The following is a 71332-nucleotide window of genomic DNA, read 5'->3' on the forward strand; positions in this document are numbered from 1 at the left end:
ACCCCACCCAAACGTTTGGACACTAAGGGGCAATTGATCATGGCCAATCCACCTAACCTGCTCATCTTTGGACTGTGGGAGGAAACCGGAGCACCCGGAGGAAACCCACGCACACACGGGGAGGATGTGCAGACTCCGCACAGACAGTGACCCAAGGCCGGAATCGAACCCGGGTCCCTGGCGCTGTGAGGCAGCAGTGTTAACCACTGTGCCACCTTGCTGCCCCTGTAGCAATCTGAAAGTAATTTGTATTGCTATGTTTATCTTTTTATCTGCGATTTGGAAGCTGACATTTTGTTTGGCAATACCCCAGAGGAAAGGGCACCGATCGACGATACCATCATATCGTCAGGTTCCTCCGGATGATAAAATGTGTGAGAATCACCTGCAAGGTGTGAGGAATGTGGGGGTGATCTTGTGGCCCTGCTCTTGTCGGTAATGTTATAGAACTCGCCCTCTCTGGGCGAGATCTGGATTTACAGCTTTAAGTGCGCAGTTCGGCTCACCTTAATGTGTCGGCCTTAGGTTCTCCTGATTTGATTTGATTTATTGTCACATGTACCGAAGTCCAGTGAAAAGTATTTATCTGCGGTCGAGGGAACGTACACAGTACGTACATAGTAGACAAAGAGAATAATCAACAGAGAACATTGACAAATGGTACATCGACAAACAGTGATTGGTTACAGTGCGGGACAAGGGGCCAAAGCAAATACACGAGCAAGAGCAGCATAGGGCGTCGTGAATAGTGTTCTTACAGGGAACAGATCAGTCCGAGGGGGAGTCGTCGAGGCGTCTAGTAACTGTGGGGAAGAAGCTGTTCTATGTCTGGATGTGCGGGTCTTCAGACTCCTGTACCTTCTGCCTGATGGAAGGGTCTGCCCAGGAATGAACCCCTGCGCCTGGGAGACCTCACCATTGCGCCGTTTAGTGCTTGCCCACACAAATGTGGACCAGGCCATCAGGGAGGGGGCGCTCCTGGGCACGTTAGCACTGCAGCTCAGGCGCCTGGAACACCATGCTGAACCCGCCCAAAACGGGGCTCTTTCCCCCCCCCCCCCCCCCCGTTAAACTCCCCCCTCCCCAGGTCTGGAATAATGTGTTCAGTTTTGTTCTCCTCATTTGAAAAATATATATCATTGAGTTGGAAGCAGTTCCGTTCACTTGACTCGTCCCTGGGGTGGGCACAGTAGGAAGTCTCACACAACACCAGGTTAAAGTCCAACAGGTTTATTTGAAATCCCAAGCTTCCGGAGCCCTGCTCCTTCCTCAGATGAAGGGGTTCCTGAGACGAAGGACTTATGAGGGGCATGGATAGAGTGGATGGGCAGGCACTCTTTCCCAGGGTGGAGGGGGTCAGTCACCAGGGGGCATAGGTTTAAGGTCCATGGGGCAAAGTTTAGAGATGCGCAAGGCAGGTTTTTTACGCAGAGGGTGGTGAGTGCCTGGAATGCGTTGCCAGGGGAGTTTGTGGAAGCAGATACATTAACGGTGTTCAAAAGGCATCTCGACAAACACATGGATAGGACGGGTATAGAGGGATACGGCACTAAGAAGTGCTCAGGGTTTGGTCAACAGTGGTATCGTGACCGGTACAGGCTTACATAGAACATAGAACATACAGTGCAGAAGGAGGCCATTTGGCCCATCGAGTCTGCACCGACCCACATTAATCCCTCACTTCCACCTTATCCCCGCAACCCAATAACCCCTCCCAACCCTTATGGACACTAAGGGCAATTTATCATGGCCAATCCACCTAACCTGCACGTCTTTGGACTGTGGGAGGAAACCGGAGCACCCGGAGGAAACCCACGCGGACACGGGGAGAACGTGCAAACTCCGCACAGACAGTGACCCAGCGGGGAATCGAACCTGGGACCCTGGCGCTGTGAAGCCACAGTGCTAATCACTTGTGCTACCGTGCTTGGAGGGCCGAAGGGCCTGGTCCTGTGCTGTATTGTTCTTATGAAGAAAGGTTGGACAGGGTTGGCCTATATCCAGTGGAGTATAGAAAAATGGGGAGCGACCTTATTGAAACATAAGGGGCTGGTTCGGCTGGATACTCAGAATCTGTTTCCTCTTGTGGGGGCACTAGAATCTGGGACGTAGATTAAGAATAAGAGGTCTCCCTTTTAAGACAGAGATGAGGAGCCATCTTCTCTCTGAGGGTCACTGGAGTGCGGAACTCCATTCCCCAGGAGCTAGTGGAGGCCGAATCCTTGAATTTATTCCAAGGCGGAGTTAGATTTTGGTTAGAGAAGGGGATCAAAGGTTATTTGAGTGGACAGGAAACTGCAGCTGAGGCCACAAGCAGGTCAGCCATGATCTTACTGAATGGAGTAGCAGGAGGCCGGATGGTCCACTCCTGCCCCTGACTCCCGCGGTACCGAGAGAGACACAAGATGGAAGGTAATTGGCAAAAGTACTGGAGGAAACATTTTTTTGCGCACAGCAGTTGTGATCGAGTAGGCACTTCCTGAAAGGGCGATGGAAGCAGATTCGGAGGGGGGGGGGGGGGTGGATGAATTGGACTGCTCTTTCAAACAGCCAGCACAGACACGATGCGCTGAGTGGCCTCAGCTCCTGCTCTCTCGTTATAAGTTGGTGAGTGCCTGGAACGCGTTGCCAGGGGAGGTTGTGGAAGCAGATGCATTAACGGCGTTCAAAAGGCATCTTGACAAATACATGGATAGGATGGGTATAGAGGAGATACGGCACTAAGTTACGGTGGCTGTGTTGTCCTGGGGTTGCATGGACTGGGGTCGGGCGTCTGCTGTTTGTGAGATGTTGCTGGTCAGAATGACTGCTGTATTTACCTAATTGACAGCACTCGTTACACACTTCAAAGAGCGGGCTCATTGTGTGACTGGCTTGAGTCTGGATCACTGAATAAACACAAGTTTTATTGCATTATTAGACTGTCTGGAAATTTACATTCAGCTTAACGGCTCCGTCTGGGAGCCAAACGCAGTGACTGCTGCCACCCTGTGGTTGTAGGCAGCCTGAGCCTCAAACCGGCACTGGCACCCACTGTGAATCAGTTCCACAGCTTGATTCCAAAACAATACCAATAATCTTCATTAGTGTCACAAGTCGGTTTACGTTAACACTGCAATGAAGTTACTGTGACACTCTTGCCTCAGGCTGCCCTTGAAGCTTAATCTGTCATAAAACGCATGGCACCCTTATCATGGGCCAGAAGTTGGGGGTTCAAATCCCGTGGCGGGATCCGGCACTGCGTGGCCTCTCGGAGAAATCCCATGGCAACTATTTCAAATTCGAATGGGGAGGGGGCAGCGATAATAATTAACCAATATCCCCCAAAAAGCAGATTATCTGCCCACCGTCACGTTTCACCTTGTGGGATCTGGCTGTGCGCAAATGGACTGCACTTTTTTAAAAATGGGTTGTAAAATGCGTCGGGATGTTCTGAGGTTGTAAAAGGTTTTACTCAGGTTTTATCACAGCTGTGACTGAGGCTGGGACAATCTGTTCCCCATGGTTTCGTACCACAGCAACTGAACCTGCCCAGACAGTTTAATGCTTGTGTATCCATATCTGTTCAAACGAGAATGAGGTCAATGTATCAGAAACAGTTTGTCCCTTGCTAATCCTGTCTGCCTCCTCACCTGCCCATACTTTGTTACCCGTTGAGGAATACTGTCCTCCCTATCAGACTCTCTCCACACACACTCAATTCTACGCTACTATGTGTCAGGCGCAGGAGAACACCACCGTCTGCAAGTTCCCCTTCGAGCCTCACCATCCTGACTTGGAAATATATTGGCCGCTCCTTCACTGTCGCTGGGTCAGGATCCCGGAATTCCCTCCCTAATAGCACGGTGGGTGTACCTACACCACTGGGACTGCTGTGGCTCAAGAAGGCAGCTCACCACCCACCTTCTCAAGGGCAACTAGCGATGGGCAATAAATGCTGGCCTCGCTACATCCCATAAATGTAATTTAAAAAGACACAATGAATCCTGCTCCCCTCCAGTTGTTACCGGTGATCTGCTTTGCCTGTCCTCTCCATGTCCCATATGCAGATGTGGAAGCAAAAAGGGACTTGGTGTTGAAATCATGTTGCCAACTCACTCCTTCCAGCAACTCAATATGGGCAACGTCTCCTGATTCCTAGCCTCTCCCGTCGGTGTGAAGAATGAAGCCCGTCCAGCTGCATTCAGCTTATCTGCCGGTTAAACCCACATCCCCACCTTCGCTGCCTCCAGACCCGACTATTCCAGTGTAATCCTAGCCGGCCTCCCACACTCTCTAAACCTTTGCTCATCCTAAAAAATTCTACCACCCAATTCTCTCCACGTCCTCGCTGCCTCCCTTTCTCTGCGATCTCCTCCAACTCCAAAGCCCTCAGGAAGTACCTGGACTCATGTAATTCCGGCCTCTTCCGGCAATTTTAATCGCTCCTCCATCGCATCTCCCATCTATCCCCCACCTTCTATTTGCTCCACCTGCTCCGCTCTCCCTAGAGCAGTGTAGGATCCATCACATTTCTCCCTCTCTTTCGCTCTGTAGAAAAGTCACACGGACTCGAAACGTTAACTGTGTCTCTCTCTCCAAAGGCGTTGCCAGACCTGCTGAGTTTTTCCAGCCTTTTCTGCTTTTATCGTGGATTTCCAGCATCCGCAGTATTTTGCTTTGCACAGAATTCAGTGCAGAAGGAGGCCATTCGGCCCATCGAGTCTGCACCGGGCCTTGGTGGGTGGGTGGGCACCGGGATAGGTCCTAGCTGGCTGGAATGCACCCCACGCCACGAAACATCAGTGAGGTCCAGAGTGTGAGTTTTGATTGGCGATGCCCGACTCTGGCTCTGCACCCTTACCTTCAAGAAAGGACGGAATTAAAACCATGAGATAACAAAAGACAAGGGGCAGGATTCTCCGTCCCGCCCCGCCACATTTCTGCCCCGACCGGCCAGCGGGAGTCTCCGTTACGCCAGCTGGTCACTGGGGTTTCCCATTGTGGGGCAGCCCCACGCCATCGGGAAAACCCTGGGCGCCGGCAAAACGGAGACTCCCGCCTGCGGAGAATCCCGGCCAAGGCATCCTTAACAAAGCAAGGTAGCCCTGTTTCTTCACAGTTCCAGGGTCCCAGGTTCGATTCCCGGCTTGGGTCACTGTCTGTGCAGAGTCTGCACATCCTCCCCGTATGTGCGTGGGTTTCCTCCGGGTGCTCCGGTTTCCTCCCACAGTCCGAAGATGTGCAGGTTAGGTGGATTGGCCGTGATAAATTGCCCTTAGTGTCCAAAAATTGTTAAGTGTGGGTTACTGGGGTAGGGTGGAGCTGTGGGCTTAGGTGGGGTGCTCTTTCCAAGAGCCGGTGCAGACTCGATGGGCTGAATGGCCTCCTTCTGCACTGTAAATTCTATGATTCTAAGAAGTGTCCCTTCCCAACGTTAATTCACGAGGAGCATTTATTTAACGGAATTGGAGCATCATTATCACAGACAGCAAAACTTTTCAAGGGGGATACAAGTTGCCCGATGTTTGCCGTCACACATTACTTTCTGTGCAGGCACAAATTCAGTTCAAGGACTTTGCCTTTAAGACAGTTCTCTCTGTCATCCTGCCAGTTAGCCTTCTTCGTGCTCTTGCTCGACTGCTCCGGAACAAACTGCCTCCGGCCTGTCGAGGGCTCAAGGAGTTTCTCCAACTCTGCTCCTCTCTCTGTCCTCGGTGCAGCGTCACACGGACACTCCTGACCCCTTTAAGGGAAGTGAGGGCTCAGTATTTGGCAGGAAACGCGGGAGCCCACCCACAGGAAGTGAGTGTGTGTGCGGGGCAGGATTTTGCAGCTCTGAAGCCACACACTGGCTTGTGTGGAGAATGTGGCATCGCTGAGCGTACAGAGGCACGGTGAGGTACCGGGGGAGGGGGAGGGGGGAGGGGGAGGGGGAGGGGGGGCTGGTTGGCAGAGAGGCAAGCGGGAATTCATCAAGTGATGGCAGTGTGGCCCGCTGACTTGTTTCAAATTCAACGGGTTTGACTTGGCAATCCTGTCGCTTGCACTAGTACAGAGTTAGTAGCAGAGGCAAGGCCATAATCCACACTGGATAGAATAATGTCCAGCTCCAGGCAGCGCACAGTCCAACTGATATGAAAGATGTTTAGAGGGTGCAGGGAGAGAGGGCTAACTTTTTGGAGTGGTTTGCGAAGGGGCCTGAATGATCACTGATCCACATTGTGAAGCAGACGCAGTTTAGGCCCATTCTCTACACCTTGCGTGTACTTTGTTATGTGTGTCTCGAGAAACTGACTGCCGTTAGCCAACCGAAGTGTCTCTCCCACACCCTAAACTTTCTGTGCATGCGCTCCTGGCGGATTGAGCTATCGAATTCGTCCTGCATTTCTTTAGCTGTCTCTTTAAGTCTCAGGGCAAACTTATCAGAGGCAGCAGGCTGCCTGAAGACGGAGTTCCAGAGTCAATGGTCCCTGGCAGACCTATCCGACACTTGGGACACCTCAATGTTTTGGGTAGGGACGGTGCATTGGTTAGCGGAGGGTGGGAATAGGGGAGGGATTAGGGAAGGGTGGGCATTCAGGTTGGGCGGTGGGTGTTGGGGGTAGGATAGGGGAACACCTCCGGCCATGGGTCCAAGGCAGTCACTAATAAATCCTATCGGGAATTCAGGAGAAACTTCTTTACCCAGGCAGTGGGGAGAATGTGGAACTCGCTCCCACGGGGAGTGGGGAGAATGTGGAACTCGCTCCCACGGGGAGTGGGGAGAATGTGGGACTCGCTCCCACGGGGAGTGGGGACAATGTGGAACTCGCTCCCACGGGGAGTGGGAGAGTGTGGAACTCTCACCCATGGGGAGTGGGGAGAATGTGGGACTCACTCCCACAGGGAGTGGGGAGAATGTGAAACTCACTCCCACAGGGAGTGGGGAGAATGTGGGACTCGCTCTCACGGGGAGTGGGGAGAATGCGGGACTCGCTCCCACGGGGAGTGGGGAGAATGCGGGACTCGCTCCCACAGGGAGTGGGGAGAATGTGGAACTCGCTCCCACGGGGAGTGGGGAGAATGTGGGACTCGCTCCCACGGGGAGTGCGGAGAATGTGGGACTCGCTCCCACGGGGAGTGGGGAGAATGTGGGACTCGCTCCCACGGGGAGTGGGGAGAATGTGGAACTCGCTCCCACAGGGAGTGGGGAGAGTGTGGGACTCGCTCCCACGGGGAGTGGGGAGAGTGTGGGACTCGCTCCCATGGGGAGTGGGGAGAGTGTGGGACTCGCTCCCACGGGGAGTGGGGAGAGTGTGGGACTCGCTCCCACGGGGAGTGGGGAGAGTGTGGGACTCGCTCGCACAGGGAGTGGGGAGAATGTGGGACTCGCTCCCACGGGGAGTGGGGAGAATGTGGAACTCGCTCCCACGGGGAGTGGGGAGAATGTGGGACTCGCTCCCACGGGGAGTGGGGAGAATGTGGAACTCGCTCCCACGGGGAGTGGGGAGAGTGTGGGACTCGCTCCCATGGGGAGTGGGGAGAGTGTGGGACTCGCTCCCACGGGGAGTGGGGAGAGTGTGGGACTCGCTCCCACGGGGAGTGGGGAGAGTGTGGGACTCGCTCGCACAGGGAGTGGGGAGAATGTGGGACTCGCTCCCACGGGGAGTGGGGACAATGTGGAACTCGCTCCCACGGGGAGTGGGAGAGTGTGGAACTCTCACCCATGGGGAGTGGGGAGAATGTGGGACTCACTCCCACAGGGAGTGGGGAGAATGTGGGACTCGCTCCCACGGGGAGTGGGGAGAATGTGGGACTCGCTCCCACGGGGAGTGCGGAGAATGTGGGACTCGCTCCCACGGGGAGTGGGGAGAATGTGGGACTCGCTCCCACCGGGAGTGGGGGGAATGTGGGACTCGCTCCCACGGGGAGTGGGGAGAATATGGAACTCGCTCCCACGGGGAGTGGGGAGAATGTGGAACTCGCTCTTACGGGGAGTGGGGAGAATGTGGGTCTCACTCCCACAGTGGAACTCGCTCCCACGGGGAGTGGGGAGAATGTGGAACTCGCTCTTACGGGGAGTGGGGAGAATGTGGGTCTCACTCCCACAGTGGAACTCGCTCCCACGGGGAGTGGGGAGAATGTGGAACTTGCTCTTACGGGGAGTGGGGAGAATGTGGGACTCACTCCCACAGGGAATGGGAAGAATCTGGAACTTGCTCCTTCAGGAGTGGGGAGAATGTGGAATTCGCTCCCACGGGGAGTGGGGAGAATGTGGAACTCGCTCCCACAGTGGAACTTGCTCCCACAGGGAGTGGGGAGAATGTGGAACTCGCTCCCACAGTGGAATTCGCTCCCACGGGGAGTGGGGAGAATGTGGAACTCGCTCCCACAGTGGAACTTGCTCCCACAGGGAGTGGGGAGAATGTGGAACTCGCTCCCACAGTGGAACTTGCTCCCACAGGGAGTGGGGAGAATCTGGGACTCGCTCCCACAGGGAATGGGAAGAATCTGGAACTTGCTCCTTCAGGAGTGGGGAGAATGTGGAATTCGCTCCCACGGGGAGTGGGGAGAATGTGGGACTCGCTCCCACAGGGAATGGGAAGAATCTGGAACTTGCTCCCTCAGGAGTGGGGAGAATGTGGAACTTGCTGCCCAAGGTGAAGAATATTCGAGGTGAAAAGTATTGAGACATGAAAGGGGGAAGCTGGACAAACACGAGGGGAGAAAGGAATAGAACCTTCTAGCGATGGGATGAGATGTAGAGGGGATAGGAGGAGGCTCGCCTGGACCAGAAACACCAGCATGATCAAGACGGGCCGAATGGCCTGTTAATGTGCTGGGATATCCTTTATAATGCACAGGTTCTGCTGCCTCACCCCATTGTCCAGCCTGTTCCAGTGGTTTAATTCTCCTTAAGGAATCTGTACGTGTGTGAGTCGCTCAGGCAGAGGTAGGAGGAGGCAGGTTTTGCTGACTGGATAATCCCCAGGCCAGTGGAGTGTTTTGCTGATCACAGGAATCTGACAGGGTCAAGCCATTAATCTCGGAGCTGACACTTCATTCCCAATAGATATATAGATATAGAATTTACAGTGCAGGAGGAGGCCATTCGGCCCATCGAGTCTGCACCGGCTCTTGGAAAGAGCACCCTACCCAGCTTCAGGGTCCCAGGTTCGATTCCGGCTTGGGTCACTGTCTGTGCGGAGTCGGCACGCTCTCCCCGTGTCTGCGTGGGTTTCCTCCGGGTGCTCCGGTTTCCTCCCACAGTCCAAAGATGTGCAGGTTAGGTGGATTGGCCATGATAAATTGCCCTTAGTGTCCAAATTAGCCCTTAGTGTTGGGTGGGGTTACTGGGTTCTGGGGATAGGGTGGAGGTGTTGACCTTGGGTAGGGTGCTCTTTCCAAGAGCCAGTACAGACTCGATTTTCAACAAGGGCTATTGTTGAAAAACTCTCTGGTTGGAGTCAAACCCGACATGAAGGAAGACTGTTGTGGTTGTTGGAGGTCAATCATCTCAGTCTCGGGATATCACTGCAGGAGTTCCTCAGGGTAGCGTCCTAGCCCCAACCATCTCAATTACCTGCTTCCATCCATCATAAGGCCAGACCTGGGGGTGTTCGCTGATGACTGTATAATGTTCAGCACCATTCGCGACTCCTCAGATAATGAAGCAGTCCCTGTCCAAATGCAGCAAGACCCGGACAATATCCAGGCTCGGGCTGACAAGGGGCAAGTTACAGTCTCACCACACAATGGCCACCTCCAATAATCATCGCCCCTTGACATTCAATTGCATTACCATCGCTAACCCCCCACTATCATGGGATTACCATTGGTCAGAAACTAAACTGGACTAGCTACATAAATTCTGTGATTAAAAGAGCAGGTCAGAGGCTGGGAATCCTACGGTGAGTAGCTCACCCCTGGCTCCATAGATTCCCTACAGCGTGGAAGGAGGCTATTCAGCCCATCTGGTCTGCACGACTCTCCGAAAGAGCACCCAATCCAGACCCACTCCCCCACCCTTTACCCGTAAGCCCACACATTGATCATGGCCAATCCACCTAACCTGCACATCTTTGGACTGTGGGAGGAAACCGGAGCACCCGGAGGAAACCCCCACGCGCACACGGGGAGAACGGGCAAACTTCGCACACACGCAATCAGCCGAGACTGGAATCAAACCCAGGTCCCTGGTGCTGTGAGGCAGCAGTGCTAACCACTGCGCCACCGTGCCTCAACTCCGCAAAGCCTGTCTACCATCTACAAGACACAATTCAGGAGTGAGATGGAATGCTCTCCACTTGCCTGGATGAGCACAGCTCCAACAACACTCAAGAAACATGACACGATTCTGGAAGAAGCAGCCCACATGATTGGCACCATACCATTCACTTCTCTACACAAACAGTGGCAGCCGTGTACACCTTATACAAGATGCACTGCAGGAACTTACCAAGGTTCCTTCAACAGCACCTTCCAAACCCACGGCCACAACCATCTCGGACGAGAGCAGCAGATACATGGGAACCCCACCACCTGGAGGTTCCCCTCCGAGTCACTCACCACCCCGACTTGGAAATATATCGGCCGTTCCTTCACTGTCGCTGGGTCAAAATCCTGGAACTCCCTCCCTAACAGCACAGTGGGTGTACCTACACCCCAGGGACTGCAGCGGTTCAAGAAGGCAGCTCACCCACCACCTTCTGACGGGCAGCTAGGGATGGGCAATAAATGCTGGGCTAGCCACATCCTGTACATGAGTAGAAGAAAGGTAAGCAAAAGATTGTTCAAAGGGGTAGGGTATTAAGGAACAGCTTCAAGGTGGGGAGTGAGACGGAGTGGTTCATGAGGGGAATCCCCAGACCTGGGAACCATGCATCTGAAGGCATGGCCTCCCATGTACAAGAGTCCCGAGTCGGAGGAAGGCAGAGATCTCGGAGGGTTGTGGGACTGGTGGAGATAGGGAGGGGCGAGGTCATTGAGCTATGACCAGATGGAGGTTAGCGAGCACAGGGATGATGTATGAAAGGGACCACATGAGTGAGGAGGATCTAACGTAGCATCTCCAGGAAATAATATCATTTGATTTGTGCATAAATGTATGTTTCTGTCCCTTTTGTTGAGTACAGCCAGTGATCTGTACCGTGTTTGAAATCTATTGATGTGACCCTCCCCTATTTCCTGTCTAGTGTCCCAATAAAGACATCGTTTGATGTAGTGTTTGATTAAGAGCTTTGATATGCTGATTGCTGGATTCAGAATCGGGAGATTGGGCAGCTGCATTTGTTTAATGATAATAGCTTCAGTTATATTGAGTTAAGTCCAGAGTCACGGCTGTCGCTTTTTTTATGAAAAAGGAAAAATAATTTGGGTGGTCATCAGCAATTTGCCTCTTTGCAAATTTGGATAATGCAGTTTGCAAAAGGTCCCATGTACCAGGAGGCCATCGAGACTCTCATGTCTGGCAGACTATTTGAAAGAGTTGTCCCTACTGATTGCCCCCCCACATTGGCCTTTTGAAGTATCGAATTCCCTGGCCATCTTGGACAGATCAACATTGCGGGTCAACAGCCTGGCTAGAGTTGATTAGTGTCCAGTAATCCCTTTGGATACAGGTTTGTGAGGGGGATCTCGGGTAGCATTATTAGAACATACAGCGCAGAAGGAGGCCATTCGGCCCATCGAGTCTGCACCGACCCCCTTAAGCCCTCACTTTCACCCTATCCCCAAAACCCAATAACCCCTCCTAACCTTTTTGGACACGAAGGGCAATTGATCATGGCCAATCCACCTAATCTGCACGTCTTTGGACTGTGGGAGGAAACCGGAGCACCCGGAGGAAACCCACGCACACACGGGGAGAACGTGCAGACTCCGCACAGACAGTGACCCAGCGGGGAATCGAACCAGAGACCCTGGCAAGCCACAGTGCTAGCCACGTGTGCTGCCTCTAATTCACAAGCCCTAGGTTCAAGTCCCACCCCTGGACTTGAGGTGCAGGCAAACATAAGACCATAAGAGCAGAAGTAGGCCATTCGGCCCATCGAGTCTGCTCTGCCATTCAATGAGATCATGACTGATCTGATGTGATAATCCTCCTTCCTGCCTTATCCCCACAACCCTCGATTCCCTCACTGATTAAAAATCTGTCTCATCCTTGAACATACTTAACGCCCCAGCCTCTACAGCTCTCTGCGGTAAAGAATTCCACATTCACTCCCCTCGGAGGGAAGAAATTCCTCCTCATCTCTGTCTGATATGGGCGATTCCTTACTCTGAGATTCTGCCCTCTGGTCCCAGACACATCCTCTCAGCATTAGTTGAGTATTAAGCTGCAAATCCTTCCAGCAAACACCAATGTCAGATGGTCAGAGCGCGATAGATTCCTACTCTGCCGTGATGGGAAGAATATTGAAGACTCGGCCATCACTAACGATAGCTCCAGACCGCAACAGGCAGGTAAAAGTACCTGGACTCCGAGTGAACTGTGACACTCATACCACAGGTCCGTGCTGCCTAGCCCCCTCGTCCAAGTGACATTTCAATCCAGACACTGCAGCCACCAAGGGCATTTAAGCGACCTCAGTCTTGGTAATACGCATGGCTTGTTCCCACCGGGACCCTGAACCAATGCTGTACTCTCTTTGCTAACCTGGGAATGACAAGGCTCGTCTTATTATTAGTACAGCTGAGGCCACCAAACTCTGACCTGATCCAACTGGGGGCCACCAATAAACCTTTGGGGGGGGGTGCCCCTTTTAAATGACAGACCTCACTAACCATGTGAGCGGGACAAGATGGTCTCTTCAATATTCATCTCAGCTGCTCTCCTCCAGCTGGCATCAACTAACCAACATCACAATCCCACAGAGTTTAACAATCTGTTCCTGTCTTAACAGCTTAGTTGTTTTATTTGTAGTTCTTACTGGAACCCCCGGTTCTGCTTTAATACCCTGCAGGAGTTTTAAAGAGAATTCACCGACACACACGCACAGCAAGCCGCGATGGTGAGTGCACAGAATTTCGCAACATGTGGTGTCAGACTCATTTGTCTGCAGTTTGGGGTTGAGTGAATGTTTTAAGTACCTAATTCTCTTGTTTGAACTCAACTTTTATGCTGGTTTTTAAGTTCCTCCACTGCCGTGCCCGCTGACATTCCAATCCCTTCGATGAGTGGTGGGGAGGGGCTATTCGACCTTGGAGTGCATCGCATCTCATCGCAGTCTAAGTCCATTTACTCTGCAGCAGAGGTCACTGGGTGGTGATTGGGACTGGGATCTCTGGTTGACCCAGGGCTGGCAAAAGTCGCTGGTTGTTTTGGGAGGGCCGGGCCTAGTTGTTGCGACCAACTTGGGTCAGTCTGGGCCAGGAGAGAGGTACGATATTGAACACTGCGCTGGGGGTGGAAGTTAATACATTTGTACAGAACCACCACCCTGATGTGGAGGCGTGAACTGAGGTGGACAAGCATTTATTTCGCCCTGGGCCACTGAGGTGGGATTGGGGGTGGAAGGGCCGATTAAAGATAATTTAAGATAAGTTAACGGTGAATTAAGCCCAGTAATTTGACCAGGGATCCAGTGCTCCAGGTGAGGCTTTGAGGCCTTCTCAATCCACCTGACCACAGGTGTGGTCACATTGAGGTTCCAGAATGGGGTCTGGTACATTTGCCCATTTATTTTATTTGTTTAAATGTTTTATAAATTTAAAGTATCCAATTCATAGTTTTCCCAATTAAGGGGCAATTTAGCGTGACCAATCCACCTGCCCTGCACATCTTTTGGGTTGTGGGGGACGAAACCCACGCAGACATGGGGAGAATGTGCAAACTCCACGCGGACAGTGATCCAGAGCCGGGATCGAACCCGGGACCTCGGCACCGTGAGGCAGCAGGGCTAACCCACTGCGCCACCGTGCTGCCCTCCCTCACCTGGTTGATGGCGCTCCGCTCTGGAGTCCCTTCAGCTCAGCGAGCCCATTCTTAATTGGACCGTCAGTGCACCCTGTGGCTACTAATCGACTAAGACAATTTGGCTCCCTCGGCAATCGCTCTACCATGCGTGGCCATGCCTTAAGTCCTCTTCTCTCCCTCTGGCAAGCTGTCACTTTTGCGGTCCTTTTAAGAGCCTCCTAAAACCTACCCTAATGTCGTCATCTTTGGCTGAGTGTCAGGTTTTTGTCCAATAACCGCACCGTGAAGCAGCTTGGGATGCTGCGCCCTGTTAAAAGGTGCCATATAAGTGTGAGTTGTTGTTGCCGCGGGCACAATCTCTCCCGGCTCCGTTAACACTGAGCTGCGAATAAGGCACCCTCCCCTTCTCTCATTTCAGTCAACGGCGGAAGATCCCAATTTGAAGACACGAGAGGAGAAAGATGCCGACCTGGACAGGAAGATCGAAGCCCTCCGAAAGAAGAATGAGGCGCTGATGAAGAGGCATAAGGTGAGGCGGGGCTCGCTTGGAGATGTTGCGGCGAGGGGGGGGTATTTTGAACTTGCAGTGTATCAGAACCAAGCTAGGTACCCAGCCAATCCTGAAGGGCAGGTCCACACCCTACCAATCCCGTTGAAATGGGCCTGGCTCCCCGGCCAATCCCTGGCCACCAGAGCAGAGATGGATTATTTCCTCCTCGGTACACTACCAATAGGGGCCATTGGATAAAAATCCATGGGAGCCCCATCAAGCCAATCCCTTCCCCAGCCTAATTGGAATGAGACCATTTGCAACAGCCCCCGGGACATGGAGGGGCAATTATTGACCTCGGCTGCCTTTCATTTTTCCAACACATCACAAAGATATTGAAGAATATCGTTACTCCTGACTAGTTGATGAGATGTTTCACTCGGGAGGCAGGTTTCTCTCGAGGCTGACTTCGGGTCAAACGGAACGAGTTTCATTGTTTTGCTTTTGAAATAGGAAATCGAAGAAGATCGAAGGAAGGCGGAAGAGGACGGAATCTCTGTGACCAATCGGAAGCCCAGACATGAAGCTGAACACGATCGCAAATGGAGCGAGAAGGACATCCTGACGGTCACTGTTGATCTGAGTAAATCCCCATCGGTGAGGAAAGTCCTCAAAAGGATTGGCAGTGCCTTGGCTGTCTATCCAATCCGAAAGACCCCGGAGCCTTCCGACGGTGCGGCGCTCCCTCAGCACTGCCCCCCCCCCCCCCCCCCCCCTCCCTGACGGTGCGGCGTTCCCTCATATATACATAAATGATCTGGGCGAAGGTATAGGTGGTCTGATTAGCAAGTTTGCAGATGATTCTAAGATTGGTGGAGTTGCAGATAGTGAGGAGGACTGTCAGAGAATACAGCAAAATATAGATAGATTGGAGAGTTGGGCAGAGAAATGGCAGATGTTCAATCCAGGCAAATGCGAGGTGATGCATTTTGGAAGATCCAATTCAAGAGCGGGCTATACGGTCAATGGAAGAGTCCTGGGGAAAATTGATGCACAGAGAGATCTGGGAGTTCAGGTCCATTGTACCCTGAAGTTGGCAACGCAGGTCGATAGAGTGGTCAAGAAGGCATACAGCATGCTTGCCTTCATCGGGCGGGGTATTGAGTACAAGAGTCGGCAGGTCATGTTACAGATGTATAGGACTTTAGTTTGGCCACATTTGGAATACTGCGTGCAGTTCTGGTCGCCACATTACCAGAAGGATGTGGATGCTTTAGAGGGGGTGCAGAGGAGGTTCACCAGGATGTTGCCTGGTATGGAGGGTGCTAGCTATGAAGAAAGGTTGAGTAGATTAGGATTGTTTTCGTTGGAAAGACGGAGGTTGAGGGGGAACCTGATTGAGGTCTACAAAATTATGAGAGGTATGGACAGGGTGGATAGCAACAAGCTTTTTCCAAGACTGGGGGTGTCAATTACAAGGGGTCACGATTTCAAGGTGAGAGGGGGAAAGTTTTTTACGCAGAGGGTGGTGGGTACCTGGAACGCTTTGCCAGCAGAGGTGATAGAGGCGGGCACGAAAGCATCATTTAAGATGCATCTAGACAGATATATGAACGGGCAGGGAACAGAGGGAAGTAGATCTTTGGAAAATAGGCGACAGGTTTAGATAAAGGATCTGGATCGGCGCAGGCTGGGAGGGCTGAAGGGCCTGTTCCTGTGCTGTAATTTTCTTTGTTCTCATCCCCCCCCCCCCCCCCCCCAACGGTGCGGCGCTCCCTCAGTGCTGGCCCCTTCCAGCCGTCCAATGGCCCCGCCCTCCCTCGGCCCCTCGGCCCCGCCCTCCCTCGGCCCCACGCTCCCTTGCCATTGCGCAGGTCAGCATAGAATTTGGGCTCCGAGCTCTCAACAGCTGCTGAGTTGGAAAGATGGATCCAATTACGAGTTGTGTTTCTGAACAAAGATTATTCGCTGGGGAGTTGTGACGGAGTTGTGACGGAGTTGTGTCTTGCTGTGAACTGTTCTTTTACCCTTCTCACCAATAGGAGAAGCGAATGGTGAACGACAGAAAGCCGGTAAATTCGCACCGTGGCAACCAGGAGTCTCCCGGGAGACGGCCGTGGGCATGCGGCCCCAATTCCCCGGACCCCAGGCAGGCAGCGGACAGGGGCAGCCATCACCGTTCCCCTGGCAACAGGCCCGACAGGGTGATGTGGGCGGATCACCCCGACAGGGGCCCCCGAGGCCTCAGTGGGCACGAGAGCCCGGGTGGAGAGAAACCGAACCGAGGGGGTCACACCAGGAGAGGCCGAGGAGGAGGAGGTGGCGATGGAGGAGGCGGTGGAACTGGCAGTGTTTCACCACAGGATCGCAGAGTGAAGGTTAGTCCGACTGGGAAGTGGCTTCATTGCGAGGGACACACTAACGGATCATTTCAAATTCACACATGGCCAGGCCATTCGGCCCTTCTGCCTCATGCTGATGCTTATTAACAACACAATTTTTCTCCCCCCCCGGGTTGCTGCTGCTGCTGACCGACCTTCCTCTAACGCTCCGCGAGGTAGTCTAGGAACAGTTGCCACCGCCTGTAGAACCCCTGCGCAGACCCTCTCAAGGCAAACTTAATCCTCTCCAACTTTATGAACCCAGCCATGTCATTTATCCAGGCCTCCAGGCTAGGGGGCTTCGCCTCCCTCCACAATAGCAAGATCCATTGCCGGGCTACTAGGGACGCAAAGGCCAGAATGCCGGCCTCTTTCGCCTCCTGCACTCCCGACTCATCCACTACTCCAAATATTGCTAGCCCCCAGCTTGGCTTGACCCGGACTTTCACCACCTGAGATATTGCTCCCGCCACTCCTCTCCAGAACCCCTCCAGTGCCGGGCATGACCAAAACATATGGATATGATTCGCCGGGCTCCCTGAACATCTTCCACATCTGTCCTCTACCCCAAAGAACCTACTCAACCACGCCCCCGTCAAGTGCGCTCTGTGAACCACCTTAAATTGTATCAGGCTGAGCCTGGCACACGAGGAGGAGGAATTAACCCTACCTAGGGCATCAGCCCACAGACCTTCCTCGATCTCCTCCCCCAGCTCCTCCTCCCATTTACTCTTCAACTCTTCTACTAGCGCTTCCCCCTCTTCTTTCATCTCCTGGTGTATTGCCGACACCTTGCCCTCCCCGACCCATACACCCGAGATCACCCTGTCTTGAATTTCTTGTGCCGGGAGCAACAGGAATTCCCTCACCTGTCACCTCACAAAAACCCTCACCTGCATATATCTGAATGTATTTCCCGGGGGTATCTCAAAATTCTCCTCCAGTGCCCCTAGGCTCGCAAATGTCCCGTCAATGAACAAGTCCCCCATTCTTCTAATCCCCGCCCGATGCCAGCTCTGGAACCCCCCGTCCATCTTCCCCGGGACAAACCGGTGGTTACCACTGATCGGGGACCACACCGAGGCTCCCACTGCACCCCTGTGCCATCTCCACTGGCCCCAGATCCTTAACGTTGCCGCCACCACCGGGCTCGTGTATACTTTGACGGCGAGAACGGCAGCGGTGCCGTCACCAACGCCCCCAGGTTCGTTCCTTTACAGGACGCCATCTCCATCCTCTTCCATGCCGCCCCCTCTCCCTCCATCACCCACTTGCGGATCATCGCCACATTTGCTGCCCAGTAGTAGCTCCCTAGGTTTGGCAGCGCCAACCCTCCTCGGTCCTACTGCGTTCCAGGAACCCTCTCCTTACCCTCGGGGTCTTATTCGCCCACACAAACCCCATAATACTCCTACCTACTCTTTTAAAAAAGCCCTTGGTGATCACGATGGGAAGGCACTGAAACACAAACAGAAACCTCGGAAGGACCACCATTTTGACCGACTGCACTCTACCCGCCAGCGAGAGCGGTAACATGTCCCATCTTTTGAAGTCCTCCTCCATTTGATCCACCAACCTCGTCAGATTCAGTTTATGTAGGGCCCCCCAACTCCTGGCCATCTGGATCCCCAGATACCGAAAACTCCCCGCCGCCCTCCACAGCGGTAGGTCCCCTATCCCTCTTTCTTGGTCCCCCGCCTGTAATACAAAGAGCTCACTCTTCCCTACATTGAGCTTATAGCCTGAAAACTCCCCAAACTCCTTCAGAGTCTGCATGACCTCCACCATCCCCTCCATTGGATCCGCCACGTACAGCAACAGGTCATCCGCATATAGCGACACCCGATGCTCTTCTCCCCCTCGGACCACCCCCCTCCATTTATTATACTCCCTCAATGTCATGGCCAAGGGTTCGATCGCCAATGCAAACAACAAGGGGGACAGTGGGCACCCCTGCCTCGTTTCTCGGTACAGCCGAAAGTACTTCGACCTCCACCGGTTCGTCACTACACTCGCCACCGGGGCGCTGTAAAGGAGCTTATCCCAATTGATAAACCCTCCCCCGAACCCAAACCTGCGCAATACCTCCCAGAGGTACTCCCACTCTACTCGGTCAAAGGCCTTTTCCGCGTCCATAGCTGCCACTATCTCCGCCTCTCCCTCCTCCGATGGCATCATTATCACGTTTAAGAGCCGCCGCACATTAGTGTTTAATTGCCTGCCCTTTACGAATCCCGTCTGGTCCTCGTGGATCACCCCCGGGCCACAGTCCTCGATCCTCGTGGCCAGCACCTTTGCCAACAACTTAGCGTCCACATTGAGGAGCGAGATCGGCCTGTACGATCCACATTGCAGTGGGTCCTTGTCCCGCTTTAGGATCAAAGAAATTGTCGCTTCCAACATTGTCGGGGGCAGGGTCCCCTCCTCTCTTGCCTCGTTAAAGGCCCTCACTAGTAGCGAGGCCAACAGGTCTGCGTACTTTCTGTAGAACTCCACCGGGAACCCGTCCGGTCCCGGGGCCTTCCCCACCTGCATACTCTCCAAACCCTTGCTCAGCTCCTCCAACCCAAATGGTGCCCCCAAGCCAGCCACCTCTTGCTCTTCCACCCTCGGGAATCTCAGTTGGTCTAGGAATCGTCTCATCCCCTCTTCCCCCGCTGGGGGCTGGGATCTGTACAGCTCTTCATAGAAGGCCTTGAATACCTCTTATTTTCGTCGCACTCCGAACCGTGGCTCCCCTTCCATCTTTGACTCCCCCTATTTCCCTTGCTGCCGTCCTCTTACGGAGCTGGTGTACCAGCATCCGACTAGCCTTTTCCCCATACTCGTAGGTCGCCCCCTGCGCCTTCCTCCACTGTGCCTCTGCCTTCCCTGTGGTCAACAGGTCAAACTCCGTCTGGAGCCGTCGTCTTTCCCCAAGTAATCTTTCCTCCGGGGCCTCTGCGTATCTCCTGTCCACTCGCAACATCTCCCCCACTAACCTCTCCCTTTCCATGCCCTCTGTCTTCTCCCTATGAGCCCTGATGGAGATTAGCTCTCCCCTGATCACCGCCTTCAACGCCTCCCATACCACCCCCACTCGCACCTCCCCGTTGTCGTTGGCCTCCAAGTACCTTTCGATACACCCCCTCACCTTCCCACACCACCTCATCTGCCAGCAGTCCCACATCCAGCCGCCACAGCGGGCGTTGGTCCCTCTCCTCTCCCAGCCCCATTTCCACCCAGTGCGGTGCATGGTCCGAAACGGCTATGGCCGAATACTCCGTCCCCTCCACCCTCAGGATGAGCGCCCTGCCCAGCACAAAGAAGTCTATCCGGGTGTATGCCTTGTGCACGTGGGAGAAGAAAGAAAATTCCCTGGCCTGCGGTCTTGCAAACCGCCATGGGTCCACTCCCCCCATCTGATCCATAAACCCCCTGAGCACCTTGGCTGCTGCCGGCCTCTTTCCAGTCCTTGATTTGGAGCGGTCCAGTGCTGGGTCCAGCACTGTATTGAAGTCCCCTCCCATTATCAGGCCTCCTACCTCCAGGTCCGGAATGCGCTCCAACATGCGCTTCATGAATCCAGCATCATCCCAGTTCGGGGCGACCACCTCTTCCGTGTCCCATTCCCTTTCGGCCAGTGCAGCAGCAACCCCCCCCCCACCCCTGCTAGACCCCTGTCTAGCTTTTTTGACCCCCTTTATCACCCCCGTAAGTCAGCTGACACCTGCTGACCCCGGCTTCCCCTGCCGTCCCTTTGACCACCCCCCCCCCCCCCCGTGTGGGAGTCTCCCAATCAATATGCGTTCCTTCGTTCCCCTTCCCGCCTTTCTTCCCGCGCGCGGGAAAAACCCCGCGCTTTCCAAGGCCTGCCCCGCCCCCTCTGGCGCAGCTCCTGTCGCGGCCTTGTCTCTCTCCCCCAGCCCATGTAACATTTCCTGCGCGTGATTGACCCCCTATATACCACAACCATCACGCGTCAACCCTCAAACATCCCCCCCACCCTCACAAACCCTCCGTTAGAGTCCAACTTTTCAGTTTGTACCCGCACAAGACGCCGTCTCCAGCCTCTTCCATGCAGCCCCCTCCCCCTCCATCACCCACTTGCGCACCATCGCCGCATTGGCGGCCCAGTAGTACCCACAGAGGTTGGACAGTGCCAGCACCCCCCCCCAATCCCTACTCCGCTCCAGGAACACCCTTCTCACCCTCGGAGTCCCTCGCGCCCACACAAACCCTGTTATACTCCTGTTAACCCGCCCAAAGAAGGCCTTCGGGATAAACACGGAGGCACTGGAACAGGAACAAAAACCTTGGGAGCACCGCCATCTTAACTGACTGCACCCTACCCGCCAGGGACAGCGGCAACGCGTCCCACCTCTTAAACTCCTCCTCCATTTGCTCCACCAGCCTTGTGAAATTAAGTCTATGCAGGGCCCCCCAGCTCCTGGCCACCTGGACCCCCAAATACCTGAAGCTCCTCTCTGCCCTTTTTAGTGGGAGCTCGTTAATCCCCCTCTCCTGGCCCCCTGGGTGAACCATGAACAACTCGCTCTTCCCCATGTTGAGCTTGTACCCTGAGAAATCCCCGAACTCCCTGAGGATCCTCATTACCTCCGGCATTCCTCCCACCGGGTCCGCCACATACAGCAGCAGGTCGTCCGCATAAAGCGACACCCTGTGCTCCTCCCCACCACGCACCAACCCCCTCCAGTTCCTTGATTCCCTCAGTGCCATAGCCAGGGGTTCAATCGCCAGTGTGAAGAGCAGGGGGGACAGGGGACACCCCTGCCTCGTCCTTCGATTGAACCGAAAGTACTCGGACCTCCTCTTATTCGTGGCCACACTCGCCATCGGGACCTCGTACAACAGCCTAACCCACCTGACAAACCCCTCCCCAAACCCGAACCTCTTTCAGCACCTTCCACAGGTACCCCCACTCTACCCTATCGAAGGCCTTCTCAGCGTCCATCGCCACCACTATCTCTGCCTCCCACTCCCTCGCCAGCATCATGATAACGTTCAGGAGCCTCCGCACATTCGTGTTCGACTGCATCCCCTTCACAAACCCCGTCTGGTCTTCGTGGATCACCTGCGGCACACAATCCTCAATCCTCGTGGCTAAGACCTTCTCCAGCACCTTGGCATCTACATTTAACAACAAAATCGGCCTGTAAGACCCACACTGCAGGGGATCCTTGTCCCGCTTCAGGATCAAGGAGATCAGTGCCCGGGACATCGTCGGGGGTAAAGCCCCCCCCTCCCTTGCCTCATTGAAGGTCCTAACTAGCAACAGGCCCAACAGGTCCACATGTTTCTTGTAGAATTCATCCGAGAAACCGTCCGGCCCCGGTGCCTTCACCGCCTGCATGCTCCCTATCCCTTTGGCCAGCTCCTCCAGCCCAATCGGGGCCCCTAATCCCGCCACCAGTCCCTCCTCCACCTTCGGAAACCTCACTTGTTCCAGAAAGCGTCCCATCCCTCCCTCCTCCCATGGGGGCTCGGACCAATACAGTTCCTCATAAAAGTCCCTGAAGACCCCATTGATGTCAACCCCACTCCGCACCACACTCCCTCCCTTATCCTTAACTCCCCCGATCTCCCTAGCTGCGTCCCGCTTCCGAAGCTGATGCGCCAGCATTCGGCTTGCCTTTTCCCCATACTCGTAAATCGCCCCTCGGGGCCTTCCTCCACTGCACCTCCACCTTCCTGGTGGTCACCAGGTCGAATTCGGCCTAGAGGCTACGTCTCTTCCTCAACAGTCCCTCCTCCACCTCCGCATACCTCCTGTCTACCTTCACCAGCCTCTCCCTCTGCTCTCTCCTCTCCTTGTGGGCCCTAATGGAGATCAGCTCTCCCCTAACCACCGCCTTCAGCGCCTCCCATACCATCCCCACCCGGACCTCCCCGTTATCGTTGGCCTCCAGGTATCTCTCTATGCTTCCGCGGACCCGCTCACTCACCACCTCGTCCGCCAACAGCCCCACCTCCAAGCGCCACAACGGGCGCTGGTCCCTCTCCTCCCCCAGCTCTAGGTCTACCCAATGCGGGGCGGGATCCGAAATGGCTATTGCCGAGTACTCGGTATCCTCTACTCACGCTTTCAGCGCCCTGCTCATAATAAAAAAGTCGATCCGGGAATAAGCCTTATGAACATGTGAGAAGAATGAAAATTCCCTAACCCCCGGCCTTGCAAATCTCCAAGGGTCCACCCCTTCCGTCCACCCCTTCCATCTGGTCCATAAACCCCCTAATGCTCGACGCCTCGAACGAGACCCTCTTTCCCACCAAGATTGCCACCCCCCGATTTTTGGCATCCAAGCCTGAGTGAAACACCTGACCTACTCACCCCTTCCTCAATCTTACCTGGTCTGCCACCTTCAGGTGTGTCTCCTGGAGCATGACCACATCCGCCTTCAGCCCCTTCAGGTGCGCGAACACCCGGGCCCGCTTGACCGGCCGGTTCAGTCCCCTTACATTCCAGGTTATCAGCCGGATCAGGGGGCTACCCGCCCCCCTCCCCCGCCGACTAGCCATGACCCCTCCCCGGCCAGCCACGCGCCCGCACCCCACGCCCGGCCCGTTCCCCACGGCGGCATACCCCCGTCCCAACCCCCTCTACTCGCTCCAGCTCCCCCTTGACCATAGCAGCAGCAACCCGGTTCTCCACCCCCCCCCCCCCCCAAAAAAAGCAGCCCTCCTAGCTGCTTTACTCTTTCCCCCCCCCCCCCCCAATTGCACTCTCGCAAGTCAGCTGACTCCTGCTGACCCCGGCTACTCCCGCCTCTCCTTCGACTCCTCCCATTGTGGGACATGCCCTCCTCCTCCTCCTCCATTACCCATCCACAGGCTCTCTGCCTCCCCCTTCCCTCCCAAGCGGGGGAAACAACCCTCGCTTCCCCGCCCCGGCCCCTCCAGCCTTCAGCGTGGGAAAAAGCCCGCGCTTTCCACCTGCCCAGCCCCGCCACCTCTGTCGCCGCTCCTTTTACAGGCCCAGTCCCCTCACCCCAGGCTCAGGCCTCCCCCTCCCCCGCGGGCCCCATTCCCCCCCCCCCCCACTGGCCATCCACCCCTACTCCATTTACTTACCCCCCCCCTCCAAGAGCCCACCCGACAGACCCAACCAAAACAGTGCCCAACCCACCCTCATCGAACCAAACAGAAATAAGAGCGAAGAACCCCCCCTTCAAAGTGTAACACCCCAACAGCAATCCCTGACCCCCCCCCCCATCCCGACCCTCAGTTTGTGTCCAGTTTCGCGGCCTGAACAAAGGCCACGCCTCCTCCGGAGACTCAAAATAATGGTGCCGGTCCTTGTAGGTAACCCACAGTCGCGCCGGCTGCAACATGCCAAACTTCACCCCCTTCCTGTGCAGCACCGCCTTCGCTCGATTGTACCCGGCCCTCCTCTTCACCACCTCCGCACTCCAGTCCTGATACATCCGAACCTCCGCGTTCTCCCACCTGCTGCTCCTCTCCTTGGCCCACCTGAGCGCACACTCCCGATTGACGAACCGATAGAACCTCACCAGCACCGCCCGCGGAGGCTCGTTAGCCTTGGGCCTCCTCGCCAGCACTCTATGGGCCCCTTCCAGCTCCAGGGGCCCCTGGAAAGACCCCGCTCCCATCAGCGAGTTCAACATGGTGACCACATAGGCCCCCACGTCTGGCCCCTCCGGGAGGCCCAGAATCCGCAGATTCTTCCGCCTCGACCGATTCTCCATCTCCTCGAACCGCTCCTGCCATTTCTTGTGGAGCACCTCATGCGCCTCCATCTTTACCGCTAGGCCCAAGATCTCGTCCTCGTTGTCGGAGACCTTTTGTCGGACCTCGTGGATTGCCAACCCCTGGGCCGACTGTGTCTCCAGCTGCTTGTCGATAGAAGCCTTCATCGGCTCTAGCAGGTCCGCTTTAATCTCCCTGAAGCAGCGCTGGATAACCTCCTGCTGCTCCTGCGCCCACTGCATCCACGCTGCCTGGTCCCCGCCCGCCGCCATCTTGCTCTTCTTCCCTCATACCTTCTTTGGGTTCACCACCACCTTTTTAGCCGCCCCGCTCCTGGTCCAAGCCATACACTTGTCGGGGGAATATTGCAATCTCCTTCCCACTGGGAAACGTCGAAAAAATGCCGTTGGGGGCTCTGAAAAGAGCCCAAAAGTCCGTTTTTAGCGGGAGCCGCCGAATGTGCAACTTAGCTTCGCATAGCCGCAACCGGAAGTCGGGGGCCGAAAATCTGATGAGAGGGGGTTGCGGGAATGAAAAGGGTCAAACATTTCACAAAAGCTTTGTGAATCGTAGAATCCGGCAGCAGAGAGTGAGGTCTTTCAGCCCATTGTGCTTCCTGCTAGCTCTTTTGAAAGATCTATCCAATTAGACCTGCACCACCACAAACCCACCGCAAAGACCTGTAATTTTTCTCTTTTCAGTATTTTTAACAGTTCCCCTTTTTGAAAGTTGCTGCGGAGTCTGCAACCACCCAGACCCTCGGGCAGTGCGTTCCAGATCGTTTTAACTTGCTGTGTTTTTGTTTTTTTTTGTTGCCAATTACCTTTAAATCAGTCCCCTGGTTACTGGGAACATAGATGTACAATTGTGCCATTTGCACCTTAACGACATTCATCACCGATTGGGCAACTTGTCACAATAAAACGTTCTGGTTTAAAATATTTATTTTTTTTAAAAATTATTTAGAGTACCCAATTCCTTTTTTTTCCCAATTAAGGGACAATTTAGTGTGGCCAATCCACCTGCCTGCACATCTTTGGGTTGTGGGGGCGAAACCCACGCAAACACGGGGAGAATGTGCAAACTCCACACGGACAGTAACCCGGGGCTGGGATCAAACCCGGGTCCTCGGCGCCGTGAGGCAGCAGTGCTAACCAGTGGGTTTTTAAGTGCCAATCTGTGCAACAGCTGCTGTGCCCTCGTGTCTGCGACACCGTACATGTGCGTGCGTGCGTGCGTGCGTGCGTGCGTGCGTGTCGTGGATCTGCCCAGCTTCACAGTTTCTGCTTTGCCATTCTTTCAGCGGAGATTTGACCAAAAGTCGCACCTGACCTGTCTGAACATTACCGGTTGAAAAGGAAGCCGCGAATTCTCTGGTGATTAATTTGCTGCTTTTTGCAGCGAGCTGGGAGTTCTCCCGAGGCTTGGGACGCTGGGGGGGGGGGGGGAAATAAATTTAAAACTAATGGACTGAATGTGTGTCTTTATTGATTGGACCTAGGAGAGCGCTCAATGACGTAACTGTTGGAACCAGAAAACACGCTCTCATTCATTTCGGAACCCTTGAAAACTGGTGTGAATTGAAATTGCATGGTGATGACGCTAAATGGGGCCAGGGGTTGATATTTGTGGCTTTCGGGGAGCTCTACGATGGTCTCTGGTATTGGGTGGGGGGGGGTGGAGAATCAGCCCGGGTTCCTGCTCCTGATTGCCGTTCATCGGGGTCGGGGGCGACTAGGTTAATCGTGGCCCCTTCCACAAGAGAGGCCAAGGGTGCGGTATCTGCCCTCTGGGTGTAGTTATTTCCACCGAGGTTGGGAGGGTTGATAGGTGGGGGGGGGGGGGGGGGGGGGGGGGGGGGGGGGAACGGGGGAACGGACAAGATTTCAATTGGATTATTTCTTTACTGTTACAGGAATGGGAAGAAAAGCGACGGCAGAACATTGAGCAAATGAATGAAGAAATGGAGAAGATTGCCGAATACGAGAGGAACCAGATGGTGAGGCTGATTTAACCAGAGCAGGTTTAGCTCTGGAGCTTCCATTTCCTGAACATAGAATCCCTATGGTGCAAAAGGAGGCCATTTGGCCCATCGAGGTGGCACTGTCCCTCTGAAAGAGCACCCCACATTCCCCTGTCCCATCCCCGTAACCCCATCTCGCCCTTGGACACCAAGTGACAATTGATTATGGCCAATCCACCTAACCTGCACATCCTTGGACTGTGGGAGGAAACTGGAGCATCCGGAGGAAACCCACGCAGACACTGGGAGAACGTGCATACTCCGCACAGTCACCCGAGGCCGGAATGGAACCCGGGTCCCTGGCGCTGTGAGGCAGCAGTGCTAACAACAGGAGCATAAAGTAGGCCATTCGGTCCCTCGGCCTCCTCCCTTTAACTAGATCATGGCTGACCTCTCACTGCAATACCATCTTCCTCCCATTGTCCCGCGCCTCCCGAAATCATTGGCATCTAGAAATTGTGGGCAAGTTCACGGGTCTGAATTCTGGATGAAGTCGAGGAGCCCGTGCGACCCCTTTTTTTTTAAAGCTGGTTTTCTGCAACTCACTTTTTAAAAGATGCTCTACTTTCTCAGGAAGTGGTGAGACCGGGGGGGCAGGCTAGGTCGCAACTTCGGAATAGAATTTTCATAGAGAATGAAGGGGAGTCCAAAAGGATTAGTTAAAATCCATCAGAAGAATTGCCAGAGAATAAATGAATGGAAGGAGTCCATTTGGCCCATTGTTTTACACCTGTGATTCATAGTCCGTGTATTTTAATTAGCTGCTCTGGCTCTGGTTATATGTACAGAGCCACACAAACCAAAGAGGCCCTGACTCTGTGATTAGTTTGAACCGGGGCAATTCGCAAAGTTGCACTGTTTCCTATGGTGGCTTGGTCAGTGGGAAATCAGCCAGGTTTCCTGTCTGCTGGAAACCAGCAGGAACAGACAATTTCTTTGCAGTTTTCCCATTGAACATGAATATGTTATCAACACTAATTTTATTATATTGTAGACTGAGGTTGGAATCAAGTCTTTTGCAACCCTTTCCGAGACTTCCGTGAGGGCAGCATGGCAGCACAGTGGTTAGCACTGTCGCTTCACAGCTGCAGGGTCCCAGGTTCGATTCCCGGCTTGGGTCACTGTCTGTGCGGAGTCTGCACGTCCTCCCTGTGTGTGCGTGGGTTTCCTCCGGGTGCTCCGGTTTCCTCCCACAGTCCAAAGATGTGCAGGTTAGGTGGATTGGCCGCGCTAAATTGCCCTTAGTGTCCAAAGGGGTTGGGTGGGGTTGCTGGGTTACAGGTATGGGGCGGAGTTCTGGGCTTAAAATTGGGGGTGCTCTTTCCAAGGGCCGGTGCAGGCTCGATGGGCTGAATGGCCTTCTGCACTGTAAATTCTATGTAATAAACCCGCTCCACAGTGCCACTTAATGGTTAGAGCCTGCGACTACAGCATGACAGTTGACATAGCAAAAGTCAATGCGAAACACCGACAGAATAAATATTGTGGATAGGACATTCTTGCACATTGCAAGATATTTGGTAAGATATGGATGCAGGAAAGATTGGGTTGGGCACAGTGGTTAGCACTGCTGCCTCACGGCGCTGAAGACCTGGGTTCGAATCCCGCCCCTGGGTCACTGTCCATGTGGAGTTTGCACATTCTCCCGTGTCTGCATGGGTTTCATTCCCACAACCCAAGAGACGTGCAGGGTAGGTGGATTGGCCGCGCTAAATTGCCCCTTAATTGGGGGGAGGGGGGAAAGAATTGGCCACTTTAAATTTATTCAAAAAAGATTGGGTTGGACTGTGATGCTTCGAGTGGCTGCTGACGTTCACCATCTAGACGCTGATATCTGGCCGAATCGGGTTAGCAGGATCATAGATTATCATAGAATTTACTGTGCAGAAGGAGGCCATTCAGCCCATCGAGTCTGCACCGGCTCTTGGAAAGAGCACCCTACCCAAGGTCAACACCGCCACCCTAGCCCCATAACCCAACCCAACACTAAGGGCAATTTTGGACACTAAGGGCAATTTATCGTGGCCAATCCACCTAACCCGCACATCTTTGGACTGTGGGAGGAAACCGGAGCACCCGGAGGAAACCCACGCAGACACAGGGAGGACGTGCAGACTCCGCACAGACAGTGACCCAAGCCAGAATCGAACCTGGGACCCTGGAGCTGTGAAGCAATTGTGCTATCCACAATGCTACCGTGCTGCCCCATGGGATGTGAGAGTGTCCTCGGTGACGAACCTCATCAAGAGCTTTTGTAAAAAATTTAATGCACCCAATTATTTTTTCCCAATTGAGGGGCAATTTAGCGTGGCCAAGCCACCTACCCTGCACATCTTTGGGTTGTGGGGGTGAGACCCACGCAGACACGGGGAGAATGTGCAGACTCCACGCGGACAGTGACCCTGGACTGGGACCGAACCTGGGACCTTGGCGCTGTGAAGCAGCGGTGCTAACCACTGCGCCACAGTGCAGCCTAAGGCAAAGGGAATCACAATCATTTGTGTAGTCAGTGGAGCTGAGTAAATATTTAGAATCGTGAGCAGGATTCGAACCTGTGCAAGGAAACCCCATTGGATTTAGAGTCCAATGCCTTAACCACTCGGCCATCGCAGCCTCCCCATCGAGAGTGAGGAGAATAGCATCGGGGAAGAGGGAGAGCTTTAATGCAATTATGTTGTTGAAAACACAATTGTAGCAAGATCCTTTTTGTGATGGCTGAAAAAATAATTTAATCTGATTTTTTGGAAGAAATTATTCATCGTTCTTCAATATGGGCCGTTATTTTAGCCTAATTCTAAATCGTTGAGAATATGGCCAGCTAAGACACACGCAGCCTCTCCCATCCCACCTACCACATAATCAGCCTGACCGTCAGCAGAGAAAAGGTGTTTAAATGGAGTTAAGGTGCGTGCGTGCGTGTGTGGACGGACGGACACCGGTCAGCCATGGTGTAACTGGTCAAACGGATTCAAGAGGCTGAATAACATGCCCTGGTTAAAGTAGCCTTCGTGGGTATCTGGGTTTAGGCTCCTGCAGTGCTGGTACAGGAACTAGTAAATCTGTATTTCAGCAGAGGATGACACTTGGAGAAGGTTTGAGACAACTTGATTCGAAGAATGGGGGCAAAATTGAGACGCGGCTGTGGGGCGGGGGCGCAGAACATCTCCTGTTGTCAATACACCTGTTGTCCTAGTTTACTGCCTTTTGCTTCCTGTATGTCAGTGAAATATCTCCCGGGAGAATGTCTTGTCTCTTTATCAACAAACATACAGCTGTGTTTAATGAGCCCTATTCCATATGGATGAGCTCTTTGGCTAATATCCCCAGTTGAATGGCAGGATTGGGACTGAGAGTGTGTGTGTGTGTGTGCAATATTTCTGTCAAGAGAATGAAAGCACCATTTAGATTTCATTGCCTCCTATTTTGGTTTGAAGTCAAGTAAATTCCGAGCTTCCTAGCTTAATGTACTGAGTTCCTGCTGACCCGTCGTTAAGCGATTCCCAGGATTGCCTCCTCCCAGTGTATTTTGGCTTAGTATGTTCTCAATGATTTGGATTAATTCTGGTGCATTTTAGGATGGGAAATGTAGACTAATGTCCATTTGATCAGAAGGAACGATGGTTGGCATAATTACCCAGGAAGGTAACTCCTCAATCAGGGCATTGATTGCTAGAGAAATGACTTGGCTGCTTAAGACTGAGGTTGACGAGTATAAGGAGTTAAAGACCATCTCTCCATTCTGCAAACTAGTCTCCGAATTAGCACCATTTAAAGTTGCTCTGAGCTTGTGTTAGAGATGAGTTTCAATGAGGTTTTATACCCAGAATCTTGGATTCTTAGCACAATGCCACTTTGGCTGGTGGTGGTGGTGCTGGTGGGGGGAGAGAGCAGGGGTTGTTGGGGTGGGGGTGAAGCAGGAGGTCCCCAAATCCAAACGTGCACCAGTTGCCCATGTCTGACAAGAGAGTTTAGTTCTTGGGTCTGTTCCAAGTTGGGGAATTGAATTACAAGAGTAGCACCTTTCACAATCATTCAAATCTCTTTACAGACAATGGAGCACTTTTCAAATGTAGCCACTGTTATGCAGGTAACACAGAAGCCAATTTGCGCACAGCAAGCTCCCACAGTGATAATGATCAGATCGTCTGTGTTGGAATGTTGTTTGAAGACCAAGAGCAGCAGATACCTGGGAACCCCACCACCCGGAGGTTCCCCTCCAGGTCACTCACCACCCTGACTGGGAAATATATCGGCCGTACCTTCACTGTCGCTGGGGCAACATCCTGTAACTCCCTCCCTAACAGCACGGTGGGTGTACTTGCACCAAAGGGACTGCAGCGGTTCGAGAAGGCAGCTCACCCACCACCTTGTGAAAGGTCACTAGGATGGGCAACAAATTGGGGCTGGTTTAGCACAGGGCTAAATCACTGGCTTTGAAAGCAGACCAAGGCAGGCCAGCAGCACGGTTCAATTCCCGTAACCGCTTCCCCGAACAGGTGCCGGAATGTGGCGACTAGGGGCTTTTCACAGTAACTTCATTGAAGCCTACTTGTGACAATAAGTGATTTTCATTCATTTCAAATGCTGGCCTCGCCAGTGATACCCGCATCCCATGCATGCATTAAAAAAAAAAAAAAAAAAATAATGAGCACTGGGGTAACTCCTCTGCTTGCCAGCTATGGGATACTTCATGTAAACCTTAGAGAGCAGGTTAGGGCCTCTGTTTAACACCTCACTCAACAGGCAGCGCCTCTGACCGTGCAGTACTGTGCCGTGGTGAGTAAATATGATGGTTCTGCAGGTTGACAGCAAGAAAGAGTTGGGAAGTCATCAGATTGTCCTTTCAAATAAACCCAACTGGTTCATTGTAGCCTTTCAGGAAATGGGTCGGTGTCTTCTCTTAACTAGTCTGGTGTACTGGTGACTAAAGCTGCCCATGTGGTTGACCTCTGGTGCCCTCGAGGCAATAAGGACGGTCAATATTGTAACCAGAGATGGTGAAGGAATGGAAGTATATTTCCATGTTGGGGTGGAGTGTGACGTGCAGGGGAAGCTGCCGGTGGTGATGGTCCTGTGTACCTGCTGCCCTTCTCCGTCGAGACGGTAAGGGTTGCGGGCTGCTTGTGAAAAGGCATTGGTGGGCAGCACGGCGGCACAGTGGTTAGCACTGATGCCTCACGGAGCCGAGGTCCCAGGTTCGATCCCGGCTCTGGGTCACTGTCCGTGTGGAGTTTGCACATTCTCCCCGTGTCTGCGTGGGTTTCGCCCCCACAACCCAAAGGTGTGCAGGCTAGGTGGATTGGCCACGATAAATTGCCCCTTAATTGGAAAAAAAAGAATTGGGCACTCTAAATTTATTTTTTTTAAAAAAAGAAAAGGCATTGGTGTGTTGTTGCAGTTCAACTTGTAGATGACACATTAGCAAACCAAGGCATCAAATGTGTGTTATCATTCCTTTCCCTAAGAGTGTTCCCTAAGATTGGGTCTTGACCATCTGCCTCCGAGGTAAGCCATGGGTGATGCACTAGAGTTTCTTATACCAAACTGGGCGACACGAGGTTTGACTTGGTACTTGTAAAGTTGTGTGGTGACACTATTTGTCAAATGTAACAAAATCCACCTTGTTCCCAGGATGGCTCTGGTGAGAAGAACCCCATGCGGAACTTTCTGGATGACCCCCGGCGCTTGGGGTCGCTTCCTGACGCCGACCGGAAGGATGGCAGCCGGCGGCACATCCGGAATTGGGGTGGGCCCGACTTCGACAAGGTGAAGACTGGATTGGATCGGGATAAGGACTGGCAGGTAGGGTTAATAATGCCCCTGTGCACCTCGGTCATTCCCCACATGGACAGGGTCAATCCGAAAGGCATGAAACAGGTAGCACTCCATCCCCAGTCACAATGATCCTGCCCTCTGAAAGAGAAACATAGGAACAAGACTGGGCCATTCAGCCCATCTGCTCGGCCATTCAATTAGATCATTGCTTTTTAAAATAAATTGAGTGCACAATTCTTTTTTTTTCCAATTAAGGGGCAGTTTAGCGTGGCCAATCCACCTACCCTGCACATCTTTGGGTTGTGGGGGTGAGACCCATGCAAACCGAGGGAGAATGTGCAAACTCCACACAGACAGTGACCCGGGGCCAGGCTCGAACCCGGGACCTCGGCGCCGTGAGGCAGCAGTGCTAACCACTGCGCCACAGTGCCGCCCCCAATTGGATCATTGCTGACCATCTAAATCGGCGTGATTTTTCCTTGCTATCCCCATATCATATTATAGAAACCCAGCAGTGCAGATGGAGGCATCCCCCAAGACACTGGGAGAACGTGCAAATGCCCCACAGACAGTCACCCAGGTTTGGAATTCGAACCCGGGTCCCTGGCGCTGTGAGGCAGCAGTGCTAACCCGCTGTCCCACCCCAGACTGCACCGCGTTAAACAGTTTCACCCTCCCCTGTTTAGACTCCTGTGGATAACCCAGCTCGCTCTGTTCCCACAGGGCAGGCGGTCAGGTTCCAAAGGCTCCGTTGACATGACGCTGTCGATGACTGGTCGCGAGAGGGCGGAGTACATGCGCTGGAAGAAAGAGCGGGAGCGGATTGACCAGGAGCGGCTGGCCCGGCATCGCAATGCAACCGGACAGTGGAGGCGAGAGTGGGACGCCGAGAAAACTGAATCCATGTATGTGTTTCTGGAAACCCCAGAAAATAGGATCAGGAAGAGGCCATTCGGCCCCTTGAGCATTCCGCACAATTCAGCATCATCATTGCTCAATCTCCATCTCTTTTTTTTTTTTTAAATATAAATTTAGAGTACTCAATCAATTTTTTCCAATTAAGGGGCAATTTGGCGCGGCCAATCCACCTGCCCTGCACATCTTTGGGTTGTGGGGGTGAAACCCACGCAAAGACTGGGAGAATGTGCAAACTCCACACGGACAGTGGGCCGGGATCGAACCTGGGACCTCGGCGCCCTGAGGCAGCAGTGCTAACCACTGCACCACCGTGCCGCCCTGAACCTCTTGTCTCAACGCCATACTCCCCCACTCTCCTCATACCCCTGTAGTCCTTTAGAGTCTAGAAACCATCTATTTCCTTATTAAATATATTCAGTGATTTGCCCTCCACAGTCTGCGATTCCATAGATTCACCACCCTCTGAGTGAAGAATGTTCTCCTTGTAGAACCATCGAAATGATATAGCACAGGAGGAGGCCATTCAGCCCAGCGGTTGGCAATGCTACCTCGCGGCGCCGAGGTCCCAGGTTCGATCCCGGCACACAAGGTGCCGATCCAGGTACTTTTTTAAAGAGTTTAGGGTGTCTGCCTCCACCACCAACTCGGGCAGCGAATTCCAGACTCCCACTGGTTAGGGCAGCATTATTACCCATCCCTAATCCTCCTCTAAGGTGGTGAGCTGCCTTCTTGAACCGCTGCAGTCCTTGAGGTGTAGGTACATCCACTGTGCTGTTAGGGAGGGAGTTCCAGGATTTTGACCCGGTGAAGGAACGGCCGATGTATTTCCAAGTCGTGGTGGTGAGTGACTTGGAGGGGAACCTCCCAGGTGGTGGGGTTCCCAGGTATCTGCTCCTCTTGTCTCGCTAGATGTTCATGGTTGTGGGTTTCGAAGGTGTTGTCTAAGGAGCATTGGTGAGTTACTGCAGTGCATCTTGCAGATGGAACACACGGTTGGGGTCTAATTTCCCCCCCCCACCCTCTGCGTAAAAAAGATTTTTCCTCGTGTCCCCTCTAATCCTTCTGCCGCTTAGCTTGAAGCTGTGACCTGGTATTTGAACACTCTGCCAAAGGGAATGGGTTCCTCCTGTCTACTTGATCCGTACCCGTCAGCCCCTACCTCAATCACGTCACCCTCTCGGCCTTTTCTGTTCCAAGGAAACAACTCATCTCCATCCTAAATGGCCGACCCCATATCTTGGGACTGTGACCCCTTGCTCTAGAAACCCCCCCCCAGCCGGAGGAACATGTTTCTTGAGGGCCTTGCTATCTCGTATCTCTAATTACGGCCCCAATATTCATTTTCTTGCTATTTTTATTCCCTGCATTATTCACACATTACAAGAGTGTCCGGTCTGCTGTTGTTATAATCCTTCCTGTCAAAGTGCTCTGTGTGTGGGCAGCACGGTGGCGCAGTGGTTAGCACTGCTGCCTCACGGCGCCGAGGTCCCAGGTTCGATCCCGGCTCTGGGTCACTGTCCGTGTGGAGTTTGCACATTCTCCCCGTGTCTGCGTGGGTCTTGCCCCCACAACCCAAAGATGTGCAGGGTAGGTGGATTGGCCACAATAAATTGCCCCACGATTTGGAAAAAAATGAATTGGGTACTCTAAGGGCAGCACGGTAGCATTGTGGATAGCACAATTGCTTCACAGCTCCAGGGTCCCAGGTTCGATTCCAGCTTGGGTCACTGTCTGTGCGGAGTCTGCACGTCCTCCCCGTGTCTGCGTGGGTTTCCTCCGGGTGCTCCGGTTTCCTCCCACAGTCCAGAGATGTGCAGGTTAGGTGGATTGGCCATGATAAATTGCCCTTAGTGACCAAAATTGCCCTTGGTGTTGGGTGGGGTTACTGGGTTATGGGGATAGGCTGGAGGTGTGGACCTTGGGTAGGGTGCTCTTTCCAAGAGCCGGTGCAGACTCTATGGGCCGAATGGCCTCCTTCTGCACTGTAAATTCTATGATAAATTTATATTTTAAAAAGTGCTCTGTGTTTCTGGCCATTTATGTACGTTCTTGGTCTTTATGGTGTGTTAATTGTGTCTGTCTCTGTCTAAGACCATTGCAAAGAATTATCATTTTTAATTTTGGGAATATTCTGTCTCAAAAGGTTTGTGGTTTTTCTCCCACTATATTTTTTTGTTTGTTTTCAGTCCAGTTTTTAAGCTGTAGAACAAGATTTGAGACTCTCTCTAATCTACAGACCAGTTACCTACCACAACTATTATCTGAACTTATTAAAATGTACTCGAGCCTTTTAAGAGGCAGTTAGATGAGAAGGATCCCTAGAAATTGAAGCTGATCTAGAAACTGAAGGATGGGAGGAGATTCATTGAAGTATAAAATGCTGGCGTGAACGAGTTGGGCCGAATGGCCTGTTGATGTGCGAAATCCTCCATATTTATCAGATGTGAGTGTCGCTGGTTAGGGCACCATTATTACCCATCCCTAATTCTCCTCGAAGGTGGTGAGCTGCCTTCTTGAACCGCTGCAGCCCTTGAGGTGTAGGTACATCCACTGTGCTGTTAGGGAGGGAGTTCCAGGATTTTGACCCAGTGAAGGAACGGCCGATGTATTTCCAAGTCGGGGTGGTGAGTGACTTGGAGGGGAACCTCCAGGTGGTGGGGTTCCCAGGTATCTGCTCCTCTTGTCTCGCTAGATGTTCATGGTTGTGGGTTTCGAAGGTGTTGTCTGAGGGACATTGGTGAGTTACTGCAGTGCATCTTGCAGATGGTACACATGGTTGGGGTCTAATTAGTTATTCATCTCTTTAACGGGAGCTGTCAGTCCAGCCGTTTCACTCCAATTCAGACAAGTGTTAAAACTCTAATGTCACGTTCTTGATTTGATTCATTGCATGATCCAAGTAATGTTGCTCTGTTCAGTCAAAAAGAAAAGTTGAGTGTTTATCTAATCTTGATTTTATTTATTTCTCTCTGCCTTCTTTCTCCCCCCCCCCCAAAAAAAAAACCCCACCTCTCAGGTTCAAAGACAATCCCGGTTCCTCTGAGAATTTTGAAGGAGGCAGCAAGCGAGGTAGGTGATCCCCATCAGGACTTATGAGCTTTGGATACATAGCCATCAAGGATTGTTTGAATCCCATCGACGTGTATCTCCGCATGAGAGATGTGGGACGAGGGACGCAACTGTTGAAACGTTTTTAGATATTGTGTAGAATCTGTGGTGCAGAAACAGGTCATTTGGGCCTAACTAGCTCATTCTGGTGTTTATGCTCTATTTGAGTGCCCCCTCCATCTTTTCCCCATCTAAATCGGTGGGCTAGACAGCTGGTTTGTGATGCAGAACCAGGCCAGCAGAGCAGTTCAGTTCCCGTACGGGCTGAGAATTCTGAATTCTCCTTCTGTGTACCCCAACAGGTGCCGGAATGTGGCGACTAGGGGCTTTTCACAGTAACGTCATTGCAGTCATTGCAGTGGTAATGTAAGTCTACTTGTGACAATAAAATGATTATTATATTATTAAATCTGGGCGGCGCAGTGGGTTAGCACTGCTGCCTCGCGGCGCCGAGGTCCCAGGTTCGATCCCGGCTCTGGGTCACTGTCCGCGTGGAGTTTGCACATTCTCCCCGTGTTTGCGTGGGTTTCGCCCCCACAACCCAAAGATGTGCAGGGTAGGTGGATTGGCCGCGCTAAATTGCCCCTTAATTGGAAAAAAATGAATTGGGTGCTTTAAATTTATAACAAATATGATTAAATCTGCAGTTGTAACCATCCATTCCTTCTCACTCACCCTTATCTTGTTTCCCCTTAAATGCTTCGTTGCTATTCTCTCCTCATCACTCCTTTGGTTAACAAGCTTGTTCTGAATTCCTGATTGGAATTCTTGGCAATGGCTCTCTGTAATTCCCGCCCGCCCAGCGAGGGGCTGGGAAAATCGGAGAACGAGATCTCACCACCGATATTCTTCTTCCCGCAGTCTCGCCGCAGTCTTGCCGAGTTTTCCGCCGACGGCGGCATTTTCGCCCACGTCGAACGGCAGCAAACCCCCCCCCAACCCTACACAACTGTACAGGAGGGGATCGAGCCTTTCTCACCAGCCCGTATTGGCTTCTGGCCCGAGGACGAACTGCCAAAACAGTGCACAAAAGCCAGCTCCTGTTGCACGCGGTAAAATGAGTTCCAACCTGGTTCCTCACTTCACCAGGAGTGGGGAAACCACTCACCAGGCGGAAGGGTTTTCATGTTTAGCCAGGAGTTCCACCGCACCGTGATGTGGTTAAAGGCCGTTGCAGCATCTCTGTGACGCTCGCTGTCTGCCCTCGTGTGTCAGTGGAAAATCTTTCCAACTTGGAACCTGTTTGTCTGCCTTGTCGCCCCAACAACAGCAGCATTTGTACTGCACACAGGGTCTGGCAGCTGAGCGCATGGCCCAGGATGGCAGTGCCAATGCCCAACTGAAGGAAAGCTGCACTGTTGGGAGTTACCATCTTTCAGATGCAGCATTAAACCCCAGGCCCTGGGCGCCCCCTTTGGGTGGATGTGGAAGATTCCATTGCATCAGAGCGATGGCGGAACTTTCATCTGTGTTCTGTGCTAATATTTACCCCTCAACCACATGTAACTAAAAATCAGACAAACTGGTCATTGTCGCATTGCCGTTTTTGGGATGGTGCTGTGTGCACGGGATGTGGGTGTTACTGGCAAGACCGGGATTTCTTATCCATCACTAATTATTCTTGAGAAGGTGGTGGTACGCACCCGCCTTGAACCGCTGCAGTCCCTGTGATGTAGGTACACCCACATTGCTGTCAGGGTGGGTGTTCCAGGGATTTTGACCCAGCGTCAGTGAGGGAATGGCCGATTCTATTTCCAATAGATGGTGAGTGACTCAGAGGAGAACATGAAGGGGGTGGGGTTCCTATAGAATTTACAGTGCAGAAGCAGGCCATTCAGCCCATCGAGTCTGCACCGGCCCTTAGAAAGAGCACCCTACCCAAGCCCACACCCACACCTCCACCCTATCCTGTAACCCAGTAACCCCACCCAATCTTTTTGGACACTTAAGGGCAATTTATCATGGCCAATCCATCTAACCTGCACATCTTTGGACTGTGGGAGGAAACCGGAGCACCCGGAGGAAACCCACGCGCACACGGGGAGAACGTGCAGACTCCGCACAGACAGTGACCCAAGCTGGGAGTTGAACCTGGGACCTTGGAGCTGTGAAGCAACATTGCTAACCACTGTGCTACCGTGCTGCCCTATGCATCTACTGCCCTTTTTCTTCTAGGCAGTAGAGGTCGCGGGTTTGGAAGGTGCTGTCAAAGGAGCCTTGTTGAGTTCCAGGGTGCATCTTGTAGATGGTACACATGGCTGCTACTGTGCTTCGCTGGCGGAGGGAGTGAATCTTTAAAGAGCTGGATAGGGGAATGGTGGCGCTGTGGTTATCACGGCGCCGAGGACCCGGGTTCGATCCCGGCTCTGGGTCACTGTCTGTGTGGAGTTTGCACATTCTCCCTGTGTCTGCGTGGGTCTCAACCCCACAACCCAAAGATGTGCAGGGCAGGTGGATTGGCCACGCTAAATTGGAAAGGAAAGGAAAATCGCTTATTGTCACAAGTAGCCTTAGAACATTGAACATAGAACATTACAGCGCAGTACAGGCCCTTCGGCCCTCAATGTTGTGCCGACCTGTGAAACCACTCTAAAGCCCATCTACAATATTCCCTTATCATCCATATGTTTATCCAATGACCATTTGAATACCCTTAATGTTGGCGAGTCCACTACTGTTGCAGGCAGGGCATTCCACGCCCTTACTACTCTCTGAGTAAAGAACCTACCTCTGACATCTGTCTTATATCTATCTCCCCTCAATTTAAAGCAATGTCCCCTCGTGCTAGACATCACCATCCAAGGAAAAAGCTCTCACTCTCCACCCTATCCAATCCTCTGATCATCTTGTATGCCTCAATTAAGTCACCTCTGCACCTTGTTCTCTCGAACGAAAACCGCCTCAAGTCCCTCAGCCTTTCCTCATAAGATCTTCCCTCCATACCAGGCAACATTCTGGTAAATCTCCTCTGCACCCTTTCCAATGCTTCCACACCCTTCCTATAATGCGGCGACCAGAATTGCACGCAATACTCCAAATGCGGCCGCACCAGAGTTTTGTACAGCTGCAGCATGACCTCATGGCTCCGAAACTCAATCCCTCTACCAATAAAAGCTATTTGGGAAAAAAAAAAGAATTGGGTACTCTAAATTTATTTTTAATAAAGGAGCTGGATTGGGTATCAACCAAGCGTTCTGATTTGGCTTAGATGGTACTGTGCATCTTGAGTATTGCTGGAGCTGCGCTCATTACACTCCTGACTTGTGCCTTGTAGGTGGTCGGCAGTCTTTGGGGAGTCAGGAGGTGAGTTACTTTCCACAGGATTCCTAGTCTCTGGCCTGCCACAGTATTTATTTGGCTAGTACAGTTCAGTTACTAGTAAAGTCTAGCCACCAGAATGTTGATAGTGGAGGATTCAGCAATGGTAATGCCATTGAACATCAAGGGAGATAGTTAGATTTTCTCTTGTTGGAGATGGTTATTGCCTGCAAATTACGAGACACAAGTTACTTGGTGTTTATCGACCCAAGCCTAGATATAGTCCAGGTCTTGCTGCATTTGGACATGGATTGCTTCCATTTCGGAGGAGTTGCAAATAGTGCTGAACATTATGCAAACATCATTTTTTAAAAAAAGATAGCATCCCAACTTCTGACCTTGTGATGGAGGGAGGGTCATTGATGAAGCAGCTGTAGACGTTTGGGTCTAGGCCACTTCTCTGAGGAACTCCTGCAGTGATGCCCCGGGACTGTGATGACTGACCTTCCAACAACCCAATGCATCTTCATTCTTTTCTTGGAATGACTCCAACCAGTGGAGAGCTTTCCCCTGATTCTTACCGACCTCTATATTGTCGGGGCTCGTTGATGCCGCACTCGGGGCAAATGCTGCCTTGATATCGAAGGCAGTCACTTTCACCCCTTCTCTTGAGCTCAGCTTTTTAGTCCATGTGCAGACACAAGACGAATGGTGAAACCCAGCATTAGCGAATAGGTTATTGCTGTGCAAGTGCCATTTGAAAGCACTGTCGACCCCAGCACCCACCCCTTTGCTGATGAGTTGAGAGTAGACTGATGGGGTGGTAATTGGCCACATTGGTTTTGGCCTACTTTTTACGAACCGAAATTACCTGGGAGGGCAGCACGATGGCGCAGTGGTTAGCACTGCTGCCTCACGGCGCCGAGGTCCCAGGTTCGATCCCGGCTCTGGGTCACTGTCTGTGTGGAGTTTGCACATTCTCCCCGTGTTTGTGTGGGTTTGGTATGGTTCTTGTGGTGATATTGGGCAGGTAATTGGCTACATACAGCTGAACATTTTAACTCCCTTCCCCAGATTGGCTTAGTGTTTTCTCATATTTTAAGTGTTCTTTATTTTGCTATTTCTGCTTGCTTCCTTTCTCTGTTTATGGCTATCTTTCTATCTGTAGGCTTGAAGAACTTTAAGAAATCAAATCAGAGTGCCAAGCATACAAGTTTGCTGTGTCACTCTTCCGCATGTGTTTAGTTTGTGAGTGTGAATTCTGACATCTCCCCCATTGATTTTTTTTTTTTAAACAGCTGTGGTTGAGTGGGAGGTGCTCGCGCCTCCCCAGTCAGAGCGCTGTGGGTTTGAGCATAGAATCCAGGCTGCCGCCTCGATGGAGTGCCACACTGTCAAGAGGTGCCACCTTTTGGGCAAACCTTTCTGGGGTAACCTGACGCCCTACCCGTCCCCAGGGCATTATTCGATAAGGCAGAGCAGGGGAGTTCTCCCTGGTGACCGACATCACTAAAATGGATTATCTGCTCAATATCGTATTGCTGGCTGTGGGAGCTCGCTGTGCTATAATTTGCTGCCGGGTTTTTGACGTTGCAATAAAGCTACACTTCAAAAGTGCGTCACTGACTGTTAAGCACTCCGAGATCATGAAAGGTGCTACAGAAACGCAAGTCTGCCTATTTTATTTTATTTTATTTATTTATTTTTTTTGCTGGTACATTGGCCTAGGAGATGAGCTTGACCCTGGAAATGCCCTCCGACCCCTGCCCTCTGACTGTTGCAAGACGTTCGTCAACCGCGTCAAGCTGTCTCTTTGTACCAAGTCGCTCATTTATTCCTGTCCTTTCTGGAAGTGTCGCCCTGTCTGCAGAAGAGGTCTAAACGCTTCACAGTAACTTCATTGCAGTGTTAATGTAAGCCAACTTGTGACAATAAAGATTATTATTATTATAGTTCTGTGGACAATAGCAGGAACGTTTTCGGGGAATTCCGAGTGCTGTTTTCAACTGTTAGAACTCACTCCGAGAAAGTTGGGAAAGACGGTGAAAACCTGCTCAGTGAGGCTGCCCTCTTTCCTTAACAACAGTCGCTTATTGCCACAAGTTTGCTTCAATGAAGTTACTGTGAAAAGCCCCGAGTCGCCACATTCCGGCGCCTGTTCGGGGAGGCGGGGAATTGAACCCTGGCATTGTTCTGCATTACAAGCCAGCTGTATAGCCCACTGTGTGCTAAACCAGCCACTTGGGCCTGGTGTGGGGGTGGGGCAGGGTTGTGGTTTGTGGGTCTCGTTCTCCTGTCTGGGGCCTGTCGCTGGTAACATCCTCTTCTCTTTCAGATGAGCGCCGCCCTCCTAAACCGCCAACCATTTCCGACTTTGTTGCTCACTCCAGGGACAAGGATTCCAGGAGAGGGAAAGACAAACGCGGGGGTAAGAATTACAGGTAGGAAAAGTATTCCTATTCCTGCCTAATGGGATGCTCACCTTCGCCACGAAGCTCTCTGCTCAGACCAAGAGGGTCTCCCTCCAACCCTGTTTGGAGCTGGTTTAACTGAGCTCCATTTGAGCTGTCAATTGTGCCCCTGGAACAAGGGAGTAGGGAAACTATACAGCTTCCTGTTGGAAAATGCTCACGGACACTGATACAATTCACAGCACAGAATGGTCAGCACGTCCCGAGGCCATTTGGCCCATCAGGTCAGCACCAGCTCTCCGACTGAGGAGTTCTCCGTGTCCCATTTCTCCACCTGGGCCTCCACTATTTTCCCCCTCAGAGACGACACCTAAACACTTGTCCTGTAATATATATACTGCCTCCCGTCCAACAATATTCAGTGATTTAGCAGGGAAGGAGTTTAAAGTGAAGAGAGTTCAAATGGCAGGAACTGAAGAGATGGGGAATGTGTCTCTGTGAGCTACTCCCTGTAGGTATTAACTTTGTCTGCTTGATTCTCCGGTGTTGAAAAGTGTTCCATTCTTTTTTTCCTGTAGCATGCACGACGATCGCTGGGAAGCGGGTGAAGCAGCACATGAACCGAAACAAATAAGTGAAGATCAGCAGGTGGGGAACGTTCTCACCATCCTGTTGTGTGACTATATGACGTGCAATAAGGGCCATACTGTTGTGGGGGAATCGAGAAAGTTGGGTGTGCACCTCGTGCTGCTGGTGCGCAGAGAGGTCACGGAATCATAGAATGGTTGTAGCTCAGAAGAAGGCCATTCTGCCCATGTAGTTTTGTGCTGGCTCTCCGCAAGGGAAACTCCGCTGCCCCACTCGCCCTGCCTTTTCCTTGTAGCCCTGCAAATTTGGACGCTGGTGAATATATACTGCCCAGGTGAGGGGGGGGGGTGTGTGTGAAGGGAGGGGGGGGGTGTGTGTGAAGGGAGCGGGGGGGGGGGGTGTGTGTGAAGGGAGGGGGGGGTGTGTGTGTGAAGGGAGGGGGGGTGTGTGTGTGAAGGGAGGGGGGGTGTGTGTGTGAAGGGAGGGGGGGTGTGTGTGTGAAGGGAGGGGGGTGTGTGTGAAGGGAGGGGGGGGTGTGTGTGAAGGGAGGGGGGTGTGTGTGTGAAGGGAGGGGGGGTGTGTGTGTGAAGGGAGGGGGGGGGTGAAGGGAGGGAGGGGGGGGGGTGAAGGGAGGGAGGGGGGGGGTGAAGGGAGGGAGGGGGGGGGTGAAGGGAGGGAGGGAGGGGGGGGGTGAAGGGAGGGAGGGAGGGGGGGGGTGAAGGGAGGGAGGGGGGGGGTGAAGGGAGGGAGGGGGGGGGGTGAAGGGAGGGAGGGGGGGGGTGAAGGGAGGGAGGGGGGGGGTGAAGGGAGGGAGGGGGGGGTGAAGGGAGGGAGGGGGGGGTGAAGGGAGGGAGGGGGGGGTTGAAGGGAGGGAGGGGGGGGGTGAAGGGAGGGAGGGGGGGGTGAAGGGAGGGGGGGGTGAAGGGAGGGGGGTGTGTGAAGGGCGGGAGGGAGAGGGCCGGGCAGAAGATGGATGCGTGCACAGTGGCAGAGAGAAGAAGCGCTGATGCAGGCTGGGGCTCACTGGAGAAGATGGCAGTACTCGGTGGTGAGGTTACAGATATTTATCGTGTCACTGGGCACAGAGAAGCAATTGGGCACTGGGAAGTGGGTGAAGGTGCAAGCCACAGCATTTCCGGTGTGACCGACACCAAGAGCAATGGGGTTTTGAGGCAAGGGCTATGTGGGTAAGGGATTGCTGGCAGCAGATTGGGATGTTGTGGTGGAGGCGGGGGATGGCTGTCCTGGGCGATGGACCTGATTAGATGAGGTGGTCAGTTCGCTGCAGTCAGCTCGTGTTGACCAGGAGTCCGAGCGGACAATTTCAGTTTTCGCAACACCAAGTCACATGAGGACGTTGGGGATAGGAGCGGGCCATTTGGCCCCTCGGATCCTGTTCCAGCATTCACTAAGATCCTCCCTGGTCTGATTGTGGCCTTAACCTCCAATTTCCTCCCTGTCCCCCAAAATTCTTGACACGTTTGCCAATCAGTCTAACTCGGCCTTGACTATGAACGATCCCTCCTCCATTCCACTTCAAAACACTCACGGACCCCCTGAAGAGAAGAAATTCCTCCTCGCCTCTGATCCCTTATTTTGAAACTTTGCCCGGTTCTCGATTTTCCCCCCCCATGAGGGGAAACATCCTCTCGGAATCCATCCCGTCGGGGCCCCCTCAGAATCTTTTATGTTTCAATACAAATCCTCCTCGTTCTTCTACTCTCCAAAGAATAGAGAGTCAGCCGTTCCTCATTAAGCAAACCAGGAATCAGCCTTGTGAACCTTCTCTGAAATATGCCTCCAGTAGGATGACGGAAGCTATACACCGTACTCGAGAGGCGGAAAGTACCGGCCCATCCCACCGGTGGGATTTTCCAATCCCGTCTAAGTCAACAGAGTTTTGAATGGCTCGCTGTATTCTCCAGCCCTGCCCCTACCATGATGGGGCTGTAGAATTCCACCCTAGGTGTGGTGTTAATAACTGGGTAGTTGGAATGAGTCGGGGGGGGGGGGGCGGGGCCTGTTTGTTAGTTGGCTGTGATGTGGTGCAAACTAACGCCCCCGATGCAAGTTCAACCCTGTACTGACTGAGGCAGTTCTCAGGCCCTGCCTCCTCACCTCGCCTTTGGCGGTATCGTAGCATGCCCCATGGTGAACAACCCTTGGAGAACGATGCTACAGAGGGAGACAAAGACAGACAGACACTTGGGAGTGAGAGGGGAGGGGGTGCCAACCTTCTCATTATTGGCAATGGAGGAACAGAGTGTCACTTGTGTGCATGTGGAAACCCCCCCCATGTGTTTGTAGGACGGCGTTACTGCGAAATGGAGATTAGGACAAAAACCTGGCTTATAACATGGACAATTGTGCGTCAGTAAATGGCTTTGCACAACATTCAAACTTGTTTTGCTATTTCAATCTCAAAACTTTTCTCACTCCTGAAACCTTTTTACTCGTGACCTGGTTAAGATGATGGGTTTGTTATACAAGAATTGGTTTGTCTGCAGATGTAGGCCTGAGTTAAACTCCACTTGCCCAGTTCTGAGTTTATGATTTGTCTTGTAGCTACGAGCTGATTTCCAAAGGGTCGCTTCACTAAACCCGAATGACTTCCAAACCAATTGTGCCGGAAAGATTTTTGGCAACTGTGAGTATTTGCATTCAAGTTGTCAAGTCGCCCAAGCTGAAAGTCACCCTCATTGTTTTGATCGTTTACAGGAAAAGAGATTTAAAGGAAAGCCTGCTCAAGATGTGAAGCTCAGTGAGCTCAAGGCCAATAAGGAAGAGTTGTTGGTGGATGCGGTGGATGATGAAGATGAATGGGAAGATGCAAGTGACGACGAAGAGGAAATAGTGGGAGAAGATGTTTCCGACAGTGATGGCGAACTGGAGGAAACGAAGGAGCTCGAGGAGAAGCAGGAGGCGAAGGGAATAAAGGAGGAGGTGGAGATGGAGGTGGAAACGGTGCAGCACGTCAGCAGAAGCCCAGAGATTGATGCCAAACAGCAGCGAGTCAGGAAGGCCAGGGAATCGCCCAAACTTCATATTCCCCCAATGGAGGAAACTGTCCAGTTCAAAGAAACTGCACCGAAACCCCTGAGCCCTTTTTCTCTCGAGGAGTATCACCCAGTGAAAGACTGGGCAGAGGAGATGGAAACATCATCACCAAGGTGCAATGTTGAGCAGAATCCATTACAAACGGTGAATACAGCAAAGGAGGAGTGTAAAGGTAAGATTTGGGGTTGGGGTGGGGGCAAATACAAATAGAATCTCTCTTTCTTCATCCCTCCATTTTTTACCTTTTCTAAAAGTCTTATCCCAATTTCTCGGATCCGGCCTTCCTCATCAGGAGTGTGGGGGCTTGGGCCTAGATAGGGTGCTCTTTCAGAGGGTGGGTGCAGACTCGGTGGGCTGGATGGCCTCCTGGCCTGTCGGGATTCGAGGAGTTAAGACTTTTTGCACACTCCAGAATTCTCCTTCCTAACCCCGTGTTCCTGGTTGGGTGGTTTGGTTTGAGTTAACGAGAGCGGTGTTTTCATTTTCAGTGGAGAATAAGCAAGGGGACGTCGCTGCCGACAGAGAATCACTGCCCTCGGATGTACAGACTGGGATGGAGCCTGTGTCTGTAAGGGAGCCGTCTCCCCTGCAGTACGGGACTGAAAGCAACCAGCCTACTGCTGAAATCCTGAATGCGCACGTGGATCCTGACATTCGTGATGGTGACCAGAGCAGTGACTCTGCCACTATCGTGGCTACACAAGCGGCAACAGAAGAGGAACTTAAACAACAGGAGGTCAATAGGAGAGAAGGTCAGTGTTATCTTTGGTCTGTAATCACATCTTCAATCAAACACAGCACAGTGGTTAGCACTGTTGCTTCACAGCGGCAGGGTCCGAGGTTCGATTCCCAGCTTAGATCACTGTCTGTGCGGAGTCTGCACGTTCTCCCCGTGTCTGCACAAGTTTCCTCCGGGCGCTCCGGTTTCCTCCCCACAAGTCCTGATAGACAGGTTTGTTAGGTGAATTGGACATTCTGAATTCTCCCTCTGTGTAACCGAACAGGCGCCGGAGTGTGGCAATTAGGGGATTTGCACAGTAACTTCATTGCAGTGTTAATGCAAGCATACTTGTGACACTAATAAAGATTATATGCTACCTGGTCAAGCTCCCATTTATTGTACATGAGATGTGGGGATTTCCTGCTTTTGCGCTTCAGGATCTGGGATTAATTTGCAGGATAATCATTTTTTGGGCGGATTGCCTTTTGCCATTGTGTTGTGATCAAACGTGCAGTTCAAATGTAATTCATCCAAACGCCATGCAATTCAGAACACCCAATAAGATTTCCCAGGTGAAATGCGCCCCTGTGACATCTCCTTTCTCCATTGTAAACATTTCCCAATCGTTACGGAGGAATCTAATCCATGCTCATTCAGTTTAAAGGTGGCATGTCATCCATTTTTCAAAGCATTGATTATTTTTTCACTGAACTTCATTAAAAATCCAACGCGACATGATTTATGAATGATTATCTGAACCCTCTAGATATTATTGAAGGAAAAATGTGGCAAAAGCTGCAAAACTTTTGATTATAAAAAAAAATGGGAAAATAGCCAGAAATATGCAGTAGGTTAGCATTTGATAACCTCATCGGAGTGATTGCTGTATTTTCTGTTTTATCTGTGAATTGTAAACTGCGCGTTCAGAGTCGATAATTTTAATTGTATTTTCATTATTTTAAGTTCAGTAGGGACAGTGCTTTGTTTCTGGCGATGGCTCCTCATTACTTGAAACTAGCTTCTGGATATTCATCAATGAAGTACATTCTCTGACCTGCCTCGTGCCAAATGTACATGAAGAGTGGGATTTTACAGTCCCTCCCTTCCCCTACTGTGCTTCTTCCAGCCGCGTGCCACTGTCTGGGGGTGGGATTTTCCAGTCCTGCCAATGTCGATGGGGTTTTCCGTTCCACGCACCCTCTGTCACCAGAGAACATGCAGCAGGGGAGTGTGTGGGGGGGGGGGGTCCATTTAATTCCTTTATGGTGTCCTTTCTTAAACGGTTATTTGTCTTCTAAACTTTCTATGAGTTCTCCTTCTGGATGGTTTAATATTTTTCAAAAATTGCCCCCCTCCTTTGCTAAGATTGAGCTCTAGGTTTTTCCAGATTTGCTTTGTTAAAACCTCCCTCCTGTTTTCACAACTCTGGCACGGGATGCTTGCTCCGGTTTTTAAAGATCGTAACAAAAGTCGCCTCCTCCCTGGTTCCAACTTTTTAAAAAAAAAAAAAAAAAAAAAAAAATTTTTTTTTTTGTAAATTTAGAATACTCAATTATTTTTTTCCAATTAAGGGGCAATTTAGCGCGGCCAATCCACCTACCCTGCACATCTTTGGGTTGTGGGGGTGAAACCCACGCTGACACGGGGAGAATGTGCAAACTCCACACGGACAGTGACCCAGGGCCGGGATTCGAACCCAGGGCCTCAGCACTATAGGCAGCAGTGCTTGCCACGTGCCCCTCCCACCCCCGGTACCAACTTGGTGAATTTCTTCTGCTCCCTCTCCAGGACCTTGACATCCTTCCTAATGTCGGGCATTAACGCAACACTCTACTCTCTCGCACCTTGTAGTTCCTAAAACGTAGTGTGGCTTGCGAGATGGACATCGCAAATTACGTTGTCTATTTTTTAAATTTATTTTTTTTCTCTTGAAAGATGGTTTCTTGGAACCCTCCACAAGGACAACGCGGAGCACAGATTGCGTGGAAGACAATGAGCACAGCTCAGGTGCAGTTCGAATCACTAGCTACGAGACTGTTTGTTTTCGTAAGACTCCTATCCCTCTGGATTAAGCTTGATGAACGTGCTGTCTAACCTCAAAGTGTTTGCTTAACCAAACCTGACAATGCAGCTAACATCTCTAACCTCCTACAGCGCTGACCAAAAGGCAAGCGTTAACCAGCTCCAGGATGCTAACATTAACATCTTGGCCTCTTTTTGAGGTGCTAGGCTGAGGCTTGGGCCTCCCATCTGGGAAGATCCCACGACGTGTTACTCTGAATTGCAACTCCTGCTCTCCACTCTTCTTGCCCAACTCCATCCTCTTGCCGCACTCTCTCGGGAAAGCATGGCCTACACCTGCTTGTGGGATTTCTTCCCTTTTCCATACTGTTGGCTGTTCTTATCTGGACAATGGGAACCTTCTGAAGAAATGGACGTAGTTTCTATCTGCGTTGGATTTAGTTACCATGTGTTTGTTTTTTTGCATTGGGTGGTTTGGACATCTAGTGGGCTGTCTGGAAGATTCTCGCATGTTGACTGGGCTCCAATTGTCTTATTTATTTATTTATTTATTTGCACATTCTCCCGTGTCTGCGTGGGTGTTTCACCCCCACAACCCAAAGATGTGCAGGGTAGATGGATTGGCCACGCTAAATTGCCCCTTAATTGGGGAAGAAATGTTTTGGGTGCTCTAAATTTAGAAAGGTGAATGTATTTATTTATTTTTAAATTGGTCTTTAAAATAGAAAATGCCCTTTTTGTTTTTTTAACTACATCTTTGGTATGGCGTGCAAGACATTGGTCAGGTAGCAAGGTGCTTACCGCCAAAGAAAAATGCAATTCGAACCATGGTCTCTTTACCTTGGTCCCACCCTGTGTCTGTCAAGGTTTGACCTTGACTATGAGGTAACAATGAGGTAACAATGACCTTGACTATGAGGTAACAATGGATGGGATTCTTTGGCCAGTCGCGTCCGTGGCGATCTTGCGGCGGGCAGGGTGGAAGAATCCAATCCTACGTGTTGAAAAACAGCATTTCTGGCTGATATTAGTAATATATTCAGCAACGGGGCCACAATTTTCATTGAGGAACATGCTTTTTCCCATTTGGGATCAGGCCGGGTATATTTGATTAAGGGGCTCAACCTTGATGGGTCCGTTATTGATTGTGAGGTTGCTGAATTTGCCATTAGCTTTTTCTAGTTACGTTCAGGCGCCAGTTTCTTTTTTTCCCCCCATTTTTAGATTTGTCCACAAACACTTGTTGTGTACACAAGCGTAGACTTTATACAAATTTTGTGTCCTATTTGTGCAGACCTATATGAACACAGCAGTGTTGATGGTGCAATCACTCGAGGTGTTTTGTTTTGGAACGTTCCATCAAGTGCAATGTTTACCAGACACAACAACTTGGAACCCATTGTGTAGCTGGCCGTGGATGCCCAAGGGGTATTATTTTCCACTCTCATCCTGTGTTAATTCTCCTCTGGCAAGGGCGGCACGGTGGCACAGTGGGTTAGCCCTGCTGCCTCACGGCGCCGAGGTCCCGGGTTCGATCCCAGTTCTGGGTCACTGCCCGTGTGGAGTTTGCACATTCTCCCCGTGTCTGCGTGGGTTTCGCCCCCACAACCCAAAGATGTGCAGGGTGGGTGGATTGGCCTCGCTAAATTGCCCCTTCATTGGAAAAAATGAATTGAGTGCTCTAAATTTAAAAAAAAATAATAATAATAATAATAATAATTCTCCTCTGGCTGTGGGATTCCCAGTTGACTTGCACCTTTGCTCGAATGCTGGAAATCCCCGAATCCCACAGCATTCTTTTTCTTTTTCCTGTGAGAGGGATTAGGAAACTTGCGTTGAGGAATAGAAATTCAAGGCTGTCCGGGAGGACACCCCTGGTCTTCCAAATAATGCCACGGGATCTTTCCATCCCCCTGTGAGGACAGATGGGGGGGCTTCAGTTTAGAGGCTCATCCAAACGATAGCGTCTCCGACACTGCTGAACCCCCTCAGTACTACGATGTAATGTCAACCTGGATTGTACTTCAGCCCCTGGACTGAGACCCAAATGCAGGACCTATTGAGTCATGAACAATGCAGTGTGAGACAGTCCTTGAGATTCATCTGTGCAGTGCGTGCTGGTGAGTAAATGCTATGTTTTGGCAAGAGTGTTGGGTACCTGTACCTACAGATTCCAGTCCAATGACTATGAACGCGAATGCAGTGTGACTCTGGAGGTGGACCGGTTCAGGGCTGGACTAGAAATGCCCGAGTTTGATAGAGTAGCTCTTCTCCCCATTTGGAAACTTCACGCGAGAATGACTCTTCAGTGTGCTAGCCGGGGCAGACGGTGCCCAGAAAGCTGCCCCCAGGGAGAAATGGTGTCCTCCGAAAAAAGTGGAGATAAATTTGGGGAAAGGAAAAAAGAGGCTTTTAAGTAATCAGTTTAGTTCTTTTGTAGGATCATAAAATAATACCGTACAGAAAAAAGTAAGACATTCAGCCCATCAGAGTGCTAGCTCTTTGTAAAAGCAATCCAGTTAGTCCCACCTTCAATTTCTTTCCTCATAGCCAGAAAGTGTTTCTTTATTTAGATGTCCATCTACTTTACCGAATTGTGTTAATGGAAGGTATTGCTTATTACTCAATGATCTGCTGCTAGTTACCATTTGACGGTGGTTAATATTGTACACCAAGGAGTTTGTCAATTTCACCTGCATCAGTATTAACTGCACAGCCACTGTGTTTTATTTATAAAACATATATTTTTGTGAACTTTTAATCTGAGAATATGAAGGAATTAAGGTTTTGAATATTGGGCAGGAGGGAGAACAAAGTTATGCTAGTGGCTGTGGGTAGGGTCACTGGCAAGTTGAATCAAATTGCCAACAGCGTCAGGAAGAACCCTGTAAATACTTGTAACTTTTGGGAATTAACAATGCCAGCTGCTGATTACATGGATGCTGACGTTTGGCAGATCCCGTTTGGCAGATCCATGAAGTAACTTTTTGAAATGATAACTGAGTCACAGTGCTGCAGTAAAGCACAAGGTGAGTTTCTGGCCCCGTAACAATATTGCAGGTTTATTGAATACTGCTTTTTTTTTTTTCTCTATTAAATGCTTTCTATAATCTGGTCATTAAACCATGCTTTTCATACACCCATGCGGCATTTATTTTATCTGTTATTAATGCAAACGAATGTGCTCAGCGAATAACTCCGAAATCCAGCTCTGTGTCGGGGGTCTCTTAATTATTATGTTGTGTTTCAGTGATTTTTGTCTATTTATATGATGACTGTGTTGCTGTTGAATTGCTCTTCTGGATATTTATTTCACCTGACCAAAAGTGGGTGTGTATTTTCTCAACAAATGGGCAAGAATATTAAAAAATTGTCTTGTTTCAAAATGTCTTTGAGCTGCTTTTGGGGGGGGGGGGGGGAGTTTGCAATCTAGTTCTTCCCCCCCCCCCCCCCCCCCCCCCCCACCCTTTTCCCCACAATCCTGTGGATTTATCTTTTTATTCATTGACTTGTTCGCAGGAAGCCTGTTTAGTTTCCCCCTTCTCCCCCCCCCCCCTGCCCCCAACTCTAAATGGTCATTATTGCAAGTGTCAAACTTGGTATTGAATGTCGCGTAGGCTATTCGACCATGATGTGCCACCACAGTTGAGCCTGATGGGTACAAATGGAAGCCTCCAAAAAGATATGCCGGATAGTGACCAGGGACCTAGAAATGGGAGGCGGCCATCGGATCATGACTACACCTACCTGCCAAGGTTCCAGATCCTTTAATACCTGACCTAACAAAATCCCACATGCGTAATGCAGTGAGCCACTGTAGCAGCAGCTCGGTGTTTCACATTTTTTTCAAAAGTGTTATCGATCTAGTCTCCTGTTTTAAGGGCAACGTGATGGGTTAGTTCCAGCCACCGTGTTGCGTGATGGGCTGAATGGACCATCTAGCCTTTGTCTGTCTGTCTGTTGTTCCCCTGTTCATAATCTGGGTGAAGGTGGACTGGGGGATGGCTTCTGCTGTCCAGTGATATTCCTCCGTGTGCCCCGGACTCTCGAGAGCTTACCAATGACTGGTAGCAGATTTGGGTGGCACACTGGTTAGCACTGCTGCCTCACGGCGCCGAGGTCCCAGGTTTGATCCTGACCCCGGGTCACTGTCCGTGTGGAGTTTGCACATTCTCCCCGTGTTTGCGTGGGTCTCACCCCCCACAACCCATAGATGTGCAGGGCAGGTGGATTGGGCACGCTAAATTGCCCCTTCATTGGAAAAAATGAGTTGGGCACCTCAATTTATTTTTAAAAAGTGGTTGAAGATTCATGCCTGGGTTTATGGCCTTGTTGTAACTGAGGCTCTGAGGAGATACTACTGTGCACGAAGTGTAGCTGGTGAAATATTGTAGTACAAGGCAAGGACAAAGGTTAATGTCAATGGTGAATCAATAAATTCCAATGCAGAGAATGTGGGGAAGGCCCACAAGATACCTCATTTAAAAGTGCTCCATGCATTTGATTTGCATCTCTGGGGTTCTGGAACTTGATTTTGACGATTATCATAATGCATTTGCTCCCCTTCAGGGACAGGGTAGGAAAGTGAAGTTGAGGTAGGAAGTCATGATCATAAAGGTGAAACATACTCCAGGGGCTCTTTAATCTGCTCTTAATTTTTTGAGTTCAGTGTCATTTCATACGGATCATTTTGTAAGCTGGTTACAGCCCATGGCAGTTATTGACTGAAATACTCTTGCAGCTTCCTTCAAAGGGCCTCTATAGAATCCGGTCTCCTTTTTGTCACTTTTAACTGTGTTAAATCTGAAAAGCAAAGGCAGTAAGATTTGGAATCGCTGAGCCCAGAAACTGGACACTTGGAGGTGACTGAGGAGACCGTCGGGAGAGTGCATGGTGTAGAGGCTTGCAAGTATGCAGTGCTACAAGTGAAATGTTACTGTGAATTATTACCTCGAGTGTAACTGACAGGATAAAGGGACATCGATTTAAACCAGCAAAAGACAAATTTAGGAAATGTGTGGCAGTTTGATAGTGTGACATTCTGGGTCATAACCGAGACACGAACCTGAAATCCTTTTTAAGAAAACCAATAATGTTGTTTAGTTCAAGAAGGATACATTGCAAATGATGTTCTTGAAATGTATCAATCCAAGGCCTGAGAGTCTTGGGGGGTGGAATGATAGCATGGTAGCACAGTGGTTAGCACTGTTGCTTCACAGCTCCAGGGACCCGGGTTCGATTCCCGGCTTGAATCACTGTCTGTGCGGAGTCTGCACGTTCTCCCCGTGTCTGCGTGGGTTTCCTCCGGGTGCTCCGGTTTCCCATCACAAGTCCCGAAAGGCATGCTGTTAGGTGAATTGGACATTCTGATTCTACCTCTGTGTACCCAAACAGGTGCCGGTACGTGGCAACTAGGGGATTTTCACAGGGACTTCATTGCAGTGTTAACATAAGCCTATTTGTGACAATAATAAAAAGTGGAGGTTGAATGTTGGGTGGGAATTAATGGATTCATTTGGAAGCAAATGGTTTTTGGTTTGTTTTGCTTTTCCTGTTCACCGGTATCCGTGTTATTTACAGGTTCGCCGAGAGCCCTGGAATGATGACGTTGCGCCCAGGAGGAAGATCCCATCAGCGTGTGCGTGAGAAGATAATTGACGTGTCTAAATCTACCATTTAGCAAGTTCCGAACTGGTCTGAGCAAAGGCTGTGTGAAACTGACTGACCGGATGGGCCTAGGATTGGAAATTCTTTTAAAAGTCATCGGGAATGGCTATAATTTTTACACCAAAGGATTTTGAGAACTATATATATTTTTCAAGTGGCTGCCAATTATACTGCAGCTTCTCCAAACATTAAAATATCAGAAATTAAAGTTCGAGAATCGTGCCTTTTGCTGTGGGGAAAGAGACAGGAAGTTGGACATTATTTTTGCAACACTAAACTGTGCAGTTATATTGATATAATAAACATCTTCTGGACCAAATAACATTTTTCTCTTGAATGCTTAGCAATGGATAAACATTACTGAACTCATTTTTGATGATTTCTTTCAAGAAGTGAAGCATCTAATCATTTATTTTTTTTTAAATTTGGGGTACGCAACTATTTTTTTCCCAACTAAGGGGCAATTTAACGCCGCCAATCTACCTACCTTGCACAACCTTTTGGGTTGCGGAGGTGAGACCCACGCGGACAAGGGGAGAATGTGCTCCACAGAGAGACCACACAGGCCTAAGCACAGTATGCAAACATCTCCCCCCCCCCCCCCTTCATACACAGAGCCCAAACAGTCCTCACAGCAGCCCCAACTTCTCTCTGATGAAGATTTCCACCTGCTCCAGCATATAGAAAAAGTTATCAGAATCCATGGAGACCTGTACCCGCGCTGGGTACACCACCCCAAATTGCATGCCCCTGCTATAGAATACAGCCTTCACCCTGTTGAAGGCCGCAAGCCTCTTCGCCAGCTCAGTCCCAATGGCTTGACATATACACACCGTGTGCCCTGTCCCAGTCAATATTCCGAATCCTCCTCAGCCACTCCTTCCGTTGGATATGAAAGTGGATAATCACTGCTGCCTACGGTGGCTCATTCAGACTTGGAGTTTGCCTGATCACCCGGTGAGCTCTGTCCAACTCCGGAGGGGGGGGGAAACACTTCATCCCCGCCCACCAACCGAGAAACACATCTCCAAAAATTACTGGGTCGATTTCGAGCCCCCCCCCCCCCCCCCCCAAACCCTCCAGCAGCCTACCAGCCTGAGGCTGAGCCACCTTGACCTGTTCTCCAGATTGTTCACCTTCCACCACCATCAGCTATTCAGCCTCCAAAAAGATAAGCCGATCCTCGTGCTGTGACAGGGCCTCCTCCACCCCCTTCAATGTCTCACCCTGTGCTTTAACCGTGTTCAAGGTCTTCACCAACTGCTCCTGAATTGGGTCCAAAACTTCCTCGACCGAGGCTTTGAAGGATTACTTCATCTTCTTGCCCTGTCGCTCAATCTGCCGATCCATTTGCTTGCCAAACTTCTCCAGCTCCTGCGCCATCACTACTGCCAACATGTCCAAAGCAATAGGTGCGGCATCAAATCTTGCCTCCTTTCACCTTTCTTCAAGAGGTACCCTCCTGAACTTTCTGCGAGGTGAGCTTTTTTCTTGACGTTTTCGACATCACTCCTTCGAGGAATCATTCCTAAACCCACAATGGGCGTTTGGTCATCAAAACCCCCGAGAAGTCGGGTAAAATGGATTAAAATCGAATACCCAACCGGGCACCACTTTCTGTGTGTCTTGCTGCTGCATGATGCTACTGGAAGTCAGATTCAAATTTTTACCATCTGCCGTGGTTGGATTTGAACCCAGGTCCCCAGAGTTTTGGCTGGATTATGAACCCAGTGGCAATACTCCTACGCCACTGCCTCTCCATTATCATGACCTCATTGGCTAGTGTGAGGCCAATTCCAGTCCACTTGACCCAGAGTTGTAAGACAAGTGAAATTAGATTTAAAATGCCTGAGGTCCTTGGCTGAGCCCAATAAACTGCATTTATAACTTTAACACAATAACCTTTGTTATGCACAGTATTATATAATATATATATACACACACACACACACACAGCAGCACAGAGGGAAAAGGGTGATTGAGAAGTAAAGAAAATATTAATAAAAATAAAAGGATAAGGATCTTTGATGCACTGGGCTGACTTCTAGTTAGTGTTTTCTCTGGCAAAGTTGTCTATTTTCTCTGGAGATTCATGATTATTTCAAGTTCATAACAAAGGATATACCAGGCACTCTCTGTTTTTAGAACGATAAAGCAGTGCTTTCACACCATGGGCTAAATTCTCCTCCGTTCCTGCCTCTAAGTGCTGACGCCAATGGAGGATTCATGGAGTGCCACAATGGCAAAATCAGGGCTACACCTACACCGATTACGCGACCAGTGAGGGGCTAGCACCGACGCCGCGTGAAACACTCGCAGAACGCACGGAAAATGGTGGGAGAATCACCGGGTCCGCGCTGGACACGCACAGGGCTTACAAGAGGCAGCCATGCGTACACCTACACCCCCCCCCCACACACACACCAACACACGCACCAATTGCACCTGAAAAGATGGCAGTGGTTGTGCTGGACCGCGTACCCGTCCACCCTGCCCCCACAGCCCACCTCCCGGCCACCCCCCACTACTCCCCCTAGCCCCGCAGAAGCTCCCCGGCCAGCGGCACGACTGTCGGCGAAGTATGGCAGTACGATCGGTGTACGCCCTCTCTCTCTCTCCGCAGCCACCATGCCAGGCTCACAACTGTTGAGCCCACACATGGCCCGTGCCATCAGGAACTCAGCCCATCGAAGGCGGGGCATCGCGGGTAGGCCCACTGATGAGATGCGAATGCTGTTGCAACTACGCGCGCCGCACGCTTAAACGATGCCGATTTGGAGGGGGCGGAGCATCGAGATTCAGCGACAAACTGGCGCTTGCCGCAATTTTGGCATCAGGAGCAATTCTCCACCCGATCGCCGTTCCACGAGGGCAGCACGGTGGCGCAGTAGTAGCATTGCAGTCTCACGGCGCCGAGGTCCCAGGTTCGATCCTGGCTCTGGGTCACTGTCCGTGTGGAGTTTGCACATTCTCCCCGTGTCTGCGTGGGTTCCGCCCCCACAACCCAAAGATGTGCAGGGTAGGTGGATTGGCCACGCTAAATTGCTCCTTAATTGGAAAAAATGAATTGGGTACTCTAAATTTATAATTTAAAAAAGAATAAGGGTCCACGGACCCAAAATAATAAAAGAAAAGAAAAACAAAGGAAATCAACAGGAAGGACTCTTACATATCTAACCCCTTTAGTGGCATGAAACATCATTGCAGGGACATTTCATACCAAAGTACATGACCCAAAACATCCATTCATCCTTCCTTTCCCACAACATAAATTCCCCCAATTCTTATATCTGCCACTTATCAACACTTAAACCCGCGACAAAGCACCTGCAATAATATTGTCCTATCCAGGAATACGCACAATTTTTAGAGTACACAATTCATTTTTTCCAATTAAGGGGCAATTTAGCGTGGCCAATCCACCTGCCCTGCACATCTTTGGGTTGTGGGGACGAAACTCACGCAGACACGGGGAGAATGTGTAAACTCCACATGGACAGTGACCCAGAGCCGGGATCACATCTGGTACCTCGGCGCCGTGAGGCAGCAGTGCTAATCACTGTGCCACCGTGCTGCCGCATTCTGGGTTTTACATTTTTCCACAAACACAAACGGATTATGGTCAGTAAAAACCAGGCTTTGCTTATTATCATGCCGGACATAAACTTCAAAATGCTGAAGGACTAGTAGCAATACTAAGGCTTCCTTCCCAATGGTGGAGTACTTTCTTTGGCACAGGCTTAGTTTCTTCAAAAAGTATCCCACCGGCCTCTCTATTCCTGACTCGTCATCCTGTAGTAACACTGCCCCCACCCCCAGGACGCTGCCATCCATGCCCTTTCAAAAGGTTCACTTACCAATATGGCTCTTTTGGCATTCTGAGGGGTAATAGATATAGGACAGAGGTCAGAGGTAGGCTCTTTACGCAAAGAGTAGTGAGGCCGTGGAATGCCCTACCTGCTACAGTAGTGAACTCGCCAACATTGAGGGCATTTAAAAGTTTATTGGATAAACATATGGATGATAATGGCATAGTGTAGGTTAGATGGCTTTTGTTTCGGTGCAACATCGTGGGCCGAAGGGCCTGTACTGCGCTGTATCGTTCTATGTTCTATGTTCTATACCATGTTTTCTTTCTGTGGGTTCAGTCGATATAGATGCTGTTTTATTGGGTTGGAGTTTAATGTAGTGTATCCCTGCAAATCTTCTTACACTTTTGCAGTGTCCTTCTGAGATCTTTCCATTGCTATATTTCTAAGTATTCAGTGGATTGGCCGTGCTAAATTGCCCTTTGTGTCCAAAAAGGGGTGAGGTTACTGGGTTACGGGGATAGGGTGGAGGTGTTGGCTTAGGTAGGGTTCTCTTTCCAGGGGCCGGTGCAGACTCGATGGGCCGAATGGCCTCCTTCTGCAGTGTAAATTCTATGATCTATGATAAGACCGATTATGCCACGTAAATATGTTAACAAAATATCATCGTAGGGAAGAAGATAGGAAGATATCAGGAGTCAGGTGGTACAGGTGGTGGAAGAGGACAGAGATAGTAAGAGTGAGGCAGAGGAATAGGTCAGCTGTCCACAAAGCGATCCTCCTGACTACCAGGACACTGAGATTGCATATTTTCTTTTATAATCATTATTGTCACAAGTAGGCTTACATTAACACTGTAATGAAGTTACTGTGAAACTCCCCTAGTCGCCACATTCCGGCGCCTGTTCGGGTACAGAGGGAGAATTCAGAGTGCCCAAATTACCTAATAGCCCGACTTTCGGCACTTGCGGGAGGAAACCGGAGCACCCGGAGGAAACCCACGCAGACACGGGGAGAGCGGGCAGACTCCGCACAGACAGTGACCCAGTGGGGAGTCGAACCTGGGACCCTGGTGCTGTGAAGCAACTGTGCTAACCACTGTACTACTGTGCTATCTGTTGAGCTGCTCGCAGAAAAATACTTTTCACCGTACCTCGGTACACGTGACAATAAACAAATCCAATCCAATCCAATCCAATCCTTCTTCCTACGGCCTGAAGTATCTATTAGGTGATTCACCAGGAGCTGGTTTAGCACGCTGGGCTAAATCGCTGGCTTTTAAAGCAGACCAAGGCAGGCCAGCAGCACGGTTCGATTCCTGTACCAGCCTCCCCGAACAGGCGCCGGAATATGGCAACTAGGGGCTTTTCACGGTAACTTCATTTGAAACCTATTTGTGACAATAAGCCATTTTCATTTTCATTCATACCCCCTAACTATCTTCTAGGGGCTGCTGAATTTTGCTTTCAGAGATTCGCCCTGCAAAGGCAGCAGTATCAGTACCTCATCTCCAGCTTGGAATGTTCTGCACCTGGCATGTTTGTCTGCCCACGTTTTTATTCTTACTCCCGAAACCTTTAAATGCTCTTGGGCTGTCTAACGAGCTCCTGTGAGTCTTTCCAGAATTGGAGTTGTAAAGATATGTCATAGTGTGTGAAAAACTGCGTCAATCCTTCCACTACTACCTTGGCTGTAATTGTTCTTAAAGGTGCAGCTTCCAGAAATTGGGCGGTCATATCCCTAACCGTAAGAAGCTCTGCCTTCATTTTAGGCAATGGTCCTACGCAATCTACCAATATCCGACTAAATGGCTCTTCAAACAGTGGTATGGTATTAAAGTGCTGGCCTAATCACATGCTGTGGTTTACCTATTATCCGACAAGTATGACAGATTCTACAGAATCGCACTACATCCTTATGCAATCCTGGATGGGGAAAATGCTTGCTGACTGATGCCTGAGTTTTCTGAATTCCCACATGTCCTGCCATTGGTATCTCGTGTGCCACCCGCAGTGTTTCCCGATAATATTTGGGTGGTACAGCTATCTTTTTTTTTTAAATAATATTTTATTGAAAATTTTTGGTCAACCAACACAGTACATTGTGCATCCTTTACACAACATTGTAACAATACAGATAATAATGACCTTTTTAAATTTAAACAAAAACAACAACAAATAAATAAATATTAAATAACAAAAAATAAAAACTAGCCCTAATTGGCAACTGCCTTGTCTCAGGCCACCCCCCCCCCCCATCCCCCCCCCCCCCCCCCCCAAGTCCTGGGCCGCTGCTGCTGCCTTCTTTGTTCTCCCCCATCTATCTTTCCGCAAGATATTCGACGAACGGTTGCCACCGCCTAGTAAACCCTTGAGCCGACCCCCTTAGGACGAACTTAATCCGCTCTAACTTTATGAACCCCGCCATATCATTTATCCAGGTCTCCACCCCCGGGGGCTTGGCTTCTTTCCACATTAGCAGTATTCTGCGCCGGGCTACTAGGGACGCAAAGGCCAAAACATCGGCTTCTTTCGCCTCCTGCACTCCCGGCTCTTGTGCAACCCCAAATATAGCCAACCCCCAGCTTGGTTCGACCCGGACTCCTACTACTTTCGAAAGCACCTTTGTCACCCCCATCCAAAACCCCTGTAGTGCCGGGCATGACCAAAACATATGGGTATGATTCGCTGGGCTTCTCGAGCACCTCGCACACCTATCCTCCACCCCAAAAAATTTACTGAGCCGTGTTCCAGTCATATGTGCCCTGTGTAATACCTTAAACTGAATCAGGCTTAGCCTGGCGCACGAGGACGACGAGTTTACCCTGTTTAGGGCATCTGCCCACATCCCCTCCTCAATCTCCTCCCCTAGCTCTTCTTCCCATTTCCCTTTTAGTTCGTCCATCATAGTCTCCCCTTCGTCTCTCATTTCCCTATATATATCTGACACCTTACCGTCCCCCACCCATTTCTTTGAGATGACTCTGTCCTGCACCTCTTGTGTCGGGAGCTGCGGGAATTCCCTCACCTGTTGCCTCGCAAAAGCCCTCAATTGCATGTACCTGAATGCATTCCCTTGGGGCAACCCATATTTCTCGGTCAGCGCTCCCAGACTCGCAAACTTCCCATCCACAAATAGATCTTTCAATTGCGTTATACCTGCTCTTTGCCACATTCCATATCCCCCATCCATTCCCCCCGGGGCAAACCTATGGTTGTTTCTTATTGGGGACCCCCCCAGTGCTCCGGTCTTTCCCCTATGTCGTCTCCACTGTCCCCAAATCTTCAGTGTAGCTACCACCACCGGACTCGTGGTATAGTTCCTTGGTGAGAACGGCAATGGGGCTGTCACCATAGCCTGCAGGCTGGTCCCCCTACAGGACGCCCTCTCTAATCTCTTCCACGCCGCTCCTTCCTCCTCTCCCATCCACTTACTCACCATTGAAATATTAGCGGCCCAATAATACTCACTTAGGCTCGGTAGTGCCAGCCCCCCCCTATCCCTACTACGCTGTAAGAATCCCTCCTCACTCTCGGAGTCTTCCCGGCCCAAACAAAACCCATGATACTCTTTTCTATCCTTTTGAAAAAAGCCTTCGTGATCACCACCGGGAGACACTGAAACACAAAAAGGAATCTCGGGAGGACCACCACCTTAACCGCCTGCACCCTCCCTGCCATTGACAATGCTACCATATCCCATCTCTTGAAATCTTCCTCCATCTGTTCCACCAACCGCGTCAAATTTAGCCTGTGCAATGTGCCCCAATTCTTAGCTATCTGGATCCCCAGGTAACGAAAGTCTCTTGTTACCTTCCTCAACGGTAGGTCTTCTATTTCTCTACTCTGCTCCCCTGGATGCACCACAAACAGCTTAACTCTTCCCCATGTTCAATTTATACCCTGAAAAATCCCCAAACTCCCCAAGTATCCGCATTATTTCTGGCATCCCCTCCGCTGGATCCGCCACATATAGTAGCAGATCATCCGCATATAAAGATACCCGGTGTTCTTCTCCTCCCCTAAGTATTCCCCTCCATCCCTTGGAACCTCTCAGCGCTATCGCCAGGGGCTCAATTGCCAGTGCAAACAGTAATGGGGACAGAGGACATCCCTGCCTTGTCCCTCTATGGAGCCGAAAATATGCCGATCCCCGTCCATTCGTGACCACACTCGCCACTGGGGCCCTATACAACAGCTGCACCCATCTAACATACCCCTCTCCGAACCCAAATCTCCTCAACACCTCCCACAGATAATCCCACTCCACTCTATCAAATGCTTTCTCGGCATCCATCGCCACTACTATCTCCATTTCACCCTCTGGTGGGGCCATCATCATTACCCCTAACAACCTCCGTATGTTCGTGTTCAGCTGTCTCCCCTTCACAAACCCAGTTTGGTCCTCATGAACCACCCCCGGGACACATTCCTCTATTCTCATTGCCATTACCTTGGCCAAGACCTTGGCATCTACATTGAGGAGGGAGATTGGTCTGTAGGACCCGCATTGTAGCGGATCCTTTTCCTTCTTTAAAAGAAGCGATATCGTTGCTTCTGACATAGTCGGGGGCAGTTGTCCCCTTTCCTTTGCCTCGTTGAAGGTCCTCGTCAGTAGCGGGGCGAGCAAGTCCAAATATTTTCTGTAAAATTCAACTGGGAATCCGTCCGGTCCCGGGGCCTTTCCCGTCTGCATGTTCCTAATTCCTTTCACCACTTCCTCTACCGTGATCTGTGCTCCCAATCCCATCCTATCCTGCTCTTCCACCTTGGGAATTTCCAGCCGATCCAAAAACTCCATCATTCTCTCCCTCCCATCCGGGGGTTGAGCTTCATACAATTTTTTATAAAATGTCTTAAACACTTCATTCACTCTCTCCGCTCCCTGCTCCGTCTCGCCATCTTCGTCTCTCACCCCCCCTATTTCCCTCGCTGCTCCCCTTTTCCTCAATTGGTGTGCCAGCAATCTGCTCGCCTTCTCTCCATATTCATACTGTACACCCTGCGCCTTCCTCCATTGTGCCTCTGCAGTGCCTGTGGTCAGCAAGTCAAATTCCACATGCAGCCTTTGCCTTTCCCTATACAGTCCCTCCTCCGGTGCTTCCGCATACTGTCTGTCCACCCTCAAAAGTTCTTGCAACAACCGCTCCCGTTCCTTACTCTCCTGCTTCCCTTTATGTGTCCTTATTGATATCAGCTCCCCCCTAACCACCGCCTTCAACGCCTCCCAGACCACTCCCACCTGAACCTCCCCATTGTCATTGAGTTCCAAGTACTTTTCAATGCATCCCCTCACCCTTAAGCACACCCCCTCATCCGCCATTAGTCCCATGTCCATTCTCCAGGGTGGACGCCCTCTTGTTTCCTCCCCTATCTCCAAGTCTACCCAGTGTGGGGCATGATCCGAAATGGCTATAGCCGTATATTCCGTTCCCCTCACCCTCGGGATCAATGCCCTACCCAACACAAAAAAGTCTATGCGTGAATAGACTTTATGGACATAGGAGAAAAACGAGAACTCCTTACTCCTAGGTCTACTGAATCTCCACGGGTCCACCCCTCCCATCTGCTCCATAAAATCCTTGAGCACCTTGGCTGCTGCCGGCCTCCTACCAGTCCTGGACTTCGACCTATCCAGCCTTGGTTCCAACACCGTGTTAAAGTCTCCCCCCATTATCAGCTTTCCGGTCTCTAGGTCTGGGATGCGTCCTAGCATTCGCCTCATAAAATTGGCATCGTCCCAATTCGGGGCATACACGTTTACCAACACCACCATCTCTCCCTGTAATTTGCCACTCACCATCACGTATCTGCCCCCGTTATCCGCCACTATAGTCTTTGCCTCGAACATTACCCGCTTCCCCACTAATATAGCCACCCCCCTGTTTTTCGCATCCAGCCCCGAATGGAACACCTGCCCTACCCATCCTTTGCGCAACCTAACCTGATCTATCAGTTTCAGGTGCGTTTCCTGTAACATGACCACATCTGCTTTAAGTTTCTTAAGGTGTGCGAGTACTCGTGCCCTCTTTATCGGCCCGTTAAGCCCCCTCACGTTCCACGTGATCAGCCGAGTTGGGGGGCTTTCCACCCCCCCCCCCCCTTGCCGGTTAGCCATCATCTTTTTCCAGCTTCTCGCCCAGTTCCCACGCGGCTGTATTTCTCCCAGACGGTGCCCCCCCGCCCATCCTTTCCCGTACCCACTCCCCCCTTTCCCCAGCAGCAGCAACCCAGTAATTCCCCCCTCCCCCCCCCCCCCCCCCGCTAGACCCCCCGCTAGCGAAATTACTCCCCCCATGTTGCTCCCAGAAGTCAGCAAACTCTGGCTGACCTCGGCTTCCCCCCGTGATCAAGGCTCGCCCCGTGCGGCACCCCCTCCTTCCTGCTTCTCTATTCCCGCCATAATTATCATAGCGCGGGAACCAAGCCCGCGCCTCTCCCTCGGCCCCGCCTCCCATGGCCAACGCCCCATCTCCTCTCCCTCCCCACCTCCCCCCATCACCACCTGTGGGAGAAAGAAAAGTTACCATACCACAGGATTAATCATACAATCCCTCTTCGCCCCCCCCCCCCCCACTCGTCCCACCACTTTGTCCAAACGTTCATTTTCGTAGTCCAATCATTCCAATTTTTCTTCTACAATAAAAGTCCACGCTTCATCCGCCGTCTCAAAGTAGTGGTGCCTCCCTTGATATGTGACCCACAGTCTTGCCGGTTGCAGCATTCCAAACTTTATCTTTTTTTTGTGAAGTACCGCTTTGGCCCGATTAAAGCTCGCCCTCCTTCTTGCCACCTCCGCACTCCAATCTTGATAGACGCGGATCACCGCGTTCTCCCATTTACTACACCGAGTTTTCTTCGCCCATCTAAGGACCATTTCTCTATCCTTAAAACGGAGAAATCTCACCACTATGGCTCTGGGAGCTTCTCCTGTTCTCGATCCTCGCACCATAACTCGGTATGCTCCCTCCACCTCCAACGGACCCGTCGGGGCCTCCACTCCCATTAACGAGTGCAGCATCGTGCTCACATATGCCCCGACGTCCGCCCCCTCCACACCTTCAGGAAGGCCAAGAATCCTCAAGTTGTTCCTCCTTGCGTTATTTTCCAGTGCCTCCAACCTCTCCACAGATCGTTTCTGGTGTGCCTCCTGTATCTCCGACTTCACCACCAGGCCCTGTATGTCGTTTTCATTCTCTGCTGCTTTCGCCTTCACGACCCGAAGCTCCTGCTCCTGGGTCTTTTGTTCCTCTTTCAGCCCTTCAATCGCCTGTAATATCGGGGCCAACAACTCTTTCTTCATTTCCTTTTTTATCTCCTCCACGCAGCGTTTCAAAAACTCTTGTTGTTCAGGGCCCCATATGAAACTGCCACCTTCCGACGCCATCTTGGTTTCTGCTTGCCTTCCTTGCCGTTGTTCCAAAGGATCCGCTGCAATCCGGCCACTTTCCTCTCCTTTTTCCATCCGTGTCCAGGGGGAACACCCTTCTGGTTTACCGCACGGTGTTTTCAGCCGTTAAAATTGCCGTTGGGGCTCCTATCAAGAGCCCAAAAGTCCGTTTCACAGGGAGCTGCCGAAACGTGCGACTCAGCTGGTCATCGCCGCACCCGGAAGTTGGTACAGCTATCTGATGAACAACCATCCATTCCTCATCCGCAGGTCTGTGAGATGTTTCCACTTCCTCATCAGTACTCTGCTCTTAACATAATAGCTCTCTGGAGCCCCCTTAGTCTCAACCTCTGAGAGCTGACTGTGCTAATCTATGTAACTCTGTGTCTGCCTCCTGGGCCTCAATAAGTGAAACACTGCCAAACACTTCCCTCGTCCTCAAGGATAGTTTTGGTTATTCCACCATCCAATGGTGGTGTGACTTTAATTTCTGGTGGTGAACTTGGTTTAGCCATTGCCCTGGTCGCCACACATGACGGAAAAATATCTGGAAACTTTTTCTTTCTCCTTATCTTCCCCCAGACTCTGTAATCATTCGTGGAGCTATAACTTTCACTCCTGCCAAATCATCCCAAAAGTAAGTCCACTACATCTACTGGTAACTTCTTAACCACTCCGACAACTACTGGACCTGACAATAAATCACACTCCAATTGCACTTTATACAATCATAGAATCATAGAATTTACAGTGCAGAAGGAGACCATTCGGCCCATCGAGTCTGCACCGTCTCTTGGAAAGAGCACCCTACCCAAGGTCAACACCTCCGCCCTATCCCCATAATCCAGTAACCCCACCCAACACTAAGGACAATTTGGACACTAAGGGCAATTATTCATGACCAATCCACCTAACTTACACATCTTTGGACTGTGGGAGGAAACCGGAGCACCCGGAGGAAACCCACGCAGACACAGGGAGAACGTGCAGACTCCGCACAGACAGTGACCCAAGCCGGAATCGAACCTGGGACCCTGGAGCTGTGAAGCAATTGTGCTATCCGCAATGCTACCGTGCTGCCCAATGGAACCGTAATATAGGGAGGGACTCTCCCCTACCCGGCGGGGCGGGGGGTTCCGGCGTAATGGAGTGGCGGGAACCACTCCGGCGTCGGGCCACCCCAAAGGTACGGACATCTCCGCACCTTTAGGGGCCAGGTCCTCACCTTGAGGGGCTAGGCCCGCGGCGGAGTGGTCTGTGCTCCGCCGGCTGGCGGGAAAGGCCTTTGGCGCCTTGCCAGCCGGGGCCGAAAGGTCTTCGCCGGGCGACGCTGGCGCGGGGGCATCAGCGGCTGCTGACGTCATCCCCGCGCATGCGCTGGGGAGGGGGTCTCTTCCGCCTCTGCCATAGTGAAGACCTTGGTGAAGGCGGAAGAAAAAGAGTGCCCCCACGGCACAGGCCCGCCCGCGGATCGGTGGGACCCGATCGCGGGCCAGGCCACCGTGGGGGCACCCCCCCCCCCCCCCCCCCGGGGCCAGATCGGCCCGCGCCCCCCCCCCAGGACCCCAGAGCCGGCCCGCACCGCCTTGTCCCGCCATTCAAAAGGTGGTTTAATCCACGCTGGCGGGCCAGGCATTCCAGCAGCGGGACTTCGGCCCATCGCGGGCCGGAGAATCGGCGGGGGTGGTCCCGCCGACCGGCGCGGCGTGATTCCCACCCCCGCCGAATCTTTGGTGGCGGAGACTTCGGGACACAGCGGGGGCGGGATTCACGCCAGCCCCCGGCGATTCTCCGACCCGGCGTGGGGTCGGAGAATCCCGCCCATAGTCTCCGCTTATCCCATTCACTAACACTTTTGCCTTCATTGATCTCCCTAGAGGGAAATCCAAATCCCTCTCCAGTAAGAGTGTCCTTTAAAATAAAATGGGTTTGGCTGCATCATTGGAAGAAAATGGGGTGAGACAAAAAAACCTGCATATCTCCCATCTACCCCATTCGCCACGCCTGCTCCAACAGCATTGTTTACATCAGGTCTCCTAAGTCCAGTTAGAGCTACAGTCTGCCCTGCAGTATTCTCCACTTTTGTTTTCTTTCCAGGATCCTCCTTCTTAAAAGCTTCAAGTGTTTAGGTGTCCAGATCACCAACAAGCTGTCCTGGTCCCCCCATGCCGACACTATAGTTAAGAAAGCCCACCAACGACTCTACTTTCTCAGAAGACTAAGGACATTTGGCATGGCAGCTACGACTCTCACCAATTTCTATAGGTGCACCATAGAAAGCATTCTTTCTGGTTGTATCACAGCTTGGTATGGAGCCTGCTCTGCCCAAGACCGCAGGAAACTACAAAAGGTTGTGAATGTAGCCCAGTCCATCACGCAAACCAGCCTCCCATCCAGCGACTCTGTCTACAATTCCCACTGCCTCGGAAAGACAGCCAATGTGATTAAGGACCCCACGCACCCCGGACATACTCTCTTCCACCGTCTTCCGTCAGGAAAAATACACAAAAGTTTGAGGTCATATACCAACCGACTCAAGAACAGCTTCTTCATACTGCCACCAGACTTTTGAAATTAAATGATAATCACTTATTGTCACAAGTAGTCTTCAAATGAAGTTACTGTGAAAAGCCCCTAGTCGCCACATTCCGGCGCCTGTTCGGGGAGGCTGGTACGGGAATTGAACCTTGCTGCTGGCCTGCCTTGGTCTGCTTACAAAGCCTGCGATTTAGCCCTGTGCTAAACCAGGGACCTGAATGGACCTACCTCGTATTAAGTTGATCTTTTCTCTACACCTTGCTCTAACTGTAACATTATATTCTGCAGTCTCTCCTTCCTTCCCTACGTGCGGTACGCATTGTTTGTACAGCATGCAAGAAACAATACTTTTCACTGTATATTAATACATGTGACAATAATAAATCAAATCAGATCAAATATGAACCACAACAAGTCCCATCGGCTTTCCTTGCAACTTCCAACATGCTGACCGAACATGCCCCACTTTACTGCAATGGTAACACCTAGGCCTTTGAGTCTCATCTCCACCCTCAGTACCTTCCTTCCTGGTCTGAGGAGGAGATCTCGGAGCATTTCAAGCTATCCATTCCTTAACCTGGCTCTTACCTGTCTCTTCCACTCCCTATCCTTTTCGAAATGAACAAAGGTTCAAAATTATGGCTCAGCTCATAATCATCAGCCATTATAATGCTTGTCTGGTGGTCTTAACCTTTTGGTGTTCAACATGGATTCCTATCACAGAAGGTAGTGAATTCTTCCAAAAGAATGATTTATCTCAGATCTTCCAAGAGGATGATTTCTCTCAGAGACTCATAGGTAGTTTCAACTCCCAATGCTCATATCCACTTACTAAAGTTGTTCTGCTTAACCGTTTCAAATTCAACATAAGTCTGTCTAGGGCTGTTTCCTTACATTCCAAAACTAATTCATATGCACCCAGAATAATCTTTTTGGCCTGGTTGTAATAACAAAGAACAAAGAAATGTACAGCACAGGAACAGGCCCTTCGGCCCTCCAAGCCCGTGCCGACCATGCTGCCCAACTAAACTACAATCTTCTACACTTCCTGGGTCCGTATCCCTCTATTCCCATCCTATTCATGTATTTGTCAAGATGCCCCTTAAATGTCACTATCGTCCCTGCTTCCACCACCTCCTCCGGTAGCGAGTTCCAGGCACCCACTACCCTCTGCGTAAAAAACTTGCCTCGTACATCTACTCTAAACCTTGCCCCTCTCACCTTAAACCTATGCCCCCTAGTAATTGACCCCTCTACCCCGGGGAAAAGCCTCTGACTATCCACTCTGTCTATGCCCCTCATAATTTTGTAGACCTCTATCAGGTCTCCCCTCAACCTCCTTCGTTCCAGTGAGAACAAACCGAGTTTATTCAACCGCTCCTCATAGCTAATGTCCTCCATACCAGGCAACATTCTGGTAAATCTCTTCTGCACCCTCTCTAAAGCCTCCACATCCTTCTGGTAGTGTGGCGACCAGAATTGAACACTATACTCCAAGTGTGGCCTAACTAAGGTTCTATACAGCTGCAACATGACTTGCCAATTCTTATACTCAATGCCCCGGCCAATGAAGGCAAGCATGCCGTATGCCTTCTTGACTACCTTCTCCACCTGTGTTGCCCCTTTCAATGACCTGTGGACCTGTACTCCTAGATCTCTTTGACTTTCAATACTCTTGAGGGTTCTACCATTCACTGTATATTCCCTACCTGCATTAGACCTTCCAAAATGCATTACCTCACATTTGTCCGGATTAAACTCCATCTGCCATCTCTCCGCCCAAGTCTCCAAACAATCTAAATCCTGCTGTATCCTCCGACAGTCCTCATCGCTATCCGCAATTCCACCAACCTTTGTGTCGTCTGCAAACTTACTAATTAGACCAGTTACATTTTCCTCCAAATCATTTATATATACTACAAAGAGCAAAGGTCCCAGCACTGATCCCTGTGGAACACCACTGGTCACAGCCCTCCAATGAGAAAAGCATCCTTCCATTGCTACTCTCTGCCTTCTATGGCCTAGCCAGTTCTGTATCCACCTTGCCAGCTCACCCCTGATCCCGTGTGACTTCACCTTTTGTACTAGTCTACCATGAGGGACCTTGTCAAAGGCCTTACTGAAGTCCATATAGACAACATCCACTGCCCTACCTGCATCAATCATCTTAGTGACCTCCTCGAAAAACTCTATCAAGTTAGTGAGACACGACCTCCCCTTCACAAAACCGTGCTGCCTCTCACTAATACGTCCATTTGCTTCCAAATGGGAGTAGATCCTGTCTCGAAGAATTCTCTCCAGTAATTTCCCTACCTCTGAAGTAAGGCTCACCGGCCTGTAGTTCCCAGGATTATCCTTGCTACCCTTCTTAAACAGAGGAACAACATTGGCTATTCTCCAGTCCTCCGGGACATCCCCTGAAGACAGCGAGGATCCAAAGATTTCTGTCAAGGCCCCAGCAATTTCCTCTCCAGCCTCCTTCAGTATTCTGGGGTCGATCCCATCAGGCCCTGGGGACTTATCTACCTTAATATTTTTTAAGACACCCAACACCTCGTCTTTTTGGATCTCAATGTGACCCAGGCTATCTACACCCCCTTCTCCAGACTCAACATCTACCAATTCCTTCTCTTTGGTGAATACTGATGCAAAGTATTCATTTAGTACCTCGCCCATTTCCTCTGGCTCCACACATAGATTCCCTTGCCTATCCTTCAGTGGGCCAACCATTTCCCTGGCTACCCTCTTGCTTTTTATGTACGTGTAAAAAGCCTTGGGATTTTCCTTAACCCTATTTGCCAATGACTTTTCATGACCCCTTCTAGCCCTCCTGACTCCTTGCTTAAGTTCCTTCCTACTTTCCTTATATTCCACGCAGGCTTTGTCTGTTCCCAGCCTTTTAGCCCTGACAAATGCCTCCTTTTTCTTTTTGACGAGGCCTACAATATCACTCGTCATCCAAGGTTCCCGAAAATTGCCGTATTTATCCTTCTTCCTCACAGGAACATGCCGGTCCTGTATTCCTTTCAACTGCCACTTAAAAGCCTCCCACATGTCAGATGTTGATTTGCCCTCAAACACCCGCCCCCAATCTATGTTCTTCAGTTCCCGCCTAATATTGTTATAATTAGCCTTCCCCCAATTTAGCACATTCATCCTAGGACCACTCTTATCCTTGTCCACCAGTACTTTAAAGCTTACTGAATTGTGGTCACTGTTACCGAAATGCTCCCCTACTGAAACATCTACCACCTGGCCGGGCTCATTCCCCAATACCAGGTCCAGTACCGCCCCTTCCCTAGTTGGACTGTCTACATATTGTTTTAAGAAGCCCTCCTGGATGCTCCTTACAAACTCCGCCCCGTCTAAGCCCCTGGCACTAAGTGAGTCCCAGTCAATATTGGGGAAGTTGAAGTCTCCCATCACCACAACCCTGTTGTTTTTACTCTTTTCCAAAATCTGTCTACCTATCTGCTCCTCTATCTCCCGCTGGCTGTTGGGAGGCCTGTAGTATGCCCCCAACATTGTGACTGCACCCTTCTTATTCCTGATCTCTACCCATATAGCCTCACTGCCCTCTGAGGTGTCCTC

General features: G+C 51.2%; 1 protein-coding gene across 5 annotated transcripts; it reads left to right on the plus strand.

The window, feature by feature from the left end:
- The first annotated feature begins 2393 nt into the window (after positions 1-2393).
- Positions 2394-54327, plus strand: LOC140402284 (coiled-coil domain-containing protein 9-like). 5 transcript variants are annotated; one of them, XM_072489937.1, is made up of 15 exons: positions 2394-2412; positions 12927-12974; positions 14298-14408; positions 14883-15026; positions 16412-16747; positions 26373-26456; positions 32112-32282; positions 32979-33160; positions 36190-36242; positions 41875-41980; positions 42529-42598; positions 45257-45767; positions 46084-46347; positions 48252-48362; positions 53919-54327. In XM_072489937.1, the coding sequence occupies exons 2-15, from the start codon at positions 12972-12974 to the stop codon at positions 53939-53941; spliced, it is 2169 nt and encodes a 722-aa protein (XP_072346038.1). In that variant the 5' UTR covers positions 2394-2412; positions 12927-12971; the 3' UTR covers positions 53942-54327. The 5 variants fall into 5 exon arrangements, with proteins under 5 accessions (XP_072346038.1, XP_072346037.1, XP_072346036.1 ...); XM_072489936.1 differs by lacking the exon at positions 2394-2412 and adding an exon at positions 5684-5784; XM_072489935.1 differs by lacking the exon at positions 2394-2412 and adding an exon at positions 5772-5876.
- Positions 54328-71332: the final 17005 nt, after the last annotated feature.

Source organism: Scyliorhinus torazame, chromosome 25, assembly GCF_047496885.1.
Source record: "Scyliorhinus torazame isolate Kashiwa2021f chromosome 25, sScyTor2.1, whole genome shotgun sequence".
NCBI classification, from domain to species: domain Eukaryota; kingdom Metazoa; phylum Chordata; class Chondrichthyes; order Carcharhiniformes; family Scyliorhinidae; genus Scyliorhinus; species Scyliorhinus torazame.

Bases quoted from the DNA above. Each gene is read 5' to 3' on its own strand.
- LOC140402284 (XM_072489937.1), top strand. The intron at 14,409-14,882 runs GTGAGGCGGGGC...CTTTTGAAATAG, and splicing joins CGCTGATGAAGAGGCATAAG to GAAATCGAAGAAGATCGAAG. The intron at 33,161-36,189 runs GTATGTGTTTCT...CCCACCTCTCAG, and splicing joins GCCGAGAAAACTGAATCCAT to GTTCAAAGACAATCCCGGTT.